This window comes from Budorcas taxicolor, chromosome 7, assembly GCF_023091745.1.
Source record: "Budorcas taxicolor isolate Tak-1 chromosome 7, Takin1.1, whole genome shotgun sequence".
NCBI lineage: Eukaryota > Metazoa > Chordata > Mammalia > Artiodactyla > Bovidae > Budorcas > Budorcas taxicolor.
This window is the reverse complement of record NC_068916.1, coordinates 9238205-9309899: the sequence shown is the minus strand read 5'-3', so window position 1 is coordinate 9309899 and position 71695 is coordinate 9238205. Positions and strand designations below refer to the sequence as shown.

The 71695-nt window shown below is 45.2% G+C and overlaps 2 protein-coding genes across 2 annotated transcripts; both read left to right on the top strand.

Moving 5' to 3' along the window:
- The first annotated feature begins 11969 nt into the window (after positions 1–11969).
- Positions 11970–29143, top strand: LOC128050497 (prostaglandin E2 omega-hydroxylase CYP4F21-like). The gene is made up of 13 exons (XM_052642752.1): positions 11970–12031; positions 12516–12714; positions 14659–14803; positions 17577–17630; positions 17723–17850; positions 21755–21876; positions 22662–22932; positions 23789–23855; positions 25611–25740; positions 27998–28131; positions 28227–28291; positions 28474–28556; positions 28969–29143. Exons 1-13 carry the CDS (start codon positions 11970–11972, stop codon positions 29141–29143), a joined length of 1635 nt encoding a protein of 544 aa, XP_052498712.1.
- Positions 29144–53568: 24425 nt separating this feature from the next.
- LOC128050376 (prostaglandin E2 omega-hydroxylase CYP4F21) lies at positions 53569–70258 on the top strand. Its single transcript, XM_052642616.1, has 13 exons — positions 53569–53624; positions 54157–54355; positions 57227–57371; positions 60146–60199; positions 60294–60421; positions 62204–62325; positions 62980–63250; positions 64166–64232; positions 64412–64541; positions 69145–69278; positions 69374–69438; positions 69626–69708; positions 70081–70258. The coding sequence occupies exons 2-13, from the start codon at positions 54158–54160 to the stop codon at positions 70256–70258; spliced, it is 1575 nt and encodes a 524-aa protein (XP_052498576.1). The 5' UTR covers positions 53569–53624; position 54157.
- Positions 70259–71695: the final 1437 nt, after the last annotated feature.

The window sequence follows — 71695 nt, the reverse complement described above, 5'->3', positions numbered from 1 at the left end:
CTCCCACTCCAGGTGTTGGGTGTAATATTTCAATTTTTCTGTGCTACACAATCAAGGACACGGTCATGACTGGATTGCTGAGGTGTCCCATCTCTTTGGGGAATGTAATAGTTGGGTTCTGATGGGGACCTCAGGTGGGCTACTCTGTCGGGTTTAGGTAGGGACCGTTTACAGAATATGAGCTGTGTAAGCAAGAAATACTTCTCTCTATCTGGCTCTATAAGGATCAAATCATTAGCCACTGCAGTCACTATTCAGCACAGAGGACAGGATGGGGTACTCTGTACATTGGGAAAAGAGGCAAAAAATGCCTTTAGATATTTATACATATATATATATATCAGGAAAAAATTTTTATGAGCCTGAATTTTGCATCTTGCCATACTTAGAAAAGTACTTCAATGTTTAACTGAGAAATCTGTTCCCTGTAAGGTGTATATGGGATTGTCTGTACCCCTTAGCCAAAATCACATGTATGCTGACCTCCCCTCTTACCTCTTTGGAATAGTTTCTCAGAGCTATGTGAGAGGCTGTATCCTGGGCTATAGTCCTCAGTAGGGTCTCTGAATTAAACTGAAACTCACTGCTCTTACACTGTGTGTTTTTCATTTCAGTTGACAACAGGACCAAGGGGAACCATCAAGTGTAGCACTCTGGGAGCTAGCATCAGTTGAGAGCTGACACCACCCCCAGGACAGGGAGTAGCTGGTCCTGGAACACAGAGAGATGAGCTGAACCTGCAAGCAGGTGGCCATTGGAAAGGATAGATGTCAATCCTCTAACCCCGTCTGATTGCCTGAAGATGCCTCCCACTGACCAAATGTCATCTCCTTTCTCTACCCAGAGAGGCTGTAGGTAGATGGCTAAAAACTCCTGTTGTGACAGGGAAGAACCAATGTGACTTTACATCAGATCTATTCCTTTATCTCTAACCTTTGTGCTGCGTTGCCAGTGCTTAGGCATGCTGACGCTGCACCTTTGTGAAAGAACATTGCCTATAGCCTGAAATAGACATGATAGCCCTTTCTCAAGACTTTGCCTCCCAGGATTGACCTTTACAGCCATAACACTTTTCATTCTCTATTGTTGTTCAATCCCTAAGTCACTTCCAACTCTTTGCAACCCCATGGACTGCAGCACACCAGGCTCCTCTGTCCTCCACTATCTCCCAGAGTTTGCTTAAATTCAGGTCCATTGAGTTGGCGATGCTATTTAACCATCTCACCCTCTGCCTCTCCCTTCTTTTCTCGCCTTCAGTCTTTCCCAGCATCAGGGTCTTTTTCAGTGAGTGGGTTCTTTGCATCAGTGGCCAAAGTATTGGAGCTTCAGCTTCAGCAACAGTCCTTCCAATGAATATTTAGGGTTGAATCTTTAACTGGTTTCTTTTAGGATTAACTCTTTGCATCCCAAGAGACTCTCAAGAGTCTTCTCCAGCACCACAATTCAAAAGCATCAATTCCTTGGAGCTCAGCCTTCTTTAAAGAAAAAGAAAGGTCCATCTCTCACATCTACACATGACTATTGGGAAAACCATAGCTTTGACTATGTGGACCTTTGCTGGCAAAGTGGTGTCTCTGCTTTTTAATACACTGTCTACATTTGTCATAGCTTTCCTTCCAAGGAGCAAATATCTTTTACTTTCATGGCTGCAAGCATCCTTCGCAGTGATTTCAGAACCTAAGAAAATATGTCACTGATTCCACTTTTCTCTCTTCTATTTGCTGCGAAATGATGGGATTGGATGCCATGATCACATTTTTCTTTTAAATGTTGTGTTTTAAGGCAGCCTTTTCACTCTTCTCTTTTACCCTTTTCATTCATACACAGATAAAATGCTGCAAAACAGAAAACGCTTGTCTTCTTGCAGGTTTACATAAATATCTTGACAACAGCTGCATAGAAAGCTTCAAGAACAAGGGATTATCTCCAGTGTCTGGCTGGACCCAAGAAGTCTACAACAACCAACCACATCACCTCCATTTCTAGTGTAAAAGAAGCCTGACTTCTAACTCCAGCACGATGCTTCTTTGGGTCAGTTGGCCATCTTCCCAGTCTGCTAGCTTTCCAGATAAAGTTACTCTTCCGTGCCCCAGCACCTTGTTCTTTGTCTGTCTTGTGGTGAGCAGTAGAAATCTGTACTCAGTAACGCTGCTGCTGCTGCTAAGTTGCTTCAGTCATGTTCGACTCTGTGCGACCCCATAGACGGCAGCCCATGAGGCTCCACCGTCCCTGGGATTCTCCAGGCAAGAACACTGAAGTGGGTTGCCATTTCCTTCTCCAGTGCATGAAGGTGAAAAGTGAAAGTGAAGTTGCTCAGTCGTGTCCGACTCTTAGCGACCCCATGGACTGCAGCCTACCAGGCTCCTCCGTCCATGGGATTTTCCAGGCAAGAGCACTGGAGTGGGGTGCCATTGCCTTCTCCTCAGTAATGCTACTGTAGTCCATTTTCTCAACCTGGGTCAGTTTCAACTCCACATGTTGCTACAGATTGGGGTTCACTCACCTCCTGTGTACCTGGCCAGTACCTCTGCCCCGTGACTAAGCAGACACCTCTCTCCCTATAGGCATTTTCCTCTCCTTTTAAGTGATGTTCTTAGGGGCTCTCTCCATTGGTTTTTGGGTGAGAAACCCCTCTTTCCCCCTCCACAGAGGTGTTCTCTATTGCTCCCTACCCCCACTGAGTGCCCCCACTTCTGAGTGGTTGGAGTGGTCAGAACTAGCTTCACCCAATAAATTCCAACCAAGGAAGGGAAGTGAATGCAATTTACAATGGGTCTTTTGGACCTTCCTGAAGTTTTCCTTGAGCCTTACCTTTTCCAAAACCAGCTCATTTGTTCTGATATGTATGCCAAGAAGTTGGCAGCCCCAGTTTACAGATCTTGTCAGCTCAGGCTCTGTGTGCCTTCAGGGGCTGGTTAGGTTTCCTGACCTTTATTCTGGTAAGTGAGATGCAACAGTTGCTTCCTGCTTGAGTGTCTGGCTAGATTTCATCATCAATGCGGGGGTCCAGTACAGCTGTGTGCATGTATTAGTTGTTCAGTCATGTCTGAATCTTTGTGATCCCATTTTCTGTGTCGCCTTTCAGGCTCTTCTGTCCATGGAATTCTCCAGGCAAGTGTTCAGGAGTGTAGCCATTCCCTTCAGCCATTCCCCTTCCAGGGGATCTTCCTGACCCATGAATTGAACCTGGGTCTCCTGCATTGCAGGCAGATTTCTTACCATCTGAAGCACCAGGGAAGGCTAATACCTGCTTTTCCCACATAATGACATGGGGGTGAAACTGCCTCCCTTTCTCTGTGTATTTCAGTGTGTTTGAGGAAGTCAGCAATAATGACACCTTTTTAAAAAGTCTATTTGATTGCCCCAACTTGTGCTGGGTCTTTACAGTCCTAGCAAGGCTTTAGGGGGGGCATGGGTGGTGATCTTTATTCAAGGCCCACTCCTCCATGTCTTCAAAGGCTATGTGCTCATGGAGGACTTCCCTGATTGTCCAGTCTGGAGCAGCCCCCTTGGTCACTTTCTAGCACATCTCAAGCTGTTGATTTCACTCGTTATTGCCACCGTCTGACTTGTTCTTATTTCCTGTTGGCCTCCTCCGTCAGACAAGAGTGCCATAATCCAGAGACCTTGTCTATCTTGCTTATTCCATATCCTGACGTCTAGCAGAGTGTGTAGTACCCAACAGGCGGTCAAGCACAGGCTTGGTGTTGTTGTTGAACAATCAACTACCTGGGAAAATAAATCTACTTTTTGATTTACAGAGGAGGATAGGAGACTCAGAGAAGGCAACTAAACTGCCCAAGGCCACACGGTCAGTGAGGCAGAGCTGAGACTTTGAACTCAGTGAGTTCTGTTGAAGGCAGAACTTGTACTTTCCCAAGAGATGAGTGTTGACTTAAAAAAAATACAAACAAAAGATGCACAATGTAAGAGTTGTGTGTTAGTTTTTTTGGGGGGGAGGGGGCAAAAGGGGAACTGCAGCCAGGGATAGAGTATCTCAGATAGGTCTGAGGAATTTCTCCAAAGAGGTAGTGGGGAACGAGAATATACGTGATTTTGGTGAAGGGGGAGTTCATGCAATCAAGCACTTATCTTACAAAAGGTTTTCTGCTAGTCACAAGGAGCTGATGTCACCATGGCGGGTTTAGTGCTTTTCTAGATATGAAGAGATACAGGGATTGAGATTATGAAGTCAGTTCCTGAAAATATCTAATTATCTAAAGACCTCTTCCATCAGTTTTCCTGGAGCACAAAGTGCCTCATTCTCCACCCTGAACTCCCTTCAGGGCGTGTTGAAGGTCAGCAGCTGCGGCAGCACAGGGTTCAATCTCCACAGAGGCAGCACATTTGCCCTTGGCAAGCCCGTTTGGCTTTGACACAAGGAAATGAAAAGCTGCGGGCCTGAGGAGAAGGGGGCAACAGAGAATGAGATAGTTAGATGGTGTCACCGACTCAATGGACTTGAATTTGAGTAAACTCTGGGAGATAGTGAAGGACAGGGAAACCTGTCGTGTCACAAAGAGTCAGACACAATGAGTGACTGAACAGCAACAACATGAGGAATGGTGAAATTTCAGGCAGCAGGCAGCCTGCATGCTTGTTCTGATCCTGGATAGATGGCAGCTGATGGTCCTGAAGCAGAGTTTTAGTTTCTTGCACAGGAATTGAACTTGGATAGCCTGGGCAACTTCCCTGGTGGCTCAGATGGTAAAGAATTTGCCCCCAATGCAGGGGACCTGGGTTCAGTCCCTGGGTAGAGAAGATCCCCTGGAGGAGGGCATGACAGCCCACTCCAGTATTCTTGCCTGGAGAATCCCATGGACAGAGGAGTCTGGCAGGCTACAGTCCATAGGGTCACAAACAGTTGAACACAACTGAGCAACTAACACGCATGCAGCCTGGGTGTGGGGGGAAAACTCTGGGGAATTCTAGCTTCTATACCATCAAGGCTTAGAGAAGAAGAAGGAGGTGCCCTATTGTCTCTTGCCCCATTTGAAAAATGAATTTCTCTAAGGCAAGCCTGTAAAACAGAGGTACAAAGTTTATTATCAGAGACACAGAATAGCATGTGGAAAACCACACAGAGAAAGGTTGTTTATTTAGAACAGAAGCAAGGCAGAAATACAGACACAGAGAGAAACAGTGCGGGTGTCCCCCCCCTAAGGAGGAGGAGCATGGAAAAGAGGCAGTTAAATCATTTATATGAGCTTCCCTGGTGGCTCAGATGGTAAAGAATCTGACTGTAATGCAGGAGACCTGGGTTTGCTCCCTGAGTCAGGAAGATCCCCTGGAGGAGGGAATGGCTTCCCACGCCAGTAGGGCAGTTCTTCCAGGTCTTTATTTACCTTTGGTCTTTTATCTCATTTCTTTGTTTACACCTGACCTTCCCTGTGGTTTTGTCACTCAGTGTCAGACTCTTTGCAACCACATGGGGTGTAGCCCACAAGGCTTCTCTGTCCATGGGATTCTCCAGTAGTGGATTGCCATTCCCTTCTCCAGAGGATCTTCCCGACCTAGGGATTGAACCCTGGTCTCCTGCATTGTAGGCAGATTCTTTACCATTTAAGCTACAGGGAAGTCCTTCCTACAGGGAAGACCTTCCCTAGGACCCTTCTCTATACACGTGCACATCTTTTTGCCCAAATGGATACCAGTGCAGAGGCCTGGGGGAGGTTCAACAATACCTATTATGGGGTGGCAACCCCTCCCTTATTGACTCTGTGCATGTGCAGTGGGGGAGACCTCCTTGACCTCAGGAGCGATAAATGTGCTCATCTTATCTCTTTGTTCTAGCAGAGCTAGTTTCTGCCATTAACTTTGTCCTTGGAGTGTTAGGGAAAACAGAGTTGCAATTTACTCTGCTTAACAAAGTCCAGCTGCTTTGCTCAGGGCCCATATATCTCCTGCCTCAGCTCTAGAGAGATGTCAGGCCTATTCCTGGGAGATGTGTCTTCATGGCAAGATGAAATAAGAACCACTCATCCATTTTATGTGCCAGCTGTGTCTTCTCAGGTGGCTTGGTGGTAAAGAACCTGCCTGCCGATGCAGGGGATGTGAGTTTGATCACTGGCTTGGGAAGATCCCCTGGAGAAGGAAATGTCACCCCACTGCAGTGCTCTTGCCTGGACCCTGGTAGGCTTCAGTCCATAGGGTCCCCAAAAGTTGGACATAACTTAGTGACTGGACAACAACAATGTGCTCCTCACCATTCCAAATTCCTATTTCTTTTAAAAATTGTGTCTTACTGTTGGTGGGAATGCAAACTAGTACAGCTACTATGGAGAACATTGTGGAGTTTCCTTAAAAAACTGGAAATAGAACTGCTATATGACCCAGCAATCCCTCTGCTGGCATACACACCTAGGAAACCAGAATTGAAAGAGACACATGTACCCCAATGTTCATCTCAGCACTGTTTACAATAGCCAGGACATGGAAGCAATCTAGATGTTCATCAGCAGACGAATGAATAAGAAAGCTGTGGTATATATACACAATGGAATATTACTCAGCCATTAAAAAGAATACATTTCAATCAGTTCTAATGAGGTGGACGAAACTGGAGCCTATTATACAGAGTGAAGTAAGTCAGAAAGAAAAACACCAGTACAGTATACTAACGCATGTGGAATTTAGGAAGACAGTTAACGATGACCTTATATGTGAAACAGCAAAAGCTACACAGATGTATAGAACAGTCTTTTGGACTCTGTGGGAAAAGGTGAGGGTGGGATGATTTGAGAGAATAGCATTGAAACATATATATTATCATATGTGAAACAGATCGCCAGTCCAGGTTTGATGCATGATACAGGATGCTCAGGGCTCATGAACTGGGATGACCCAGAGGGATGGGATGGGGAGGGAGGTGGGATGGGGGTTCAGGATGGGAAACACATGTACTTCCATGGTTGATTCATGTCAATGTATGGCAAACCACTACAATATTGTAAAGTAATCAGCCTCCAATTAAAAAAAATAAATTAAAAAAATAAAAATTGTGTCTTAGTTATAGAAATTATAGCAGTTCAGTGTGGGTGATCAATGCATTAGAACAGGGGTCCCCAACCCTTTTGGTACCAGGGACCAGTTTTATAAAAGGCAAATTTCCACTGATGGGGTGGTACAAGGGATGGTTTCAGTATGATCCATTCGCATGATGTTTTCTGTACACTTTATATGTCTATTATTATTACATTGTAAAATATAATGAAATAATTACACAACTTACCATAATACAGATTCAGTGAGAGCTCTGAGGTTGTTTTCCTGAAAGTAGATGGTACCATCTAGGGGTGATGGGATAACCATGAAAGTGAACGTAAAAGTCGCTCAGTTGTGTCCGACTCTTTGTGACCCCATGGACTATATGGTCCATGGAATTCTCCAGGCCAGAAAACTGGAGTGGGTAGCCTTTTCCTTGTCCAGGGGATCTTCCCAACCCAGGGGTTGAACCCATGTCTCCTGCATTGCAGGCAGGTTCTTCACCAGCTGAGCCACCAGGGAAGCCTGGGAATGCCACAAGGAGTGACTAAGTAAAGATGAAACATCGCTGGCTTGCTCTCCCACCACTCACATCTTGCTGTGTGGCCCAGTTCCTGACAGGCCAGGGACCAGTACTTGTTCATGGCCGGGGAACTGAGACTACAATTCTACTTCCTCCAATTCCATCACAGTGTGTGGATTCCTCTGGTGTTTTCCCAATGCGTGCACAAAGTGTGCACACATACACACACATTCCTGAATGGAACCTTTACTCACATACCATTTTTGAAACATACTTTCCCCTACTGTGTCTATGTTTAATACAATGTTTGCAACTCTCTGTGACATTCTATCAGCCTATTTAACACATATGAAGATAGTGGTTCAAAGGGGTGACATCAAGTGACCAGAATAGCTGATCTGATACAGGCTTGCCCACTGAACGGTTCTGGATGAGGGCGGAAGAACCCCTGGAGAAGGCACAGTGGGTGAAGTGTTTTCAACACAGGCCAGGGAACATTTCATAAGCCAGGCTTCTGTGATTTGGCAGCTGAGATGTTTTGTGTTTGATGAAAATCCACTGGGGATGCTACAGCCTCCTCAAGTTCTGCACAGAATTTCTTTTCCTGAGTCTGCTTGCCTCCTGTGCTTCCTCCCCTTTCCCTTCTACCACCTGATCCAAGAGTCAGGAGAGCCAGGCCAGTAGACCCTGTCCTTGTGATGGCTGCAGAGACCTGCTGTGGCTTGAGTATTTGGTCCTGGCTACAGAAAATTAGATACCTGCTTAGAGCTTCAATATGGGGCTAGAATTTGCTCTGCATGTTGCCCTTCATAAGGATCAATTTATTGTTGTTCCATAGCTAAATCCTGTCTGACTCCTTGCAGCCCCATGGATTGCAGCATTTCAGACCCCTCTGTCCTTCACTATCTCCCAGAGTTTGCTCAAATTCATGTCCATTGAGTCAGTAATGCTATCTAACCATCTCATCCTGTGCAGCCCCCTTCTCCTTTTGCCTTCAATCTTTCCCAGCATCAGGGTCTTTTCCAACAAGTCGGCTTATTGCATCAGGTGGCCAAAGTATTGGAGCTTCAGCAACAATTCTTCCAATGACTATTTAGGATTGATATCCTTTAGGATTGACTGCTTTGATCTCCTAGCTGTCCAATGGAATCTCAAGAGTCTTATCCAGCACCATAGCTCAAAAGCATCAGTTTTTCGGTGCTCAGCCTTCTTTATGGTCCAACGCTTACATCCGTAAATGGCTACTGGAAAAACCATAGCTTTGACTATACAAACCTTTGTCAGTAAAGTGGTATTTCTACTTTTTAATATGCAATCTACGTTTGAAGATAATTTAAAATTTAATTTCACGGCTGTAGTCACTGTCCACAGTGATTTTGGAGGCCAAGAAAATAAAATCTGCCATTGCTTCTACCTTTTCCCTATCTATTTGCCATGAAGTAATGGGACGAGATGCCAAAGGTCAATCACATGGTATCAAATTTTAGCACAAATGTCAAAGGACAGCACCCACCTGTCCTTTTGTGCAGCCTGGATGTTCCACCCAATGCCTGTTCTTGGAGGCTGTTGGTCCTCATTCAGGTCTCTGCCCACCCTCACCCTTGGACTAAGGTAGGATGTTCTCTGGGCACATCACTCACCACTCTCCGACTCATCCTTGGTGATTCATTCAATCATTGCCCATCTCGTCACAAGATGACAGCAGGGAAGATGTCTGCAGTGCTCACTGCTGCACCCCCATGCCTGAAATAGTGACCAGCACATAATAATCATGGTTGTATGAACAGCTCTGAAGGTATAGATTTTTCTCTTTATATTATAACTGAAAATTAGAATTAGCAGGATGAAGGAAGGCACTGTGCTCCCTGTATCCTTTCCAGAATCCAGACTCAGGAGTCTTATGGCAACATTTCCTAAAACTCGAAGCAGTGTACACAGTTCCCCTGGGTATCTATTTAGACACAGTTCTGAGTCTGTGTTTCCACACGGGGGTTTCTGCATTTACTTGCAAACTCTCAGGTGATACGGTGGGATGGCAGTTTGAGGACCACACTTTCGGCAGCCTAGCCTTAGAACTGCCTGATGCAAACCTTTCTCTCTTCCCCAGTTTTATAATGAGCATTATTATGTGTCAGGCTTTGCTGTCATCTGTACAGTCTTACTTACCTAATTAGCTGGGAAGCTGGAGCAAGTTGCTTCACCTCTCTGAATCTCCAGCTCTTCTTCTGTAAAACTTGGCTCATGAACTTGGTCTTCCAAGGCTGTTGGAAGATTACATCAATAACAACGACAACAACAAAGAGTGACTCCCATTTACTGACCCCTTCCTCTGTCTTATGTGTTCTACAAGCATTGTCTCTTTTAGTGATCCCTCCCATTTTCCATGAGAGGTGATGCCCATTTACACATAGGGAAGAAGGAGAGCTTCGTGGTTCAGGCTACCCAGCGTGAGGCCTGGGTCACAGCCTGTTTCCATCACATGTGTGACTTTGGGTGAGTCACTGACATAGTTTTCAGTGTCTAATGAAAGCAAACAAAAAAGTTCACACACGAGAAGGCTTCAGACAGCTTCAGTGGTCCCTGTTGGCAAATGCTGGGTGGTGGGTGCCATTTCTGCTCTAGGCTTCCTGCTTATTCCTGGCCCATAGTTGGTCTGCAGTGAATTGAACCCCTCTAGGCACTGGGGCTCCTTCTATGTGTATGATGTCATTGCATGTTGGCCTTGCCACTTTAACCCTGATGTGAATGGACCTGCCAGGAGGCAAAGTCTACCTCTGTGGAGCAGAAGGTCATTCTTGGGGGAAGATGCACCCCACACCCCTGAGAACATTAGGATCCTCCACCTGAATCCCCCAGCCAGTGTTGAGGGGAAGGATGTTTGGAGTCTCCCTAGCATTCCACCAGTTTCAGGACAGTCCTTCTTCCCACTCTCCTGTTCAGTTTCTTTGCCAAGTTAGGAGCCCCATCCTTCAAGTTCTCTGTCATCTGAGACCACACCACAGGACAATTCTGGACAGGATCAAGGAAGGACCAGGAGGGGGCACCAGATCCACTGGGTGGTTCATCCTGCATGTGGGAAGATGATCCACGTGATGATACAAGGACCTCAAGATATCTCCCCACTGGGGTGACCATATTGGCTGGGAATCCACCATTATAAATGCCCCCAGATTAGTAGGGTGTCATCCCTTATGAATGGGAGTGGAACAATATAGCAGAGGAGAAGGGCTTAGGCTTGGCGGTATGACAGACCTGGCTTCTTTCGAGCTCTGCAAGTTAGGTTAGAGCTTTACCTCTATGAACTTCAGTTTACTCGTTTGTTAAATAGGTATCTTCCCCTCTGCCATCACTTGGGCCCCTCTGCCTGACCTCAGGGTGCTGGCCCAGAGCCCTGAGGGGAAGGTGATGTATTATCTTGCTGTAAGAACATCCCGCACACAGTGGGATCACTATATGTAGAGCACTGGACATACAGTAGGCATTCTATACAGAGTACTCAGCACACAATAGCTGTGTTTTACATAGATTATCAAACACACAGTAGGTTTTCTTTACATACCACACCTAACACATAGTAGGTGTGCCTTGTGTAGGGACTCAGTACTTAGTAGGCATGCCTTGTGGAGAATCTTCAGTACACTGTAGGCATGTAGAACACCCGGCATACAGTAGACAGGATTTATGCAGAGTCCTTGGCACACAGTAGGTGCTCTTTCAGTAGCTCATCCAGAACATAACAGGCACGCTTTATGTAGAGCTCCTGACACACTGTAGGCATGCTTTTTGAAGGACCCAGCACACAGTACACACTCCTCATATACAGTTGTCGCCCAGAGTTGTTTCCTTTATGCAAGCTTTATCTCAGGGTCTCATCCAACATCCCATTTCCCAGATAGGAAGGTTGAGACCAGAGAGGGTCTTCAAAGCCCACAGTATGAATGAGGGTGGGTCAGAACTCCACTCCGAGCTCTGCCTCTTCTGTGTGCATACTGGTCTCTCTAGGTCCCTTGCAGCCTTACCCTTCATGTCTCAAGATGCTGTCTTCCGACTGAGTCCTTTATCCCCTTGTAATTCTCAGCTGGGTGTGTTTCTCTGCTCCTGCTCCCAGCTGTCATGTCTCAACCTGGGCCCTGGGGTGCTGAGAGGCAGGACTTAAATTCTTGCCAGGCTGTATCACCAGGAGGTCAGAGAGTTCAGGTCTCCGAGCTCCCTGTTTCTGTCCCAAGAAGTGTTATGTGACACCCTCCTGGCCCAGGCGTGGAAAGGAGCCCTGGAAATGACTTCAGACAAGGCTGAGCTAGGCCCTGCTTGTGTGATACCTGAATGTTCATGCTTTTAGCTGCTACACTGTGCTTAGAGCCGCAGGTGTGGCTGCACACCTGGGAGCCCAGAGTCATCTTTACCTGCCCCACAGTTTTCCCATTTGGGATGTGATGAGTCCTGAGCATCCAGTGTACAAACTATGACCCTGAACTTGCTCACAGGCCTCACCCTTTATTTGGACAGCCTCCAGGTAAGGAGGAGGTAAGCAGGCAGCAAGGATTGGCTGGCTCAGTGTGGACACTGGCAGGTTTTTTCCTGGGTCAAGGTCAGAACAAGCCTTCCCAGGAGGAGCAGGGAAGTTGTGCAGGACAAGCTGCTCTTGGCAGAAGGTGACAGGCTGGGGGTAATGGGGCTGGGTGGCCTGGCCTGGGGTGGGAAAGGCCCCTGCTCTAGGCAGGGTGGCTCCAGGGAACGAGCTGGTCTGGGAGATGAGTGGATGTCAGTAGGTAACTAACACGCAAACATTCTGTGTCATACAGAATGTCCTTCTGTCTCTCTCTGTCTATGATTCCCTCTTAGAGCCCATGTCTGCCCATTTCTGAGCCTGTCTTGCCCCGTCCCCAGCGCTCACCCTGCCCTTCACTCCATTGCTCCTCTCACTCTATTCATCTCTGCCTCACAGCTCACCATCACTGCCTCTTCTTTCACCCTCAGGAGCTCACCCTTCACCCTGTTTACCCCATAGGATGCTGGAGCTGAGCCTATCCAGGCTGGGACTCGGGCCTGTGGCAGCCTCCCCGTGGCTGCTGCTGCTGTTGGTTGGGGCCTCCTGGATCCTGGCCCGTGTCCTGGCCTGGACCTACACCTTCTACAACAACTCTCGCCGCCTCCGATGTTTCCTGCAGCCCCCCAAACCCAACTGGTTCTTGGGTCACATGGACCTGGTGAGCGTGGGCAGTAGGATGGGTCTGGGGGATCAGGGTGGATGGACTTCCTGAGGTCAGGAATGGGGCTCAGGTTGGGGGTCGGGTCTAGGACAGCAGAGAAGCAAGGGAAGCCAGGGAGCCCCGTCTTCCTCACTCACTCATTCCTCTGCTCTGCCATCGAGACCTTCCCCACATACAGTCCTTCCAGCCCTAGTCTGTTTTGAGGTCCATTTCCTGCCTGACTTCCACACATTAGTGCATCTCTGAGGTCAGCCTTCACAGAGCCTGGTCTCCTGACCTCTCTAGTCTCCATGGTGACCTTGAGGTCTCCTCAAGGGTGCTGTCCAGGGTCTGGTCTGGTTGTGATCCATTTCCTGTGTCTTTTCATTCTGGGTTACAGCTGTCCCACAAGAACTGGCTATCAACTCCCCACCCCGACCTACAGGACCACAGCTTCCCATACCCTCTCTCTCCCAGGATCCCTTCTTCTAATCTTACCTTCTCTCCTCCCAAGATATCCCAATAGGCTCATTGCCCAACCAGGATAAAGTTCACTTCTTCTTTAAGAAGCCCTCTTAGACCTCCCCATCCTCTGTGCTTGCCAACTTTGTGCCCCAGACTTTGATCTTTGAATTCGTTCTGCTTATGATTGATTAAACCGTCAACTGTCCAATTATATATTAATCACCTTCCAGTTTGATACTAGTTCTAGGGAGCAGACACTAGAGTGCATACTCCAGGGCTGGCATACTGTAACCATGCAAAATAAATGTTTGGTTATCTAGGTGACAAACTTGCCATTACCCTCTTCTGTCAAGGTCAAAGGAATGAGTACCCAGCTATCCCCATCTAACAGCCCGGCTGAGAGATGAGAACATTTTTTCCTTCCTGTCTGGGATGAGAACTACAACTTGCGGGAGGACTTGACTGCAGTTTTCCTGTTTATTATGGCAAAGTTCAGAAGCCCAGAACAGGGGGCACTCCAAAGCTTGCTGTGTAGATTTCCTGAGAGTCTGGGTCTAGAAATGGTCTCTGCAAGCCCTGGAGGTAACAGGAATGTTATAAAATTATTGCAGTTCTGCTCTTCCCTCCAAGGGCTTGGCTGTGTGGTCTGGTCTTAATCACTTTTCTTTCCTGCGGCCCCTCTTGCTGTGTGACCCTGGCTGAGTCACTCTCTATCTCTGGACCAGTTCTCACCAAGTGCACTGAACCCTCACCTGAGGGCCTTGGGGAGAGGGGAACAAAGCCCCAAAGTAAAAGTGACTTATGTTCACCTGCCTAGAGCACCCGGAGCACCTTTGTCAAGCTTGCATGGAGCATCCTGATGGAGGTGACGCTTCTCTAGGAGCATCATCTTCTTCCCGTTGGGTTGCATATGGTGTCAGTTTCTTCATCTATCAGTGGCACGATTGAAAGTCGTATCCCGAGGTTGCAGAGGGATAGACAGACAGGATGCAGTCTGCACAGAGCCTAGCCAATAGAGAAGGTTTGTAGGTCTGAGTTGCTTTCTTGATTAATGTCTGTCCCTTGGGATCTGCCAGGGCTGGAAGGTCCCAGGTCTGGAAGGTCCCAGGTCCCTTTACCATGTAAGGAACTGGAGGTCACTTGGACCATCCAGATTACGAAAGGATGTGGGACCCAAACCTAGGGAGAAGTCCTGAGGCCACCCTGCATCCACAAACCTCCCCCATAGGGATCTCCTCCTGTAGGCACTCCTGGAACTGGGACCATTCCCAGGACATGAAAAATCTGACTTCTCAAGTCAAGGTCAACCTCCCTATGGGTAGAGAGCCTGTCTTTTGCCTGTGTCCTGTGGTACATCCTTGGGACTTGGAAATGCTCCATGTCCCTTCTGCTCCCAGAGAAGGAGGAAACAGAGGTTCTCTCCATCTGTACAGAATCTGACACACTGTCCACTGCGTGGCTCCATCTGGGAAGTGATGACTCTTCCCTTGCTTGCAGGTGCCCCCCACGGAGCAGGGCCTGATCTACTTCACTCAGATGGCGGCCAACTACCCCCGTGGATATCTGATCTGGTTTGGCCCCATTGTCCCAATGGTCATCTTCTGCCACCCTGACATGCTCCGGAGCATCACCAACGCCTCAGGTATCCAGGCAGAGCTTGTGGTGTTGGATGCTATGACACATTTGAGGGATTCCAACCCCTTCTTGCCTACATTTGATGTGGCCCCTACAGGATCATGGCCCCTCCTCCCCTCTCTGGCTCAGCCATTTCCTCCTTTCTTTCATATGTTCATCAGCCCCCATTTCACTGTCTCCTTCCTCACTCTGTTAACTGTACGCCACTCTGGTGCCCTGCTGAAAGATGTCCCCAATCTCAGGACTCAGATCTGGAACAGGATATCCCTGACCTGGTGCGGTTGGTCAGGAATTGGCTGGAGGGAGATGGGCTGTGGCAACCCAAGAAGAAGCAAGGTCCTCTGTTAGGGCACGCTGGAAGGCTTTCTGGAAGAGGAGGTGCTGGAACCGGGTCTGGAACAATGAACAGATATATTTGAAAGCAGAGGGTAGAGTGATGCAGTGGGCTTCCATAGCATCCCAGGCCCCGTGGCATGTCTGCCCTTAGTCTCACTCATCCCCAGATCCCCAGCAATGAAAGTTTATGTCTGGTGGATGATCTGGGCTGTATTTTTGTGACATCCATCTCTCCAATGGGTCGGTTTCTTGACCATATCCTGTGGCTCAGCCACTTCTAATTCAGGGCCTTCCTTCTCCAGTGCCCAGGAATCTCCCTGAGGAGACTCTACCTCATCCCACCCTGGCTCCCTAACTTTGTCCCTGGCCCCTCCCATCCACAGACAGACCAGGCAAGCAGGGGAATGGGCAGCTTCTGACAGAGATCTGGTTTCCGACACCAGAACGCTGAGTGACTCTGGGCAGGGCCCTAGCTCTCTCTGGCTGCTGCAGTTTCTTTCAGCTGTAGTGGTGGAAACTCAACCGTGTATGATCTATACAAAGAAAGAGTATCAGTTGACTGTAAACTCCAAGGAAGATGTCTTCAGGACAGCTGGATCTGGGTCTTAAAATGTCATCAGAAATCTGTTTTCATCGTTTAGTTCTGTGTTCATCTGTGATGGCTTCCCTCTTATCCTGGTAAGATTGAATCCTCCAAGCTCAACCCCCATAGAAAAGTGAACTCATTAAAACAGTTTTAGAAAAAATTGAAGGTTCCCTTTAATTTGCGTGGCTTGGGTCATAGGACCAATTCTCATGTTCCTGAGAGTCTGATTGCATATCTTGGCAGGCACAGGGTTACCTGAGCTATTGTTTTAGGGCTTAGAGCAGTTCAGTGGTTAAGAACTCAGACCCTGGATTCAGGCACACCTGGCTTCATGTGTCAGGCATAATATCTGTGTGACTGTGGGCAAGTCATTTCAATATTCAGAGCCTCAGTTTCCTTATCTGGAATATGGGGGTGGAAGAGAAGTGAGTTGAACATGGTGTTTGGGATCCACACAGGGAAAGACCCTTCCCTGCACCTGAAGGGGCATCCAACTGTCCTTTACGGAGGGTGTGGGGAAGGAGCCTGAGAAAGCGTGAGGACAGAGGAGCAGCTGCTGAAATCGATGCATAGCTTCCGGTGTGGCTCTCTGCCCTGCAGATCCTTCCCTCTGGCAGCCTAGAAGAGCTTGAATTAGGTCCTATTTGTTCCTCTCCAGATTCAGAGCTGGGAGGAAGGCCTCCTGTGCACACAGGGCCTGGCTGGCACCTATGGGGATGCAGCCTGCTGGTGGGTGGGGCCCTGGCGTGCAATCATCTACATCTTCCACCCCACCTGCATCAAGCCTGTGCTCTTGGCTCCAGGTAGATCCTTGGCCACAGCTTTTCCCCTGTCATGGTCTGTGTTGCCTCTAATTGGGCGGCTGACCGTGATGCAGACAGTGGGGTGTGTGGCCAGGGTACCACTGTCTCTCACTGCAGACTCCCACCTGCCTGACCTCCAGTCATGTCTGTGCAGCGTCTGCTGCATGGCTACATCTAGTCACATTTATGTATCCACGTGGATTCTGGTCACAACTGGTGTGTTATACCTGGTGCCACCTAGTATATTTTATGCCTGAGCTCAAAGATGTTCTCAGTCATGTCTGGAGCTCACCTGTGGCCAAGGACATTTGAGGCATCTAGGAGTCTCTCCTGTTCTTATCTGAAATGTCATTAGAGATTGTCTGGTTCTCCTGTTGATCACTCCTGGGCCACATGTGGGGTTTGCCTCAGGTCTGGGGCTCAGGGTCACTTTGAGAAATGCCTGAGACCTTGTGTGAATCCTGCCTGTTTGGGGTCTTAAGGTATGCCTGGCTCACACTTGATTCATGTCTGTGAGATCACTGTATTCAAGTCCTGTCTGGAGCCTGCCTGGGGCACCCTGGGAATAGGTCAGGTGGTCTTCAGGCCCATGGCAGAGCTGTGCATCATTTCAGGTTGTGTCATGCATGTTGGGGCCATGTCAGGGCATGGTAACACATGGGGCCATGTCAGATGTCTCAGGAGAGGTCCTCGTGCTGGGGCAGGCATGGTGTCCTTGGTCCCTGTAAAGGTGTTATGTAGAGGGCTGGGTTTTGCTTCCATGTCAGAATGTGTTGGACTCTGTAGGCTATGTCAAGGAATGCTGGGCATGTTGTGTCATTCTGGGGTGTGTCTAAGCACACTGAGTTGTGTCTATGGGCTCTGCCTTTGCTCTTCTCTGTGCCGCGGCCTGGTCTGGTCCCTTCTCCCCTCCCAGCTTCCTGTGCTCTTAGTCTCATTCTGCTATGTTGGGCTTGGAGAGGGAATGCAGATTCCTGACTGGAAGCCTCCACCCCTCATCAGAAGTCCTTCTCCTCTCCATCTACCTGGCCCCTGATTGTGTTTATTCATTTCAGCTGCCATTGCACCCAAGGACATGCTGTTCTATGGCACTCTAAAACCCTGGCTGGGTGAGTAACTGTGAGTGAAGGGGATTGGGGATGACTTTGGGGACCCAGGGGAAGGTCTTCCTTTGCTCACTCCCTGTGGCTCTCTCTGCTAGGGGATGGGCTCCTGGTGAGTGCTGGTGACAAGTGGAGCAGCCACCGTCGCATGCTGACACCCGCCTTCCACTTCAACATCCTGAAGCCCTATATGAAGATTTTCACGAAGAGCGCAGAGATCATGCATGTGAGTCTCTTGAACCCAGCGTTCCAGCTGGAATCTTGAGGATAACGGGGACTCAGGAACATCTTGTCTGGAATTCTGGATCTTCCAGTTGACTTTGAGGCCATTGTTCTCCCTTCTGAACCTTAGTTTCCTTGGCTGATAAATAAGTAAAACATGACCCTTGTTTTGCAAAGTGGTCAACATAATGTAATGGAGCCATGTTCCTGGCACACAGTAAGTGCTCAGAATGTGTTAGTTTCTCTTTTTCTTCACAGAAGCCTTGGAATCTTGAGACATATTTTAGGGAAATAATGAATGTTGTTTAGTAGTCATTCTGGAGTAACAAATCACTTACAAACAATAACACGAAGGTGAAAGTCACTCAGTTGTGTCTGACTCTTTGTGACTCCAGTCCATGGAGTTCTCCAGGCTCGAATACTGGAGTAGGTAGCCTTTCCCTTCTCCAGGGGATCTTCCCAACCCAGGGATTGGACCCAGGTCTCCCACATTGCAGGCGTATTCTTTACCAGCTGAGCCACGAGGGAAGCCCAAGAATACTGCAGTGGGTAGCCTATCCCTTCTTAGCTGATCTCGGATCATTTCACCCAGGTCAAATGGATTTCCTTTTATGTGATTCTCTCCCTTGAAGACATTTCAGGTTTGTTCACTGGCAGAAGCAATGTTCCAACAGACTGAGAAGAAACTGCAATGCCCTTTTATTTTTATTTTAGTTTTTAATTGGAGTTTAATTGCCTTACACAGTTGTGTCAGTTTCTGCCATACAGCAATGCTAATCAGTCATATATAGCAGCTTCCCCCTAGCTATCTATTTTACACATAATAGTAATATATACATCAACCTACTTTCTCAATTTGTTCCACCCCGTCTTCTCCCTGCTGTGTTCCAGAGTCTGTTCTCTATATCTGAATCTTCATTCCTGCCCTGCAATTAGGTTCATCAGTGCCATTTTTCTAGATCCCATGAAAAGTGAAAGTGTTAGTCTCTCAGTTGTGTCCAATTCTTTATGACCCCATGGACTGTAGCCCACAGGCTCCTCTGTCCATGGAACTCTCCAGGCAAGAACACTGGAGTGGGTTGCCATTCCCTTCTCCAGGGGTCTCCCTGATCCAGGGATTGTAACAGGCTCTAGATTTATCCACCTCAGTACAACTGATTCACATTTGTTCCTTTTGATGACTAAGTGCATTGTACCTATGTACCACAACTTCTTTATCCATTCATCTGTCAGTGGGCATCTAGGTTGTTTCCATATCCTGGCTATTGTAAATAGTGCAGCAATGAACAGTATATGTGACTTTTTGAACTATGATTTTCTCAAGATATTTGCTTAGTATTCCTGGTTTTCCTTTTGATGACTAAGTGCACTGTACCTATGCACCACAACTTCTTTATCCATTCATCTGTCAGTGGGCATCTAGGTTGTTTCCATATCCTGGCTATTGTAAATAGTGCAGCAATGAACATTAGGGTATATGTGACTTTTTGAACTATGATTTTCTCAAGATATTTGCTTAGTATTCCTGGTTTTAAAGAAATCTCTATACTGCTCTCCACAGTGGCTTGTATCAATTTATAGTCACACCAATAGCGCAAGAGGGTTTCCTTTTCTCCATATCCTCTCCAGCATTTATTGCTTGAGAATTTTTGATGATGGAAGTTCTAACTAGGGTGAGGTGATACCTCATTTTAGTTTTGATTTGCATTTCCCTAACAATGAGCAAGACTGATCACCTTCTTCGTGTGTTGATTGGCCACCTGTATGTCTTTGGAGAAATTTCTCTTGAGGGCCTCTGCCCTTTTTATGATTGTGTTGTTTGTTTTTCTGATATTGAGCTGCATGGGCTGCTTGTATATTTTGGAGATTAATCCTCTGTCAGTTTCTTTATTTGCAATTATTTTCTGCCATTCTGAGGGTTGTGTTTTCACATTATACCAGATGGACCTAATTGATATCTACAGGAAAACCCTTCCAAAAGCAACAGAATACATTTTTTTTTTCCCTCAAGTGCACATGTGACCCAGGATAGATCACATCTTGGGTCACAAATCAAGCCTTGGTAAATTTAAGAAAATTAAAGTTGTATCAAGCATTTTTTTCTGACCTTTATGCTATGTGGTTAGATATCAATTATAGGAAAAAAACACAAAAAACACAAACACACACACACAAAAAAACACCTAGAAACCAATGACACTGAAAACACAACTCAAAATCTATGGGATGCAGGAAAAACAGTTCTAAGAACTGCTTTTCAATCCTACCTCAAGAAACAAGAAAAATATCAAATAAGCAACCTAACATCACATCTAAAGCAAATAGAAAGGAAGAACAACAAACCCCCCAAGTTAGTGGAAGGAAAGAAGTCAGAGAGATTGGAGCTGAAATAAAAAATAAATGAAGAAAAAAGTGCCAAAGAGCAACAAAACTAAAGGTGTTTCTTTGAGAAGATAAATAAAATTGATAAACCATTAGCAAGACTTCTCAGGAAAGAAGAGGGAAGACTCAAACTGATAAAATTAGACTCGAAAAAGAAGTTACAACAGACAATGCAGAAATGCAATGCCTTTTGGGGTCTTGGTTTGGGGTACCCTGAAAGTGAAAGTCACTCAGTTGTGCCCAACTCTTTGTGACCACATGGACTATACTGTCCGTGGAATTCTCTAGGCCAGAATACTGGAGTAGGTAGCCTTTTCCTTCTCCAGGGGATCTTCCTAACCCAGGTCTCCCACACTGCAGGCAGATTCTTTACCAGTTGAGCCAGAAGGGAAGCCCAAGAATACAGGAGTTGGTAGCCTATCCCTTCTCCAGTTGATTTTCCTGACCCAGGAATCGAACCGGGGTCTCCTGCATTGCAGGTGGATTCTTTACCAAGTGAACTATCAGGGAAGCCTATGAGGCACCCTAGTCATCATTTTTCTCAGGTTACTGGCCAAAGCAGGTCCAAGGCCAACTCAGAATCAAAGGATGGTGAAATAAGCCCCATGCCCTATTATAATCTACTTAAAAATCACATTGCAAAGGGTATATATATATATATATATATATATATATATATATATATGGAATTGAAGAACTAAAGGAAGGAATTTTGTGAAGTGCTTGGGACTTTTCTATACTTGCAAATGGACAAGTAAGCTTGTTACTGTTTCATGGATTCTGCCATTAGACACAAGAGTCCTGAGTCACAGACAAAGGATAATTTATTACTCTTGGCTCAGTAAATGCCATGTGCTTCCTGTTGGTTTGTATTCTTCCTCCAAGTAATCAAATTCCATGAGGATGACACAGGTGGGCTTCAGCTGGTGCCTGCTCATGAAGTATGTTGTATTACAGTGGGGAGAACTACTAGGTTTAGGGACTCTATGACTTTTAGAACTAGAAGCAAGCCTGATATTTTTCCAGGAGGACACATTACCTCACTTCTCAAGGTTTTTTTTACTACAAACACAACTCTGAGAAATGGCCCAGGTAAAGAACATCAGGGTCTTCCAATTTTTTTAGTATACCAAGCAAGAATATGCTTGGTATACTAAAGGGATACTTGGGATACTTGGGATACTCAAGGCCCATGGAAGAACTTGGCCTTTCTCAACATAGGGGACAGTTTCCTAATCAGCTTTTAACAATGAAGATGATGAAAGCAAGATTTATTGAGCATTGGATTCATGTCATAAATTGATCAAGAATATATAGAGAGCAGGAGGCTGAGTGAGGATTTAAATTCAGTTCTCTTGACTTCCAGCAATGAGAACTTCACGTTCTGTAAGTAACAGCTTGCACTTCCACTTCCACTCAAGCCTGATGCTCCCTGGGGATGGTCCTGGAACCAAGAGGCAGGGTCTTAGGGTAGTCCACCCAGGTGGTTGTGAAGGGGCCCCAGCTCTGTCTCCTTCTCTGACTAGGCCAAGTGGGAGCGCCTGGTCACAGAGGGCCACACCCATCTGGACATGTTTGAACACATCAGCCTTCTGACCTTGGACAGTCTGCAGAAATGTGTCTTCAGTTTTGACAGCAATTGCCAAGAGTGAGTTTCATTGCTGGGCCTGGGAATATGAGTCATAGACTCAAGGTAGTAGATGGGGAGGGAGGACTGACCAGGGCAATTGGAAGGGCCTTCCTGGAGGAGGTGGCTCAGAGCTGGACAACCCAGGACAGGAAATGGAAAGAGAAGGAGCTCTCCTTCCAGGTAGGTAGAACCCTTTGATAAAGGGCAGGAGGGTAGGATGAGAAAAGTATGCGCAACAGTGAGGAGACACCATGAAAAAAAAAAACAGGTTGGAGGAATGAGAAGGTAATATCTTAAGGGAATTCTGAAGTCAGTCTAAGAAGATATGAACTTTATCTGAGGTTTCCTGGGAGCTATGGAAGGTGTTTGAGCACATGAAGGTCTTGGTTAAAGTTGAGCTTAGACATCTGACTCAAGAGAATCCAATAGTCTTGTAGACACTGGATGGTATTGACACTGGATGTAAGGAGACTAAGGAAGGGGCTGGGCCATTGACCAGCTGGGAAAGGATAAGGGCTGAGACAAGTGGACAGTATGGGGAAGGAGAAGGGGCAGATACTGAGAAAGAGAGAAAGGAGAGAAGCATGGTATCTAAGCTGTGCTCTGGGTGCCTGGGGCATGGAGGCAGCTCACTGAGACAGGATGTGGGTTGAGAAGAGTCTGAAGAGTCACATCTTCTGGCTCATCCCACACTGTATCTGTGGGTTATTTGTTCTAGGAGCCTCAGTTCCTGAAAGGAGGTAGACCCTGGCTTCTGGGCTTCAGGTTTTAAGTTGTTGCCTCCCTTATGCTCTCTTCCTCAGGAAGCCCAGCGAATATATCGCCGCCATCTTGGAGCTTAGTGCGCTTGTGTCAAAAAGAAACCAACAGATCTCCCTGTACATGGACTTCCTGTACTACCTAACCTCAGACGGGCAGCGCTTCCGCAAGGCCTGCCGCCTAGTGCACGACTTCACAGATGCTGTCATTCAGGAGCGGCGCCGCACTCTCCCCAAGGAGAATGTTGATGACTTCCTCAAGGCCAAGGCAAAGACCAAGACTTTGGACTTCATTGATGTGCTTCTGCTGACCAAGGTGGGTTCCTCTGGGATCTGAGTTCAAGAGGTAGAAGGGACTTTGACCTGATCAAAGAATTTGAATGGGATGCAGAGGGTCCTGGGGAGCCGTGGAAGGTGGTTGTAGAAGGGAGGGATGGGTCAGGGATGTTTTAGAGATGATCATGTGCAGTATAGCCTGTAGGGGACTGCTAAGTCTGAAACTGTGAAGGGCCTGTGATTTGACTCTAATGCAGACTGATAAGTCAGTCTACCACTGAGGTAGGCTCTACATGTATGTACAGAATCTACATATATATACGGAAGCCTGGAGCAAAGCAGCACATATATTTCTCATGGCCATACTAGTAGCTTGAGTAGAATTGTAGCTCTGGCTCCCCATTCCCAAATGCTTATGAGGGCACCATGCTTGGATCACAGTACAAGTACCTCTAGATTTTGACATTTGGAACTTATACAGGGCAATTGATACATCAGCCCCTTTATCCCTATGGAGAGAGGGAGAGGGACTGGAGGGAAGGTTATTCTGGAGCTTAAACAAATACTCTGGTGAGAAGGCAAATTCTACAGGTTCTATAGTTTTATAACCCAGGTTGTAACCCAGGTTGCCAGAAACTTTTTGCAGAAATCCCCTGTCATGTATAAACATGAAAATATTTTCAGATTACTGATTCCTCTCACCAGGGACAACACAGTAGAGAAAGATGTTAAGGAGGAGGCCTATGGAATATGGCCTCTAGTTACAGGCTGAGCAAAGGATTTCTAGAGCTTCAGGTTGGGATTGGGTTCCTATATACAGTTTTAGAGACTGTTTCACATTAGACTCAGGGGTCCTCAGAAATAATGGGATTCTGGGAATCTTGCTTTCTCTCTAGGACGAAGATGGGAAGGGATTGTCAGATGAAGATATCCGGGCTGAAGCTGACACCTTCATGTTTGAGGGTGAGGGTCCCAGTTTGGGGCTAGAGAAAGGAAGGGAACTTGCTGAATTGACCCTGGACTACCCCATCCCTCCCCATCCTCCCCATGGGCCTTAGTGCAAGAGAGCTGTCTACCGGGGTCCAGCCCCGGTTGGATCCAGGGTATCTGAAGCGTGGACGGCTAGGAGAGGGAGATATATAGATTTAGAGAGAGATAAGGAAAGAATTTGCAGTTAAGAGAATAGAGGAGAGAAAGAGGCTTATATTCCTTGGTTTACACAGAAAGTCAATAACAGTCTTGAGACAAGAGACTTGTACCATTTACATAGGCCGCAGGTGCCCTCTCAGTCTCCCGAGGGGGTGAAGACGCAGGGCGCTTTCCCGTTCAGGTCTTAGAAGCCCAGGCAAATAAGTAAACACGGCTGACCTCTGTGGTCCAGATGGGAATCAGCCTGAAAAGGAGAGTAAAAAGAAAAGATGACACGGGGAAACCAGGCTTTTGTGGAACTGGTCCTGGTTTGTCTCTTTATTTTTCAGGGAAGCTTTTATACTTTAAGTTGTACATAGAGATAAATGTAAGAAGCAGAGTCATGCAGGGTCAGCTGCTCTGACCCTTATCTAAAGACAGAGTGTTCTTTGCATATCTTTGTTCTTTGTCTTACGTTTGTTTACTATATCTTCTGGTCTGGAGATCGATTAACATTTTATGGCCCCATCTTTCTTTCTATTGATAAAGGTTAATCAATCAGAAAACTTGTCTTCCCTTAAGATCTACTTAGTCTTAAGATAGTGATAAAGTTACATTCTTACATAGCAAGGATACAACGATTTATAATAAAGAAAGGGAAGTACAGTGATTTATAACAAAGAGAAAATTCATTAACTCAAAAGTCTAGTATTGTTAACATCAAAACTACTATATTTCTTTTTCTACATTCCAATTACATTGATTAACATACTCCCAGGTGCCTAAGGATATGGAGGCCTGGTGGCAATGATTAACTCAGCAATGAAACCCTTAACCAACATGATTTTTATCTTTAGAAAAACCCTATGCTAACTAAGACTTTCAAAATACTCCAAACTCTCTGTGCTGTTTATGGTTAAGAGGTTGTAAACAATCATGTGCATAGTAGCAGGAGTGTGGATAAACCTGTCACACAAGCTAGACTGCCAGCAGAGAGGTTTGAGCTGAGACACTTCTTTTATAACTGGAGCTCTAATTTAATTTTCCAGAGAAAGGTGGTCAGGGATAGCCCCTGTTAATGTCAGAAGAGTGTAGTATAACAGACAGATTTTGGTTTCAGGGGTAGATGCTCAAGCAGATCTAGGGGACCCCTTGAGTCTTGATCTGCCTTGCCCATCAGGCCTCTTCCACATAACCTTGTCGTGGGTGGGGTCGGGGAGTCCCTCGAGTCCTGACCTGCCTTTGCCCATCAGGCCTCTTCCTCATGACCTTTGCCATGGGTGGGATCTCCTGTGCTGGCTCCCAGCAGCTGTCCATGCTCTAGTACTGAAGTAACCCAGAGACCCAAGTGGTTCTGGATGCCCCTCAGGCCATGATGCCACAGCCAGTGGCCTCTCCTGAGTCCTACACAACCTTGCAAAACACTCAGAATACAAGGAAAGGGCAGAGTCTCTCTATCCCAGGGACTTGGTGTGTGGACCCTGGGCTACCTCATCCCTACCAATTTCCCCATGGTCCTTACTGTGAGGGTGCTGTTCACTTTTGGTGCTGAAGTATCCCAGAGGTGAAGTCTTTCTGGATGCTACTCAGGCCATGACACCACAGCCAGTGGTCTCTCCTGGATCCTGTACAACCTTGCAAAGCACCCAGAATACCAGGAGCGCTGCCGGCAAGAAGTGCAAGACCTTCTGAGGGACCGTGAGTCTAAAGAGATTGAATGGTGAGTTCAAGACCTCATGGCCTTTTTTTGAACCCCTCTCCTTGGCTCTGCTCCCTGGTTGGGGCAGAGAGAAAATCTTTTTGTTGATTCTTTCACTTAGTGGGAATAGGAACAGAGCCCAGAGGCAAGATCTAGTACTCAGCATGTATAGCAGGGCAAACTGGCTCTTGGGACAAAAATTTGGATTCTGAGATAATTTGCAACAATGTGTGAGGACAGATGATGACACTTGGCACAAATTCAGTAAGTGAACTTCCCCTCCACTCCCTTAATTTTCTCTCTGAAATCACATGTTTTCAAACATCTTTACTCTGTGTTTCCTCATCTCCTTCCCCCTCTAGTTCCTCATATTATTTAGTCCAGGATTCAGAAGGATCATCGAGGGAATAAAGTATTAAACTCTTGTCCAGGGACACCTGCATCTTTCTCCACCTCGTCCCCATTTAGTAAACACTGCCACCCTGTTTCCCTATCCCCAGTTCTATGCCATCTCCAGTTCTTTCCAGCTTCTTTGTTGTCCTGGAGATTCAGGAAGGTCCCAGATGCCCCCCAGTCTTTGCCTTCCAGGAGCTCCTAGCCTGGTGAAGAGGGAGGGAGAAGAGAGAGAGAAAGGAAGGATGGAGAGAGGTGGTTGTTGTGAATATATAATTGACCTGTGGGAAGCATAATATTAATACACAGTATCCCAGAGCATGAAGCGGATATCCATTTTTGGAAATCCAAGTAATCTCCAGGCTTTTAATGGAGCCTACAATTTTAGCATAAAGATAATACTCACATGTTGTTAAATTAACCCTTAGATACCCTTGTTGTTATGGTAAACCATATGCCTATCTGGATTGAAAAATATTTATAAGTTTATTTGGACAGAACACATTCACATTTCTTGATAAGTTGAATTCAGATGCTTTATATCATGGAGATGGGAATGGCAACCCACTTCAATATTCTTGCCCGAGAATTCCATGGACAGAGGAAGCTGGCAAACTGCAGTCCATGGAGTCTCACAGTCGGACACAACTGAGATACCAACACACACACACTTTGTATCATCATCATCTTTTCTTTTATTATCTCTTCTGACTGCTATTTCTAATAGAAAAACTAATAATTTATGGATAAAGCTTTCTTGTCCATAGCAAACAACAGCAAATGCTAAATATTTAGTCTCTTATCATTAGGAAAAATAAAGGTTGTTTAATAAAACCTCTGGGTCAACTAGGGATGTATATGGAGAAAAGTTAATTCATCCTGCTTCTTGTGCCTTATAAGAAAATAACATCCACAAGAATCAAAGATTTAAATGAAAAATAAAGAAGTCTTAAAGTCTGTAGGATAAACCATGAAAAATTATTTTCTAGCTCCAGAGTGTGGAAAGCCCTGTTTTTGACACAAATTCCAAGAGATGTATAAGACATTGGTTTACGTTACTTGAAATGAACAGTAGTGTGTATGGTATTCAGTATGCTACTATATAATTTATTTTTTAATGCAAAAAGTTACCTCTGAAAGGATACATAAAAAATAATCACTAGGAAAACTGTGGAGGGAAGTGAGTGCTGTTGGACCATATGGAGTTTGTCTTGAAGTTTTCCAGTTTTGAGCTAGTTAACTGTATCAGCTATGAAGAATTTAAATAACCACACAGAAAGGGGGAGATTAAAAAAAAAAAAGAATTCAGCCCCCACTTACTGGATCTTGTCTTCAATGTTTATAAAAGTTTTCCAGTGAATTCACTTGTTTTCTAAATATAAAATCACTATCTGCAAAAAATGACACATTTACCCCACATTTCAAATGGCATTACTCTCCTCTCCCACCTCATAAGTGTATTAGCTAGAATCTCTAGTCCTGTAGTTACAGAAGAGTAAACATTGAATCTTTTTCTTACTCATTTGTCTTCTGACTTTGTGGTCTTGCCATAAAAATGTTTTATGTTTACAAAAATGTAAAAGTTTTTATAATTGTCTTTTAGGTGAATTGTTCAGAAAATCTAAAAATATCTGGCTAAGTTTCTTCTAGTACTTTTTTGATGCTGCATTTCTTCCTTCCTTCCTTCTTTCTTTCTTAAAACTTATACTGAGTCATGATGGTCAAAGAAAGAGCTGTCTATATTTATGTATATGACTTAATCAATTTGGAGATAGTTTATCCACCTGTGATTTTTTTTTAGGAAGAAGGATCTTAAGGAACAGTCAAAGGGCTGAGGAGTGTCTCTGTTTTTGTTCCCTGGATAATTGTCATGAGGTTTCCATAGGGATGACCTGGCCCAGTTGCCCTTCCTGACCATGTGCATCAAGGAGAGTCTGCGGTTGCACCCCCCAGTTACCAGCATCTCCCGCCGCTGTACCCAGGACATTGTGCTCCCAGATGGCCGGGTCGTCCCCAAAGGTGCCCACAATGACTAGGGGAGGAGGTTCCCGGTCAGAAAGGGGGCCAGTAAGGCAGGGAGGAACTAGTCCTGACTGGTCCCTCCTGTTCCACAGGTGTTGTCTGCCTCATTGATATTTTCGGGACCCACCACAACCCATCTGTGTGGCCAGACCCTGAGGTGATGCCTCCCCCACACCCTACCTCCATCATCTTTGTCCATTTCCCTTTGGAGACCCAAGGAGGGCACAGAGTTCTGGCAAATCAGACATCACTCCCTCCCTATTATAAACACATTTGCCTTTCCAAGGATGGACGTCCTGGGAGATACCACCCAGCAACCCTGTCTTGTCTTGCCCCCAGATCTATGACCCCTTCCGCTTCGACCCAGAAAACATCAAAGGGAGGTCACCTCTGGCTTTTATTCCCTTCTCAGCAGGTCCCAGGTGAGGACATTGGGCATTTGAGGTGGGAATGCGGTGGTGGGGGTGGCAGCATCTGGGACTGAGATTCCACGCATGACTGTCAGGCAGTGGGGTGGGAAAAATGAAGATAGTCAGAGTTCTGGCTTTCCTTCCCTCCCCTGCCCTGGAGGTGACAGATAGACGTTTGGGGAATGGAGGTGGGCCCAAGGAGGGGCCTGCCATGTGCTGAGAGCCCTTTCCTTCCTGCATCTGTGTTCAGAACTGGGATCTGGACCAGGCCCAGGGGATATGCAAACCCATGTCAGGGGGCCCAGGCATTGTTCGACTTCTCTGTCTCTACAGATGGGGATGGGGGTTGTGGGCCAGATTTCCAGCTTGATGAGGCTGGGATGAAGGTCCAGGGAGTAGTCAGAGCCACCACTCCTGCCTGCAGGAACTGCATTGGGCAGACCTTCGCCATGACTGAGATGAAAGTGATCTTGGCGTTCACCTTGCTGCGCTTCCGCGTTCTGCCGGATAAGGAGCCATGCCGGAAGCCAGAGCTTATCCTGCGCACTGAGGGCGGACTCTGGCTGCGGGTGGAGCCGCTGAGCGCAGGCCAGCAATGACCCAGCACCTTCTCTCCTGGGATCCTCCCTGACGCTAGACACCTCAAGTGGCAGATTGGAAATCAAAATTCGTGGTCACCTCTGCCCTAGTCTCATCAAGAAGACAGCAAGTAGCACATAGGGTCTGCTAGGTTCCAGGCAGGTGGGGGTTGCTGTAAACCTGTTGGCCTTTAGCAGGGTGGCTCAGAGGGGAACCTGGATCCCAAGTATAAGACTACTCATTAAGGAAGTCCAACTGCTTGATGCAGAGAGGGTCAGATGACCTTGGACTTGCTCCCTGCCATAGTAATGTAAAGGTCACCGTCCCAGTCTGCCATTTACTAGTTGTTTGGCTTAAGAAAATTGTTTACCTCTCAGTTCCTTTATTACATAATTGTAGCCACTTTACTGGGCTGTTGGGGAGACTGAATAAACAAACATATGCAAAATGACTGGCTCAGTATGTAGTAAGCATTAGTAATCAATAAGGGCTCATTTCCTCACTTCTTTCTGCATCGCTTTCATAAATTTGAAACATGTATCAGTTCAGTTCAGTTCAGTCGCTCAGTCGTGTCCGACTCTTTGCGACCTCATGAATGGCAGCACGCCAGGCCTCCCTGTCCATCACCATCTCCCGGAGTTCACTGAGACTCATGTTCATCGAGTCCGTGATGCCATCCAGCCATCTCATCCTTGGTCATCCCCTTCTCCTCCTGCCCCCAATCCCTCCCAGCATCAGAGTCTTTTCCAATGAGTCAACTCTTCGCATGAAGTGGCCAAAGAACTGGAGTTTCAGCTTTAGCATCATTGCTTCCAAAGAAATCCCAGGGCTGATCTCCTTCAGAATGGACTGGTTGGATCTCCTTGCAGTCCAAGGGACTCTCAAGAGTCTTCTCCAACACCACAGTTCAAACGCATCAATTCTTCGGCGCTCAGCCTTCTTCACAGTCTAACTCTCACATCCATATACATGACCACAGGGAAAACCATAGTATACTATCATGTAAGAAACGAATTGCCAGACTAGATTCGATACAGGATACAGGATGCTTGGGGCTGGTGCACTGAGATGACCCAGAGAGATGATATGGGGAAGGAGGTGGGAGGGGGGTTCAGGATTGGGAACTCATGTACACCCGTGGTGGATTCATGTCAATGTATAGCAAAACCAATACAGTATTATAAAGTAAAATAAAAAAATTTTAATTAAAAAAAAGCCTTAAAAAATAAAATATTTTAAAGTCATCATAGGTATACTTAAATTTGGGGACATGTGGAAACCTGCTGCTTCAGAAGACTATCATTAGAAGGTTCAGCAACTTCAAAATTCCCATAGTTACATCTATTGCAATTTCAAAGGGCCTTGCTGTGACATTGACCTGAATTTGGGAACTGAAAAAAATTTTTTTTCCTATCATAGAGTCATGACCCAGGATTTCATTTTTATCTGGATGTTTTAGGGAGTGGAGGCCAAGTGGGTGAAGTGGATGGGGCAGGAGTGGGGCCACTTCCTTCAGCACTCAGGACAGTAGCTGCCCCAGGACTAACCCCACTCAGGTTGCAGGGATAGAGTCTTAGTCTCAGACTCTTTCAGGAGCCAGAGGACTTAATGGTTGCAAAATAAGAAAGATACCCTATATTGCAAAATGAGTAAATGTTTAACATATTCTAAGCTGGAATTAAGATTGCCAGGAGAAATATCAATAACCTCATATATGCAGATGACACCACCCTTATGGCAGAAAGCGAAGAACTAAAGAGCCTCTTGATGAAAGTGAAAGAGGAGAGTGAAAAAGTTGGCTTAAAACTCAACATTCAGAAAACTAAGATCGTGGCATCGGTCCCATCACTTCATGACAAATAGATGGGGAAACAGTGGAAACAGTGGCTGACTTTATTTTTTGGGGGGCTCCAAAATCCCTGCAGATGGTGACTGCAGCCATGAAATTAAAAGACACTTACTCCTTGGAAGGAAAGTTATGACCAACTTAGACAGCATATTAAAAGGCAGAGACATTGATTTACCAACAAAGGTCCATCTCGTCAAGGCTATGGTTTTTCCAGTAGTCATGTATGGATGTGAAAGTTGGACTATAAAGAAAGCTGAGTGCAGAAGAATTGATGCTTTTGAACTGTGGTGTTGGAGAAGACCCTTGAGAGTCCCTTGGACTGCAGGGAGATCCAATCAGTCCATCCTAAAGGAGATCAGTTCTGAATGTTCATTGGAAGGACTGATGTTGAAGCTGAAATTTCAGTATTTTCACCACCTGATGCAAAGAACTGACTCATTTGCAAAGACCCTGATGCTGGGAAAGATTGAAGGCAGGAGGAGAAGGGGACAACTGAGGATGAGATAGTTGGATGGCATCACTGACTCAATGGAGATGAGTTTGAGTAGACTCTGGGAGTTGATGATGGACAGAGAGTCCTGGTGTGCTGCAGTCCATGGGGTTGCAAAGAGTTGGACACGACTGAGCACCTGAACGAAAGCTGAAAATTACAGTTGCTTTTCTTTCCCTTCAGAGTTGTTATTGAAGATGTCTATCTTTTACCCTAAATGATACCTTGTCATAGAAGAAAATACAAATAAGAATAAAAGAAATAAAAGTAATATCATTAATCCAAACATGTTAAAGTAATCACCATTCATATTCTCTCACACATACTGCCAAGTTTTCATTATATTGATATTTGAAATTATACCAGTAAAAATTTGACTTTCCATGTGAATGTATTACATTTACATTATGTAATCTTTTTTTTAAAAAGTGTTGTTTCACTGACTACCAAGCATATTGAAGCTGAAACTCCAATACTTTGGCCACCTGATGCAAAGAATGACTCATTTGAAAAGACCCTGATGCTGGGAAAGATTGAAGGGGGGAGGAGAAGGGGACAACAGAGGATGAGATGATTGGATGGCATCACCAACTCAATGGACATGAGTTTGAGTAAACTCCAGGAGTTGGTGATGGACAGGGAGGCCTGGCGTGCTGCAGTTCATGGGGTTGCAAACAGTCCGACACGACTGAGCGACTGAACTGAACTGAACCAAACACGTGGAAAGATGCTCTACGCCATTAGTCACTAGGGAAATACAAGTCAATGCCACCATGTGATACGACTTCACACTCACCAGGATGGCAAGAATATAAAACAGCGGAAAATAGCAAGTGTTGGTGAAGATGCAGGATAGTTGGAATAATTGTTGTATAATCCTATTGTATAATAGTTGTATAATCCTCAAACATTGCTGTTGGGAATATAAAATAGTGCAACCATTGTAGAAAATAATCTGATATTTTTCAGTAAAAAACCCTACAATTATTATATGATCCAGCCATTCCATGCCTAGGTATCTACCCCAAAGAATTGGAAACAGGTACTTGTATGTAGCTCTTTGTAGAGGCACTATCCACAATTGCCAGAAGTTAGATATTTGGGAAACAATCCAGGTATCCTTTAATAGATGAATGGATAAATAAAATGAGATATATCCATAATAAAGAATATTATTGGGTCATAAAAAGGAATGAAGCACTGATACATGCTGCAACATGAATTGACTTTGAAAGCATCATGCTAAGTGAAAGGAGCAAGACAAAAAAAGGTCATATATTGTATGATTTCATTTATATGAAATGTCCAAAATAGGCAAATCCATAAAGATAGATCCAGTGGATGGGTGGAGGGTGGAGGAGGAAATAGACAGTGACTGCTAGTGGTACAGATCTTCTTTCAAGTGATGAAAATATCTTGAAACCAGAGGAGAGGTGGTGGTTTCACAAAACTGTGAATGTACTAGATGCATGAAGTTGAATGTGAACACTTCATAATGGTCAAATGGTGAATTTTATCTTATATGAATTTTGCCTCAAGAAAAAAATTCTTTTATCATACATGTTTTCCTTGTTCATCTGAGTTTTTCATATAATAATATATGTTGTGAACATCCTTCCACAGCATACAATCAACATCTTAGGGATCTTTAAAATCTGTTGTGTCAAGTATTCAAGTCACTTTATTTTTGTGAGTGGCATTATGCTAGGAAATAATTTAGTTTGGCTCACTTTGTAAGAATTCTCTTTATGCACTTTGATAGCTTGAGATATCACAACCAATTTCAAACTGAGTTACTCTTAATCACATTCTCTGGGTGTAGAAAATTCATTTCTGTAGCAATAGATACCTTCCCCTTGGTATATCTTAAACTCTTAGAGATGGGAGTACCAGACCATATTACCTGTCTCCCAAGAAACCTGTACGCCAATGAAGAAGCAACATAACTGTTGCTTCTAACGAATCTTTTATGGAACAACTGACTGGTTCAGGATTGAGAAAAGAGTATGACAAGGATGTTTATTGTCACCTTGTTTATTTAACTTATATGTAGAGCACATCATGAGAAATGCTGTGCTATATGAATTACAAGCTGGAATCAATATTGCCAGGAGAAATATCAACGGCCTCAGATATGAGGATGATACCACTGTAATGGCAGAAAGCAAAGAGGAACTAAAGAACCTCTTGATGAAGGTGAAAGAGGAGAGTGAAAAATCTGACTTAAAACTAAATATTAAAAAAGCTAAGATCATGGTACCCAGCCCCATCACTTCCTGGTAAATAGATGGGGAAAATGTGGGAGCAGTGACAGATTTCCTCTTCTTGGGTTCTTAAATCCCTGTGGATGGTAACTGCAGGCATGATATTGCAGCATGATTGCTTCTTGGCAGGAAAGATATGACAAACCTAGACAGCATGTTGAGTTGAAAAGCAAAGACATTACTCTGCTGACAAAGGTATGTATAGTCAAGGATATGGTCTTTGTAGTAGTCATATACAGTTGTGAGAATTGGACGATAACGAAGGCAAAGTGCTGAAAAATTGATGCTTTCCAACTGTGCTGCTGGAGAAGACTCTTGAGAGTCTCTCATATAACAAGGAGATCAAACTAGTCAATCCTAAAGGAAATAACCCTAAATACTCATTGAAAGGACTCATGCTGAAGCTGAAGCTCCAATACTTTGACTACCTGAGGCAAAGAACTGATTCATTGGAAAAGACACTGATGCTGGGGAAGATTGAATGAGAAAAGGGCAACAGAGAATGAGATGACTGGATGGCATCGCTGATGCAATGGATATGAACTTTGGCAAACTCAGGGAGATGATGAGGGACAGGGAATTCTGGCATGCTTGTAGTCCATGGGGTTGCAAAGAATTGGACACAGCTTGTGACTAAACAACAGCAAACAATAGATACACATGCATTCATGTAAGATGTGGGTGTAGTTATATGTTTTTTATACAGCACATAAGGCTTGGTGACTCAACAGACACTGATGCTTTTGGTCCTAATAACAGAGGTAGACCACTGGAAGCAAGAAGATGATGACACTTCAGCTCCCCAAGGTAAAGACCAATTTCATCCTCACACCAGTTCTTATGGATTGGGAAGATTAACTCCCTTGCTCAAGGTCACTCAGTTGATGAGTGGTTGGAGTGGGGGTAAATTTGGTCAGCTTGTCTTCAAAAGTCATGCTGTGTCTTCCAAGGGAGTGATTTTTCAAGGTCTGTCTCAGCCCCAGCTGAGATCACCTGGAGAATCCTTGCAGGCTTACTAGTTGAGAATCTTTGATGAGTGATGCCTAAATCTTTAAATGTAATATTTTGACATGAAATACATCCACTCATGTAAAAAAAATGTACAGGGAAAAAATTGGTTCTCCATATGTCCTTGGTTTTCCTAGTTTTTTCAACTTTTAAAATATTTTTTATTTATCACTTCATAGTATATTTATGCAAATAATATATATGCTGAGCTACCCTCTGCTTCATCTTAAAATGGTATGTACACTTATAAAATACAAATAGCAAAGTTTTCTGTACTTGGTGTATAGCCTTGAGTTTTGACAAATGCTTAGAGTAGTGTAACAATCACTGTTGTTGGTAAACAAAAGCCTTTCACCTCACCCCCTGAGAAACACTGATCTATTCTCTATCCCTAGAGTCTGGCTTCTTTCACTTAGCAATGTATTTATGATTTACCCATGTGCCTGGAAATTCCCATGGATGGAGGGCCCTGGTAGGCTGCAGTCCATGGGGTCGCTAGGAGTCGGATAGGACTTCACTTTCACTTTTCACTTTCATGCATTGGAGAAGGAAATGGCAACCCACTCCAGTGTTCTTGCCAGGAGACTCCCAGGGACAAGGGAGCCTGGTGGGCTGCCATCTATGGGGTCGCACAGAGTTGGAAATGACTGAAGTGACTTAGCAGCAGCAGCATGTGGCATGTATCAATGCTTTGTTTCTTTTTATTGCAAGGTAACGTTCCATAGTAAGGATGGGCCATGTTTTCTTCACCAGTTGGAGGACATGTACATTGTTTTCAGCTTTCTGCTGTTATGAATAAAGCTATTATGAGCATTTTCATACAAGTGTTCATTGGACTTGGAGTGGGATACTAGGTCTTAACATATGTGCATGTGTAACATTAGGAGAAACAATGAAACTATTTCCAAAGTGTGCCATTTACAATTTTAAGATAAATAAAAAATTCTCAGGACTTCCCTGGTTAAGTCCTGTGGTTAACTGGTTAAGACTTCATGTTCTAATGCAGGAGATGTGGGTTCGATCCCAGGTTGGGTAGATAAGACCCCACATGCCTTGCAGCCAAAAAACCAAAACATTAAAAGTAAAAAGAAAATTGTAAGAAATTCAATAAAGGCTTTAAAGATAAATAAGATCCACAGCTTTATTGAGATATGATTAACACATAATACCACATCAGTTTGAGGTGTACAACATAGTTGACTTGATACACTCATAACTTAGGAAACCATGACCACTATAGTATTAGGTTACCACCTCCACCTCATCTCATAGTTGCCATTTCTTTTTCTATGGTGAGAACATTTAAGATCTACTCTCTAGGCAGCATTCAAGTGTGTGATACAGTACTGTTAGCTCTAATCACCATACTGTATATTAGATCCTCAACTCGTTAATTTTATAACTACCATTTGACCAACATCTCCCATTTCTCCCACTGTTATATCTCAGGATAACCACCACTCTGTTACTTTTCTTTTGAGTTTGTCATTTTTTGGATGCCACATATAAGTGATATCATACAGTAGAGTTTTCATCAATGTCTCTGTAAGGCATTGGTTCTAGGACTCCCTACAGACACCAAAATCTTGAGGTGCTCAAATCCCTCATTGAAGATGGTGTCCTATTTGCATGTAATCTATTCATCTTCTCCTGTTTGCTTTAAATCATCTCTAGATTACTATAAAGCAGTATAATGTAAACGCTACATAAATAGTTGCTGGTGAGCAGCAAATTTAAGATTTGTTTCTTTGATTTTTCCATTGTGAATATTTTTTATTACGATTGATTGAATTTGAGGATACAGAACCTGGAAACAGGGCGACCTATATATTTCTTTCTCTAACTTATTTCACTTAGCATAATGCCTTCAAGGTCCATCCTCCTTGTCACAAATGGGCAGGTTTTTCTTCTGAATAATGCTCCATTGTATATATACACACATCTTCTTTATCTACTGGTGGACAGTTAGATTGGTTCCATATCTTAGCAATTGCAAATAATGCTACAGTGAACATGAGAGTGTAGATCAGATTTCAATTTTGCTGGAGTGTATGTCAGTTTTAGGGTTTCCTGAGTGGTTCAGGGGTAAAGATTCTGCCTGCAATGCAGGAGACCTGGGTTCAATGCCTGGGTCAGGAAGATACCCTAGAGGAAGGCAGTCCAGTACTAGACTGAATAATTCCATGGACAGAAGAGCCTGGAAGGTTGCAGCCAATAGGGTTACACAGAACTGGACACTACTGACACAACTAAGCAGCAGCAGCAGCATGTTAGTTTTAAAATTTTGAGAACTTTCCATGCTGTTTTCCATAGATGTCCATATCATATAAATTTCTGTCTTTGATGGGGGGAGCAGTCCTAAGATGGCAGAGGAATAGGACAGGGAGACCACTTTCTCCTGCACAAATTCGTTGAAAGAACATTTGAGCGCTGAGCAAATTCTACAAAACAACTTCTGAATGCTGGCAGAGGATATCAGGCACCCAGAAAGGCAGCCCATTGTCTTCGAAAGGAGATGGAGAAGTCTTGAGGCTACTGTAAGAATAAGACTGAAAACCAGAGGCAGGAGGCTTAAGTCCAGAAACCTGAGAACACCAGAGAACTCCTGACTCCAGGGAACATTAATCAATAAGAGATCATCAAAAGCCTCCATACCTACACTGAAACCAAGCACCACCCAAGAGCCAACAAGTTCCAAAGCAAGACATACCACACAAACTCTCTAGCAACACAGGAAAAAGGCCCTGAGCTTCAATATACAGGCTGCCCAAAGTCACACCAAACCCACTGGCATCTCAAAACTCACTACTGGACACTTCATTGCACTCCAGAGAGAAGCAATCCAGCTCCACCCACCAGAACATGAACACAAGCTTCCCTAACGAGGAAATCTTGACAAGCCATTTGTCCAACCCTACCCACCCACAGCGAGGAACCTCCACAATAAAGAGGAACCACATACTGCCAGAATACAGAAAGGCCACCCCAAACAGAGCAACCTAAACAAGATGAAAAGGCAGAGACATACTCAGCAGGTAAAGGAACAGGATAAATGCCCACCAAACCAAACAAAAGAGGAAGAGATAGGGAATCTACCTGGTAAAGAATTCAGAATAATGATAGTGAAAATGATTCAAAATCTTGAAAATAAAGTGGAGTTACAAATAAGCCTGGAGAAAAGGATTGAAGAGATGCAAGAAATGTTTAACAAGGATCTAGGAGAAAAAAAAGGTCAATATATAATGAATAATGCAATAAATGAGATAAAAAACACTCTGGAGGAAACCAACAGTAAAATAATGGAGCCGAAAGGTAGGATAAGTGAGGTAGAAGATAGAACGGTAGAAATAAATGAAGCAGAGAGGAAAAAACAATTTAAAGAAATGAGGACAACCTCAGAGACCTCTGGGACAATGTTAAAAGCCCCAGCATTCGAATCATAGGAGTCCCAGAAGAGGAAGAGAAAAAGAAAGACCATGAGAAAATACTTGAGGAGATAATAGTTGAAAACTTCCTTAAAGTGGGGAAGGAAATAGTTACCCAAGTCCAAGAAACCCAGAGAGTCCCAGACAGGATAAACCCAAGGCAAAACACCCCAAGACACATATTAATCAAATTAACAAAGATCAAACACAAAGAACAATTATTAAAAGCAGCAAGGGAAAAGCAACAAATAACACACAAGGGGATTCCCATAAGGATAACAGCTGGTCTTTCAATAGAAACTCTTCAAGCCAGAAGGGAATGGCAGGGCATACTTAAAGTGATGAAAGAGAAAAACGTACAACCCAGATTACTGTACCCAGCAAGGATCTCATTCAAATATGAAGGAGAAATCAAAAGCTTTACAGGCAAGCAAAAGCTGAGAGAATTCAGCACCACTAAACCAGCTCCCCAACAAATGCTAAAGAATCTTCTCTAGACAGGAAACACAAAAAAGGTGTATAAACTCAAACCCAAAACAATAAAGTAAATGGCAACAGGATCATACTTATCAATAATTACCTTAAATGTAAATGGGTTGAATGCCCCAACCAAAAGACAAAGCCTGGCAGAATGGATACAAAAACAAGACTCCTATATATGTTGTCTACAAGAGACCCACCTCAAAACAAGGGACACATGCAGACTGAACGTGAAGGGCTGGAAAAAGATATCCCACACAAAGAGAGACCAAAAGAAAGTAGGAGTAACAATATTCATATCAGATAAAAAAGACTTTAAAATAAAGGCTGTGAAAAGAGACAAAGAAGGACACTCCATAATGATCAAAGATCAATCCAAGAAGAAGATATCACAATTATAAATATATATGCACCCAACATAGGAAAGTGAAGTGAAAGTGAAAGTGAAGTCGCTCAGTCGTGTCTGACTCTTTGTGACCCCGTGGACTGTGGCCCACCAGGTTCCTCCATCCATGGGATTCTCCAGGCAAGAATACTGGAATGGGTTGCCAGGAGCACTGCAATATGTAAGGAAAATGCTAACAAGAATGAAAGGGTAAATTAACAGTAACACAATTATACTGGGAGACTCTAATACTCATTCACACCTATAGATAGATCAACTAAACAAAAAATTAACAAGGAAACACAAACTTTACATGATACAATGGGCCAGTTAGACCTAATTGATATCTATAGGACATTTCACCCCAAAACAATGAATTTCACCTTTTTCTCAAGTGTACATGGAACCTTCTCCAGGATAGATCACAGCTTGGGCCATAAATCTAACCTTGGTAAATTCAAAAAAATTGAAATCATTCCAAGCATCTTTTCTGACCAAAATGCAGTAAGATTAGATGTCAATTACACGAGAAAAACTATTAAAAACTCCAGCATATGGAGGCTGAACAACATACTGCTGAATAACCAACAAATCACAGAATAAATCAAAAAAGAAATCAAAATATGCATAGAAATGAATGAAAATGAAACCACAACAACCCCAAACCTATGGGACACTGTAAAGCAGTGCTAAGGGGAAGGTTCATAGGAATACAGGATTACCTCAAGAAACAAGGAAAAAGTCAAATAAATAAACTAACTCTACACCTAAAGCAACTAGAAAAAGAAGAAATGAAGAACCCCTGGGTTAGTAGAAGGAAAGAAATCTTAAAAATTAGGGCAGAAATAAATGAAAAAGAAACAAAAGAGACCATAGCAAAAATCAATAAAGCTAAAAGCTGGGTCTTTGAAAAGATAAATAAAATTGACAAACCATTAGCCAGACTCATCAAGAAAGAAAGGGAGAAGAATCAAATCAACAATATTAGAAATGAAAATGGAGAGATCACAACAGATGACACAGAAATACAAAGAAGTATCAAAGACTACTATAAGCAACTATATGCCAATAAAATGGACAAAATTGGAAGAAATGAATGAATTCTTAGAAAAGTACAACTTTCCGAAACTGAACCAGGAAGAAATAGAAAATCTTAACAGACCCATCACAAGCACAGAAATTGAAACTGTAATCAGAAATCTTCCAGCAAACAAAAGCCCAGGACCAGACGGCTTCACAGCTGAATTCTACCAAAAATTTAGAGGAGAGCTAAGACCTATCCTTCTCAAACTCTTCCAGAAAATTGCAGAGGAAGGTGGGCTGCCAAACTCATTCTATGAGGCCACCATCACCCTAATACCAAAACCAGACAAAGATGCCACAAAAAAAGAGAAAACTACAGGCCAGTATTACTGATGAACATAGATGTAAAAATCTTTAACCAACTTCTAGCAAACAGAATCCAACAACAGATTAAAAAGATCATACATCTTGACCAAATGAGCTTTATCCAAGAGGTTCAAGGATTCTTCAGTATCTGCAAATCAATCAATGTGATATGCCACATTAACAAATTGAAAGATAAAAAGGCAAAACCAATGCAATATTGTAAAGTAATTAACCTCCAATTAAAATAAATACATTTATATTTAAAAATATGATTATCTCAATAGATGCAGAGAAAGCCTTTGACAAACTTCAATGTCCATTTATGATAAAAACCCTCCAGAAAGCAGGAATAGAATGAACATACCTCAACATAATAAAAGCTATATATGACAAACCCACAGCAAACATTATCCTCAATGGTGAAAAATTGAAAGCATTTCCACTAAAGTCAGGAACAAAACAAGGGTGCCCACTCTCACCACTGCTATTCAACATAGTTTTGGAAGTTTTGGCCACAGCAATCAGAGCAGAAAAAGAAATGAAAGGAATCCAGATTGGAAAAAAACTAAAACTCTCACTGTTTTCAGATAACATGATCCTCTTCATAGAAAACCCTATAGACTCCACCAGAAAATTACTAGAGCTAATTAATGAATAGTAAAGTTGCAGGATATAAAATTAACACAGAGAAATCCCTTGCATTCCTATACACTAACAATGAGAAAACAGAAAGAGAAATTAAGGAAACAATTCCATTCACCATTGCAATGAAAAGAATAAAATACTTGAAATAAATCTACCTAAAACTATGGCTTTCCTGTGGTCATGTATGGATGTGAGAGTTGGACTGTGAAGAAGGCTGAGTGCTGAAGAATTGATGCTTTTGAACTGTGGTGTTGGAGAAGACTCTTGAGAGTCCCTTGGAATGCAAGGAGATCCAATGAGTCCATTCTGAAGGAGATCAGCCCTGGGATTTCTTTGGAAGGAATGAGGCTAAAGCTGAAACTCCAGTACTTTGGCCACCTCATGCGAAGAGTTGGCTCATTGGAAAAGACTCTGATGCTGGAAGGGATTGGGAACAGAAGGAGAAGGGGACGACAGAGGATGAGATGGCTGGATGGCATCACTGACTCGATGGATGTGAGTCTGAGTGAACTCCAGGAGTGATGGATAGGGAGGCCTGGCGTGCTGCGATTCATGGGGTCGCAGAGTCGGACACGACTGAGCAACTGAACTGAACTGAACTGAAAGAAACAAAAGACCTATATATAGAAAACTATATAACACTGATGAAAGAAATCAAAGATAACACAAGTAGATGGAGAAATATACCATGTTCATGGATTGGAAGAATCAATATAGTGAAAATGAGTATACTACTCAAAGCAATCTATAGATTCAATGCAATCCCTATCAAGCTACCAATGATATTTTTCACAGAACTAGAACAAATAATTTCACCATTTGTATGGAAATACAAAAAACCTTGAATAGCCAAAGCAATCTTGAGAAAGAAGAATGGAACTGGAGGAATCAACCTGCCTGACATCAGGTTCTACTACAAAGCCACAGTTATCAAGACAGTATGGTACTGGCACAAAGACAGAAATATAGATCAATGGAACAAAATAGAAAGCCCAGAGATAAATCCACGCACCTATGGACACCTTGTCTTTGACAAAGGAGGCAAGAATTACAATGGAGAAAAGACAAACTCTAACAAGTGGTGCTGGAAAAACTGGTCAACCCCTTGTAAAAGAATGAAACTAGAACACTTTCTAACACCACATACAAAAATAAACTCAAAATCCATTAAATATCTAAATGTAAGACCAGAAACTATAAAACTTCTAGAGGAAAACATAGGCAAAATACTCTCCGACATAAATCACAGCAGGATCCTCTATGACCCACCTCCCAGAGTAATGGAAATAAAAGCAAACAAAACAAAGCAAAACAAATGAGACCTAATTAAACTTAAAAGCTTTTGCCCAATGAAAAAGGTTAAAAAAAGGTGAAAAGATAGCCTTCAGAATGGGAGAAAATATTAGCAAATGAAGCAACTGACAAAGAATTAATCTCAAAAATATACAAGCAACTCCTACAGCTCAATTCCAGAAACATAAACGAAAAATGGGCCAAAGAACTAAACAGACATTTCTCCAAAGAAGACATACAGATGGCTAACAGACACATGAAAAGATGCTCAACGTCACTCATTATCAGAGAAATGAAAATTAAAACTGCAATGACATACCATCTCATGCCAGTCAGAATGGCTGCCATCAAAGAGTCTACAAACATTAAATGCTGGAGAGGGTGTGGAGAAAAGGGAACCCTCTTACACTGTTGGTGGGAATGCAAACTAGTACAGCCACTATGGAGACCAGCGTGGAGATTCCTTAAAAAAACTGGAAATAGAATGGCCATAACCCAGCAATCCCACTGCTGGGCATACACACCGAGGAAACCAGAAATGAAAGAGACACGTGTACCCCAATGTTCATCGCAGCTGTTTACAATAGGTAGGACACAGAAGCAACCTAGATGTCCATTGGCAGATGAATGGATAAGAAAGCTGTGGTACATATACACAATGGAATATTACTCAGCTATTAAAAAGAATACATTTGAATCAGTTCTAATGAGGTGGATGAAACTGGAGCCTATTATACAGAGTGAAGTAAGTCAGAAAGAAAAACATAAATACAGTATATTAATGCATATATATGGAATTTAGAAAGATGGTAATGATAACCCTATATGTGAGACAACAAAAGAGACACAGATGTAAAGAACAGACTTTGGACTCTGTGGGAGCAGATGAGGATGGGATGGTTTGAGAGAATTGCATTAAAACATGTATATTACCATATGTGAAATAGATTGCCAGTCCAGATTCGATGCATGAGACAGGGTGCTCAAGGCTGGTGCACTGGGATGACCCTGAGGGATGGGATGGGGACGGAGGGGTGGAGGGGTTCAGGATGGGGGACACATGTACACCCATGACTGATTCATGTCAATGTATGGTAAAAACTACTACAATATTGTAAAGTAATTCATTTCAGTTCAGCTGCTCAGTTATGTCTGACTCTTTGCAACCCCATGAACTGCAGCACACCAGGCCTCCCTGTCTGTCACCAACTGCCAGAGTTTACCCAAACCCATATCCATTGAGTCAGTGATGCCATCCAACCATCTCATCCTCTGTTGTCTCCTTTCCCTACTACCCTCAATCTTTCCCAGCATCAGGGTCTTTTCAAATGAGTCAGCTCTTCACAGCAGGTGGCCAAAGTATTGGAGTTTCAGCTTCAACATCAGTCCTTCCAATGAACATTCAGGACTGATTTCCTTTAGGATGGACTGATTGGATCTCCCTACAGTCCAAGGGACTCTCAAGAGTCTTCTCCAACACCACAGTTCAAAAGCATCAATTCTTCTGCACTCAGCTTTCTTTATAGTCCATCTCTTACATCCATACATGACTACTGGAAAAACCATAGCCTTGACGAGATGGACCTTTATTGGTAAATTAATGTCTTTGCCTTTTAATATGCTGTCTAAGTTGGTCATAACTTTCCTTTCAAGGAGTAAGTATCTTTTAATTTCATGGCTGCAGTCACCATCTGCAGTGATTTTGGAGCCCCCCAAAATAAAAAGTCAGCCATTGTTTCCCCATCTATTTGTCATGAAGTGATGGGACCAGATGCCATGATCTTCGTTTTCTGAATGTTGAGCTTTAAGCCAACTTTTTTCACTCTCCTCTTTCACTTTCGTTAGGAGGCTCTTTAGTTCTTCTTCACTTTCTGTCATAAGGGTGGTGTCATCTGCTATCTGAGGCTACTGATATTTCTCCCGGCAATCTTGATTCCACCTTGTGCTTCATCCAGCCCAGCATTTCTCATGATGTCTTCTGCATATCAGTTAAATAAGCAGGGTGACAATATACAGCCTTGACATACTCCTTTCCCTATTTGGAACTAGTCTGTTGTTCCATGTCCAGTTCTATCTGTTACTTCCTTATCTGCATACAGGTTTCTCAAGAGGCAGGTCAGGTGGTCTAGTATTCCCATATCTTAAAGAATTTTCCACAGTTTATTGTGATCCACACAGTCAAAGGCTTTGGCATAGTCAATATAGTAGAAATAGATATTTTTCTGGAGCTCTCTTGCTTTTTTGACGATCCAACAGATGTCGGCAATTTGATCTCTGGTTCCTCTGCCTTAGGATCCAATTAAAATAAATAAATTAATTTAAAAAAAGAAGACCTAGAAGACCTCCTAGTAGTAAGACCTAAAAAAGATGTTCTATTCACATTGGGGATTGGAATGCAAAAGCAGAAAGTCAAGATATACCTGTAGTAACAGGCAAGTTTGGCTTTGGAGGGCAAAGATTAACTGAATTCTACTAGGAAAATCCATGTGTCATAGCAAATAACCCTTTTCAACAACACAAAAGATGACTTTACACATGGATATCACCAAAATTGTCAATATTGAAATTAAATTGATTGCTTTCTTTGTAGCTGAAGATGGAGAAGCTTTTTACAGTCAGTGAAAGCAAACCTGGAGCTGACCGTGGCTAAGATCATCAGCTTCTCATGGCAAAATTGAAGTTTAAACTAAAGAAAATCAGGAAAAACACTAGACCAGCCAAGTATGACTCAAATTAAATTCCATATGAATTTGTGGTAGAAGTAATGAATAGATTCAAGGGACTAGATCTAGCTAACAGTGTGCCTGAAGAATGATGGACAGAGGTTCATAATGTTGTATAAGAGGTGGCAAACAAAACCATCCCAAAGGAACAGCAAAGCAAGAAGGTAAAGTGGTCATTGAAGAAAACTTTACAAATAGCAGAACGAAGAGAATTGAAAAGCAAGGGATGAAAGGGTATGTCCAATAAAACGCAGAGTTTCAAAGAATAGCTAGGAGAGACAAGAAGGCCTTCTTCAATGAACCATGCTTAATAATAGAAGAAAAGAACAAAAGGAGAAAGACTAGAGATCTGGTCAGGAAAATTGGAAACATCAAGAGAGCGTTCTGCCTAAAGATAAGCACAATAAAGGATAAAAATGGTAGCGACCTAGTAGACACTGAATAGATCAAGAAGAGATAGAAAGAATACATGGAAAAGCTGTATAAAAAAAGATCTTAGTGATCTGGATTACCACAACGGTGTGGTTAGTTACCCAGTGCCAGACATTTTGGAGTGTGAAGTCAAGTGGGTCTTGAGAAGCACTGCTGTTAATAAAGCTAATGGATGTGATGAAATTCCAGCAGAACTATTCAAATCCCTAAAGAATGATGACATCAATGTTTCGCATTCAGTATGTCAGCAAATCTGGAAGACCCCACCGTGGCCACAGAACTGGAAAAGGTCAATTCTCATCACAGTTTCCAAGAAGGGTGGTTTCAAAGAATGTGCTAACCATTGGACAGCTTCACTCATCTCTCATGCTAGTAAGGTCATGCTTAAAATCTTGCATGCTAGGCTTCAGTATTATGTGAACCAAGAACTACCAGATGTCCAAGCTGGGTTTAGGAAAGGAAGAGGAACTACAGAAAAAGTTGCCAACATCTGCTAGATTATAGAGAAAGCAAGGGAATTCAGAAAAACACCTATCTGTTTCATTGACTATGCTAAGCCTTTGACTGTGTGGATCATGACAAACTGTGGAAAGCTCTTAGAGAGATGGGAATACAAGAGCACCTTACCTGTCTCCTGAGAAACCTGCATGCAGGTCAAGAAGCAACAGTTCGAACCCTGAATGGACCAACTGATTGGTTCAAGATTGAGAAAGGAGTGCAACGGGGCTGTCTGCTGTCACCCTGTTTGTTTAACTTATACACTGAGCACGTCATGAGAAATGCTGGGTTGGATGAGTTACAAGCTGGAATCAAGATAGGCAGGAGAAAAATCAACAACCTCAGATATGCAGATGATACCACTCTAACGACAGAAATTGAAGAGGAACTAAAGAGCCTCTTGATGAGGGTGAATGAGGAGAGTGAAAAAGCAGGCTTAGAATTGATGCCTTCAAACTGTGCTGCTGGAAAAGACTTCTGAAAGTCCCTTGGCCAGCAAGGAGATCAAACCAGTCGATCCTAAAGGAAATCAACACTGAATAATCACTGGAAGGACTGATGCTGAAACTGAAGCTCCAGTATTTTGGTTATCTGATGTGAACAGATGATTCATTAGAAAACTTCCTGAGGCTGGGAAAGATTGAGGGCAGAAGGAGAAGAGAACATCAGAGGCTGCGATGACCGGAAGGCATCATTGATGCAATGAACATGAACTTGGGCAAACTTTGGGAGATGGTAAGGGACAGGGAGGCCTGGCGTGCTGCAGTCCATGGGGTCTCAAAGAGTTGGACACTACTGGGTGACTGAACAACAAATTTCACTTTTTATGATGCATGATAGTTGAAAATAGCATTTGAAGACATTTTCCAATTGTTTATTACTAGTGTACAGCAGGGTTGGCATACCTTTTCTATAAAAACTCATGTAGTAAATATTTCAGGCTTTAATACAGTCCATATTTAAAATTTTCTCCTCTTCCCCTCCACTCCTATACAATCCTTTTAAAATATAAAACAATTTTTTTGCATATTTATCTTAGAAAGATAGGCCATAGCACAGATTTGGTCCATAGACTATGGTTTGCTGACATGTAGAATATAGAAATAGTGAAAGTGAAAAAGTCACTCAGTCATGTCCGATTCTTTGTGATTCCATGGGCTGTACAGTCCATGGAATTCTCCAGGCCAGCATACTGGAGTGGGTAGCCTTTCCCTTCTCCAGGGGATCTTTCCAACCCAGGGATTGAACCCAGGTCTCCCACATTACAGGCGGATTGTTTACTAGCTGAGCCATAAGGGAAGCCCAAGAATATTGGAGTGGGTAGCCTATCTCTTCTTCAGCGAATCTTCCCGACCCAGTAATCTAACCAGGGTCTCCTGCATTGCAGGCAGATTCTTTACCAACTGAGTTATCAGGGAAGCCTAAGAAATAGACTTAATTTTTTTTGGTGCACTGACTATGAATCATTCCAAGGATTTTCCAGGTATATTGACAATGGCTCATTCCTGTTGGAATACAGATAATGTTGCTATTACCTCAACTTTAAAGAAAAAGTCCCTTTCTTTGATGCAGTTTTCCCACCAGTTAATGCATTATTTCTTTCCACCACCATGGAGCTAACCCCTTCAAAGTGTAATCTGTATTTGAGGTGTCAAATGTTTCCTTCCCACTTAAAAGCTCTTTTCACTAAGGGCTGTGATATGAATGAATGAGAGGAGGAGGAGAGAGGCCTGGAGGCCACCGAGTTGCAGATGGTGCTGCACCTGTGAGTTTAATTGTTCGTACACATCCAGCCCTGGTCCAGCCACTGGCTGCTGTGGGAGTGGGGGAAGGATCCTTTCTTCTTCTGAGTGTGTTGGAGGCTCCCTCTGCTGGTGGATATGGAAATAACACATTCTAAGACATCTGGTCTCCATTGAACGTTGTGTGAGTGGCTGTGTGACTCTGTATGTGACTGTGAGTAAGTGTATGTGTGGCTCTGCGCACACACGTGTTATGGTATGTGTATATGAGTGTATGCATTTAATTGTCTGCATGGGTAGATGCATGTGTATGTGTACATATGAACATGTGTGTTGTTGTACGTAGCTTTTTGGTGTGCCTAAGACTGTGTATGCAACTGTAAGGGCACGTGGGTGTATGTAGCCCTGGTTTTGTGTGTCTTTGTGCACACAGTGTGTATGCATATGTGACCTGTGTATGCAATTGTGTTGCAAGTGTGGGTGTACATGTGTGTAAAGGTGTGAATGTATGTATCTTGAAGTAACTGAACTATGTGTAACTATGTGTGCACCAACTAGGCTGTATTCCTGACAACAACTGCTGTGGGCGGCCTCTTCCTCTGTCCCTCAGCTATGCGGTCTATGTCCCGCATAGACCTCAGCTATGCGGGGTATGCAGGATATCTGGAAAAATAATGCTTTTGAAGGAAGGAGCCCTGTCTAAGAACTGGTGGGTGCATGTTCTCTGCTGTCCTCCAGAGGAACTGAGCCCCATGTGCCCAGAGTGTGAGCTTCTTGATGAAGCAGCCTTTTCCTTCTGCCTTCCCTTCCCAGGCTCACTTCTACAGTGCCTTACTGGCCTTTCCTGGCATCACTTTTCAAAGAAACAACTCACATTAACCCTTCCCTAGGGTCATTAGCAAATAAAGTAGTTGCATTTGAATTCTTGAATCAAGGTCTGCTTTCAAAGGTTGCAAACTAAGAAACACACAGACTTACTTCTCCAATTGCCAAGGCTCTGTTGAAAAATGAAAGTATTAGTCACTCAGTCATGTCTGACTCTTTGAAACTCCATGGACTGTAGCCCAACAGGCTCCTCTGTCCATGGAATTCTCCAGGCAAGAATACTGGAATGGATAACTATTCCCTTCTCCAGGGAATCTTCCAGACCCAAGGATTTAATCTGCGTATCCTGCATTGCAGGCAGATTCTTCACCTTCTGAGTCAACAGGGAAGCCCCAAGGGCTTGTTATTACTCCTTTTTTAATGAGGAGGAGTGTGAAGTTCAGAGGGTACAGCAGTTGCCCAAGGTCATATAGCTGAAAAATGGCAAACCTAGCTTTGATCTAGAGCCCTCTGACTCCAATTCCAGTGCTTGCTCTTCTCCTAGGAGCTTCTACCCTGCTAAGGTCAGAGGGAATGAATAGGGGATGTTCATAGTCTGCAAGATAACTGATGTCTGTACAAGCGGGACTTATGGCTCACGGCTGGTGCCAAAATCCTCATTCTGTTGTGAAATCAGGAAACAATGGCAGTTTTTCAAGTTTGGTGCTGACTGGGAGTCTGGGAGTGTTGTTATAAGCACTTAACTCTTTTAAATTGATTTGATTTTCACAACTAACTTGAAAATAACCTGTTTTCAGACAAGAAAATTGAGACACAGAAAGGTAAAGAGAGCTACCCAGATTAACTTAGCTGGTCCTGATTTGAACCTTGGCACTTGGAGTCCTTCTTCTGAACTGGTACTTTCTGGCTTTTCACAGTTTCTATATATTAAGTCCTGCTGCATGCCAGGCTTGGCACTAAGCATTTACTCAGTATGGTACTATGCATGATGTTAAGCTTTTTCCTTTTAAAAATACAATTTTTGTAATTACATGGATTAATAATTGTGGTGAAAAGGGCTTTGCAGGTTTCATCTAAGGAAAGAAAACAGTTGGTTAAGTGTAGACATTTAACAGAACCAAGGAGATCAAACCAGTCAATCCTAAAGGAAATTAGTCCTGAATATTCACTGGAAGGACTGATGCTGAAGCTGAAGCTCCAATACTTTGGCCACCTGATGCAAAGAGCTGACTCATTAGAAAAGACCCTGATGCTGGGAAGGATTGAGGGCAGGAGAAGGGAATGACAGAGGGTGAGAGGGTTAGATGGCATCACGGACTCAATGGACATGAGTTTGAGCAAGCTCTGGGAGATAGTGAAGGTAAGGGAAGTCTGGTGTGCCACAGTTCATGGGGTCACAGAGAGTCAGACACCACTTGGTGACTGAACGACAACAACAGAAATATTGTTCCTTCTACTTCACCCTCCCGTTCCAGGATGTGGGTATAATACTTCATTTTTTGTGTGTGTGCCTACACAAACAGGGACACTCATATTGTTATGCCCAAGGTCCCAATCCCCAGAACTGAGAGAACAAGACATCCACAGCAATGCAAACGCAAAAAGGGAATTTTATTGCTAGCTCGAGCCAGGACCCAAGTTTCATCCAATGCAATGGAGTGGAACAAGGGCCCCGAGCCCTGAATTACAGCAGTGTTTATAAGGTTAAGACAAAGACAGGGAGTTGGCAGGGGCGGACTGGTTGCAAGGGCTCCTTAGCATCTGCTAATTGGCTAGATTTTCGCGCGCGCGGGCTTTCTCGGGGGTGCGGGGTGGGGTTTCGCCCTTGTCCTGATAAGCTTGAACCAGGCTGCAGAGAGTATACTGATTGGTCGAGTCCTGGCGCCTGCAGAGGATGATCTCAGCTCCTCCTTGGCAATAACTCAGCCCCTCTGTAAAGGAGACTTAGGCCTACCTTAGCCCCCTGAAGCCTGTCATGGTGCCTGTTTGGTCCTAACAATATAACTGGTTTGCTGAGATGTCTGAGGTACCCCATCCCTTTGGGAAATGTAACAGTTGGGTCCTTCCAGGGGCCTCAGATGAACTACATGAGAGTGGGTTTACGTAGGGGCCATTTGCAATGTACAGACTGTGTAAACAAGAAATGTTGCTCACCATCTGGTTCTGCAAGGTAAAATCATTAGCTGCTGCAGTTGCCAACTCAGGACAGAGAAGCGGGTGAGGCACTGTGTACATGGAAAAAGAGGTAAAATTGCCTTCAGATAGTTTAGGTAAAATTTGCATGAACCTGAATTTTTGTATCTTGCCATACTTAGAACAGTACTAAAATTATTAACTAAGAAATCTATTCCTCATGACCTCCTCCCATGATGCGTACTGGATTGCATATTCCCTACGCCAAAGTCATATATATGCTGACCTCCCTCCTTAGCTCCTTGGAGCAGGTCCTCAGAGCTACGCGAGAAACTGAATCCTGGGCTAGAGTCCTCAGTAGGGTCTCTGAGTCAAACTGAAACTCACTGCTCTTATGTCGTGTAGTTTTTATTTCAGTTGACAATAGGACAAGAAGAAGCATCAGGTGTGGCACTCTGGGAGCTAGCAGCTGAGTGCTGACACCACCCCCAGGCCAGGGCGCAGCTGATCCGGAAACCCAGAGAGAAGCGCTGAAGCTGGAAGCAGCAGTGGCCATTGGAGAGGATGGATGGCAATCCTCTAACCTCTCTGATTGCCTGCAGGGCCTCCCACTGACCAAATGTCATCTCCTTTCTCTACCCAGAGAGGCTGGAAGTAGGTGGCTAAAAACTCCTGTTGTAACAAGGAAGAACAAATGTGACGTCACGCTGGACCTATTCCTGTAACATTCGTGCTAGGTTGGTGTGCTTAGTCATGCTGGCGCTGCATCTTTGTCAAATATGTTGCCTAGAGTCTGAAATATATGGACTTCCCAGGTGGTAAAGAACCCACCTGCCAGTGCAGGAGATGTGGGCTTAATCCCTGGGTTGGGAAAATTCCCTGGTGAAGGAAATGGCAACCCACTCCACTATTCCTTGCCTGGGAAATCCCACGGACAGAGAAGCCTTGTAGTCTATGGTCCATGGGGTGGCAAAAGAATCGGACACAACTTAGCGACTAAACAACAAATAGCCTGAAATATGCATGATAGCACTTTCTCAAGACTCTACCTCTAAGCTTGACTTCTAAAGTCATAACACTTCTCATTCATATAGCAATGAAAAGTTGCAGAACAGAAAATAACACCACATTGGGGGCTTTAGGATCCTCCACCTGAATCTCCCAGCCAGTGTTGAGGAGAAGGAGGTTGGGGTCTCCCCAGCATCCTACCAGTGTCAGGACACTACCCCCACTCTCCTGCTCAGAAATTCTGCCAGGAGCCCCATCCCTCAAGTTCTCTTACACCTTAGAACACCCCCACAAGGCAATTCTGGACAGGATCAAGTAAGGGCCAGGAGGGAAGCACCAGATCCACTGGGTGGTTTATCCTGGATGTGGTAAGATGATCCACCTGATATTGAAAGGACCTCCAGGTGTCTCTCCACTGGTGTCATCATATTGCCTGAAATTCCACCTGTATGAATGGATTAATAGGACATTGTCCGTTATGAGTGGGGGTGGAACAGCATGGCAGAGGGAGAAGACTTAGGCTTGGTGGTTTGCTACACCTGAGTGCCTTTCAGATGGGCAACTTAGGCTAGAGGCTTGTTCTCTTCAAACCTCAGTTTGCTCTTCTCCTAAATAGGTAACTTCCTTCCTGCCATCACGTGGGTGCCTCTGCCTGATCCCAGGGTGCTGGCCCAGAGCCCTGAGGGGAAGGTGATGCAATTATATTGCTGGCAGAACATCCTGCACACAGGGGTTACTTTATGTTGAGCACCTGACTCACAGTAGATGTGTTTTATGTAGGACACCTGACGCACACTGGGCATATATACGTAGAGCACTCAGCATACGGAAGCAGTGCTTTACATAGAGTGTCCAACACACAGCATGTATCCTTTGCGCAGAGTACCACATGCATAGTAGCTGTGCCTTATGTAGAGACCCTGGCATGTCATAGGCATGACTTGTGGAGAGTCCCCAGCACATAGTAGGTGTGCTTTATGTACAACCCCTGGCATACAGTAGGCAGGATTTATGCAGAGTCCTTGGCACACAGTAAATGCACTTTCTGTAGCCCACCTGGAACGTAGCAGGCACGTTTTATGCAGAGTTTCTGACACACTGTAGGCTGCTTCTTTAGGTACCAGCACATAGAAGGCACTCTTCAAATATGGCTTTGCACCGAGTAGGCTTGCTCTAGGTGGACTACTGGCACACACTAACACAAGCACTAGTAGCCATCACTTTGGTTTCATTCCATCTTTTTTGAGGACTCCAGATTCTTCCCATTTTCCTGTGAGATCCCCTTTGGCCCCTCATCTCAAGGTCTCATTCAACATCCCACTGAGGACAGTCTGCACAGCCCACAGTCAGAGCAAGGGCGGGGCAGACCTCCACTCCCAGTTCTGTCCCCCCACCCCCTTGTGTGGACCCCGTTCTCTCTCAGCCCACCCCAGCCTGGCCCCTCACGCCTCCATGTGCCCTCTTCCAATTGGCTCCTTTATCCCTGGACTCAGTCCACTTCAGCCGCTCAGTCGTGTCCAACTCTTTGTGACCCCATGGACTGCAGGACGCCAGGCCTCCCTGTCCTCACCACCTCCCAGACTAAGATAAAGGTAATTTCCACGCAGACTGGTTTCTCTGCTCCTGTTCCTGGAAGCCATGCTTCAACACAGGCCTTGGGCTATGTGGAGGTGGGAGTTGAACTGCTGCCAGGCTTGCGCCCAGGAGGCCAGGGGCCTCAGGGCTCTGAGTTTCCAGGGTCTCTGCCGAGAAATGGTCCATGATGTCTCCCTGGTCCACCTCGGGAAGGGAGCCCGGGAGATGACTTGGGACAAGGCTGACCTTCGGTCTGTCCTGAGGATCCAGTGTCTGTTACACTGAACTGGTTCCCAGGCCTCACTTCATGTTTGGGCAGCGTCCAGGTGGGGAGGAAGTAAGCATGCTGGGCGAATCAGCTGGCTTAGTCTGGAGCCTGGCAGTATTTTCTAGGGGAGGGGCTGGGTAAAGGCTTTGCACAAAAAGGGGAGAGGAAGCTGTGTGAGAGACAACCCGCTCTAGAAAGAAGGTACCAGGCTGAGGGTCAAGGGGCTTGGGGTTTTGACCTGGTGTGGGGAAGGCCACTGCCCATGGCATGGTGGCTCTAGGGAATGAGCTGGCTTGGGAAAGGAGTGGATACCAGTGGGTAACACACACACACACACACACACACACACACACACACAAACTGTCTGTGTGTGTCTGTCTCTTTGTCTCCATCATTCCCTCTTCCTTTGAATTTCTCTGGTCTCCATTCCCTCACCCAGCTCGTGTCTGTCTGTCTCTGAGCCCTTCTCACCCCGTCCCCAGCACTCACCCTGCCCCTCACTCCCTTGCTCCTCTCCCTCTATCCATCTCTGCCTCACAGCTCACCATCACTGCCTCTTCCTTCATCCTCAGGATTCACCCTGCACCCCATCTGACCACAGGATGCTGGAGCTGAGCGTGTCCCGGCTGGGATTCAGGCTGGTGGCAGCCTCCCCGTGGCTGCTGCTGCTGGTGACTGGGGCCTCCTGGCTCCTGGCCCGCATCCTGGCCTGGACCTACACCTTCTACAACAACTGTCGCCTCCTCCAGTGTTTTCCGCAGCCCCCAAAACTGAACTGGTTCTTCGCTCACCTGTACCTGGTGAGTTTCCTGGGAGATCCTGGGAGATCAGGAATGGGGCTCAGGGTTTGGGCTGGGGTCTAGAAGAGCAGACAAGCCAGGGAGGCCTGGGAGGCCCCTCTTCCCTCCCTCCCTCATTCCTCTGCTTTGCCATCGAGACCTTCCCCACATCCTGCCTTTCCAGCCCTAGCCTGCTTTGGGGTCCATTTCCTGCCTGCCTTGCACACATTAGGGCACCTCTGAGGCCGGGCTGCACAGAATCTGGTACCCTGGCCTCTCCAGTCTCCACGGTGGCCTTGAGATCCTCTCAAGGGTGCTGTCCTGGGTCTGCTCTGCATGTGGTCCTTCTCCTTGTGACTTTTCACTCTGGGCTACAGCTTCCCCATCCCCATGCCTCCTCCTTCCAGGATCCCTCCTCTTTTCTAACTCCCCTCCCTCTACCAAGATGTCCCAAGGTGCTCATAGCCCAACCTGGATAAAGTTGGCCAATCACCACCCATTCTAAGAAGCCTTCTTAGACCTCTCTCCTCCACGCCTCCCCACTTTGTGCCTCAGACCTTGACTCTGGCTTGGCCCTGCTCCTGATTAATTAAACAGCTCAACTGTCAAATTGCTTAATAAGCAACTCCCAGTTTGATGATGGTTCTGGGAAGCAGGCTACAGTCCATGGCTGGCTAATATTAGGATGCAAAATAAAGGTGTGATGACCTAAGTGACGAGCATGCCATCACTTCCCTCTGTCAGGGTCAAAGGGATGGGTATCCAGCTCCTCTTATCTAACAGCCTAGCTGAGAGAGGTATCCATCTTTTCTTTCTTGTCTTGGACAAGAGCTACCACTTGGTGGAGGATTTACTGAAATTTTACTGTTTATTGTGGCAAAGTTCAGAAGGCAGGGGCATTACAAATCTTCATGTGAAGATTTCCTGAGATTCTGGGTCTTGAAAGCATCTCAGCGAGTCTTCCCAGGTGGTGCTAGTGGTCAAGAACCCTGCGTGCCAATGCAGGTTAGATGGAAGAAAGGGGGGTTTGATCCCTGGGTTGGGCAGATGCCCTAGAGGAGGGCACAGAAACCCACTTCAGTATTCTTGCCTGGAGAACCCCATGGACAGAGGAGCCGGGCTGCAGTCCATGGGGTCGCCAAGTCGGACACGACTGAAGTGACTTAGCGCACAAGGCACAGTGAGTCTTGGAGGCAGCAGGAACGTTACAAAGTTACTGCATTTCTTCCCTCCCCTCTAAGGGCTTGGGAGTATGGTCTTGGTCATTTTTCCTTCCTGTGGTCCCTCATGCTGTGTGACCTCAGCTGAGTCACTCTCCCTCTCTGGACCAGTGTCACCAAGTGCTTTGCATCCTCAATTTGGTACTTGAGGGAAGGGAGTGAAAGGTTGTTGCTGAACTACGAAAAGACGCTGGGATTCTTGGCCTCCAGAGGAGAAGAATTCAGTCCAGGGCCAGAGAAGAGGGTTGATTGCTCAGAGCTTTTGTGTAATAAAGTTTTATTAACGTATAAAGGAGATAGAGAAACCTTCTGACATAGGCATCAGAAGGGGGCAGAAAGAGTACCCCCTGCTTGTCTTCAGCTGGATGTTATATAGTCACTAGCAGTCTGTTAATGAAAGAAAGGAATGTCTTAAAACTCAGAATGGCACCAGGCCCCTCACCCATAAGATGCAGTTTGGGATAATCTCTGGCACCAGACAATTCATCCTGGGCCATAAAACGACTGACCTGAATCTTGCAGAAGGGCAGATTACCATACAAATAGTTTTGTTTACATAGATTAGGGGAACAATATCTGCATATAACATACTGGTTTGTCAAGTCAGTTCTGAGCCATTAGGTAGAACTGACTTGAAGACACAGTTTGGGGTAAATGCATAGTACATTAACATAGCTTAAGACAAACATTTCCATAAAAAAATGCATTGGTTAACTCAAGGTTTGAGAATAGTTAACTTCAGGTGGAACCAGGTGTCATTACGGCAACACAGTATTTTAAGAGAAACCTTTTAAAATTTGTATAGAGAAGGAAAAAAAAAAAAAATATATATCACTGGTTTGTTTCCTCCTGCCGCTTAAGAGAGATAAAAAATGTCTGACACGAGCCTATTTCCTCCATTTGGAGACCCCTGGCCTTCCTGTCTGTTTCCCTCTGAGGAGCAGGTCACAAAGGTGAATGTGACTTATGTTCACCTGCCAAGAGCCCCTGGGGGTATTTGTCGGGTTTGAATGAGGCGTCCTGAGGGAGAGGATACTTTACCAGCAGGCAACCCAGCCTTCTTTTCTTTTGGATGAAAAAGGTGTCAGCTTCTTCATTTATAGATGGCATAATTGAAAGTTGTGTCCGTAGGTTGCAGAGAAATAGGCAGGATGTACTCTGCATGGAGCCAGTTGGGGGAGGGGGATTCATGGGTCAGAGCTGCTGTCATGAGTGAGGGACAAAATTCACACCTGTCTTTTGGGATCGGCCAGGGATGGAAGGCCCCAGGTGTGCAGATGATTTACTGCAAGGAACTGCAGGCTGTATGGACCAGCCAGAATGGGAGAGGATGTGGGACCAAAACCCAGGGACAAGCACTGAGGCCACCTTGCTACCTACAAACCTCTCCAGTGGGGATCTCTTTCTGTGGCCACCCCTGGGGCTGAGACCATTCCCAGGACAAGAAAAAGGTTGGCTTCTCAAGATAAAGTCACCCTACCTGTGGGCAAAGAGCCTGTCTTCTCCCTGCACTCTGGGGTATCTCCTTGGGACTTGGAGGTGCTTCAGGACCACTCCTTCACACGAGGGAAGGAGCAGGAGGAAGCAGAGATTCCCTCCATCTGGGCGGGATCTGACACCCTGTCCACTGCAGCGGTTTCTTCTCGGCAATGATGTCCTTACATGCTTTCAGGTCCCCCCGACAGAGCAGGGCTTGAGAAAATCAACCCAGCTGGCAGCTAACTACTCCCATGGATATCTGATTTGGTTTGGCCCCATCACTCCCATGATCGTTTTCTGCCACCCTGACATGCTCCGGAGCATCGCCAATGCCTCAGGTACCCATGCAGAGCTTGTGGTGGTGGGTGTCATGACACATTTAATGGATTTTAGCCCCTCCCTGCCAACTTTTTATGTGGCCCCTACAGGACCCTGCTCCCCCTTCCTCTCTTCTCTCTCAGCCACTTCTTCTTTGCTTCATGCATTTATCAAGCTCCATCTCACTGACTCCTGTTTCTTCCCATGGCCGTTTGGCCTCCAACCTTGTACCCTTCTGAAGTTTATCCCCAATCTCAAGGTCTCATATCTGGACAGAGAGATCCTTGACCCGGTATGGTTGGTCAGGAACTGGCCAGCAGAAGATGTGGCAATCCAGAGAAGAAACAAAATTCTCTGCTGGGGTGTTCTGGAAGCCTTCCTGGAAGAAGAGGTGCTGGAACTAGGTCTGGAGCAATGAGAAGAAAATATTCCAAAGCAGAGGGGAGAGTGACTCAGTGGGCATCCATAGTATCCCATGCCCCCTGCCAGGCCAGCCCTCAGTCTCACTCATCTGCAGATCCAGAGCAATGAAGGCTTCTGGCTGGTGCAGGATTGGGGGCTGCTCTTCCTGTGACATCTACCTCTCTGGTGGGCCCATTGCATTTATCCTATTCTGTGGCTCAGCCACTCTAGTTCAGTGTTCTCCTTCTCCAGTCCCCAGGAATCTCCCTAAGGAGACTCCACCCCACCCTGTCTCCCTTCCCTTGCCCTCTGCCCCTCCCATCTGAGACAGATCAGGGGGAATGGGCAACTTCTGATGGAGACCTGGGTTCAGACACCAGAATGCTGAGTGACTCTGGGAAGGGTCCTGGCTCCCTCTGGTTGCTGAAGTCTCTTTCAGCTGTTAGTGGTGGAAATGCCACCCTGTATGGTCTAAGCAAAGAAAGGAAATCAACTGACCAGCTGGATCCAGGTCTTAAACAATGTTGTCAGAAATCTGTTTTCATCATTTAGTGCTCATCTGTGATGGCTTTACTCTCATCCTGGTAAAACTGAATCTCAGACGCTCAAACTCCATGGGAAAGGGAGTTCATTTACGACAGTTCTAGGAAAAGTTGAGGATTCCTTTTAATTTATCTGATTTGGGTCATAGGACCAATTCCTACAAACCTAAGATTCTGAGCATCCAGTCTTGGCACCATAGGGTCCACTGAGCTATTGTTTTGGGGCTCAGAGCAGTTGGATAATTAAGAATTCAGGCCATGGATTAAAGAGTCTTGGGCTGGTGTCTCAGGTTTACTGTCAGGGAGAATGTGTGCAAGGGACTCCATCATTGAGAGCCTCAGTTTCCTTATCTGCAATATGGGGACGAAAGAGAAGTCAGGTGAACACGGTGTTTGGGATCCAAGTAGGAAAAGAACCTCTCTATCCCTGTACCAGAGGGACCACAAAGATTGTATATGACCAATGTGGGGAGGGAGCCCAGGAGAAAACTCAGGACAGACAAGCAGCTGCCGGAGTTGACTCATGGGCTCAGGTGTGGATCTCTGCCCTGCAAATCCTTGCCTCTTGCTGCCGAGAAGAGTGTGAATTGGGTCCTTTCTGTTCCTCTCCGGATTCAGAGCTGGGAGGAAGGTCTCCTGTACACACAGGGCCTGGCCAGCACCTATGGGGATGTGTGCTGCTTGTGGGGCGCGGGAGGCTGGCATGTGGTCACCTGCGTCTTCCACCCCACCGCTGCAGGTAGACGTACTCTTGGCCATGGCTTGCCTGCTGCCACATCCTCCGTGCTGGGTGCAGACACAGCGGGCTGTGGTAGAGATGCCTCTGCCTCTTTCTTACCTGCCCTCTCACCTGCCTACTTCTAGTCACGTCTACTCACACCTAGGGCATATCTGTGTGCTGTCTGCTGTAGGCTATGTGTGGTCAGCTTTATGTTTCTACCTGGTTTCTGATTACAGCTGGTACATGTTTTACCTGGTGACACGTGGTATATGATTAAACCTGGGCTCAGATAGACATGGTCTCAGTCACATCTGGAGTTGCTTTAGCTGTGGCCAAGGACATCTGAGGCATTTTGGGGTTTGTCTTTTTCTTGCCTGAGATGCTGTTAGTGATTATCTGGTTCTCCTGCTTGTCACGTCTGGGTCACGTTTCAGGTTTGTTTGAGGTCTGAGACTCAGGGTCGTTTTCAGACATGCTAGTGACCTTATGTGATCTTGTTTGATGCCTGTCTTAGGGTATGTCTGAGTCATGTCTGGGGCCCAACCGGGGACACACCTGGTTCAGGTCTGTGACATCAGTGTATGTAAGCCCTGTGTGAGACTCATGCTGGGAAAATTCAGGCCAAGTTAGACTGTCTTCAGGTCCATGTGTCCTATCAGGCTGTGTCATCCATGTTGGGGCCATGTCAGGACATGTTAACACATGGGGCCATGTCACATATCTCAGGAGAGGTCAGAGTGCAGGGGCAGATGTGGTGTTCTAGGTCCCCATAAAGATGTTTTGTAGAGTGCTGGGCTATGCCTGCGTCTTCATAACATGTTGGACCATGTAGGAGCCATGTCAGGGAATGTTGGGGCATGTTGCATCTTGTTGGAGTGTTTCTGAACACCTGAGAGTTGTGTCTATGGGCTCTGCCTTTGCTCTCCTCTGTCCTGCAGCCTGGTCTGGTCTCCCCACTCCCCGCCTGTCACCTCTCCACCTGGCTTCTGGCTTCCAGTTCTCTTGGCCCCATTCCTGCTATGCAGGGCTCAGAGCAGGAATGCAGACTCCTGGCTGGGATCCTCTATTCCACACAAAATTTCCTCCTTTCCCCATCTCCCTGGCCCCTGATGGTCCTCCTTCATGTCAGCTGCTGTCGCACCCAAGAACATGGATTTCTACAAATTTCTGAAGCCCTGGCTGGGTGAGTAACTGTGAGCGAAGGGGATTGGGGACAACCCTGGGGACCCAGAGGAAAGTTCTGCCTTTTGCCCACTCCCCGTGGCTATCTCTGCTAGGGGATGGGCTCCTGCTGAGTGCTGGTGACAAGTGGAGCAGGCACCGTCGCTTGCTGACACCCGCCTTCCACTTCAACATCCTGAAGCCCTATATGAAGATTTTCACCAAGGGCACAGACATCATGCATGTGAGTCTCTTGAACCCAGGGTCCCATCTGGACTATTGGGGATAACGGGGACTCAGAGACACCTTGTCTGGAACCTGGCTCTTGTGGGTGGCTTTAAGGCCATGGGCTCTTCCTTTCTGAACCATGGTTTCCACAGTTGAATAATAAGGATTATGTGATCCCTGCTTTGTAGGGTGGCCAAGATGACCTAATGGAATCATGTCTCTGGCACATAACAGAGGCTCAGAAGGTGTTAGTTTCTACATTTTCCTCAAAGAGGCCTTGGAATCTTGAGACATGTTTGGTAAAAATGATGAATATTTTGTAGTAGTTATTCTAGAGTAACAAGTCACTTAAAAACAGTAAGTGCTTGGTATTGAGAAGTCTGTGAGTCAGCTGGCTGGTTCTTCTGGATGTAGATTGGGTCACTAGTGTATCTGTGATCAGATAGGGAGTTTTGCTGATCTAGGGTCATTCTTGTCACATATTTTGGGCTTGGCTGATTGCAGGCTGATCTCAAATGGCCTTACTCCCGGCAAAGGACTTCCTTTCATGTGATTTTCTCTCTTTAGAATGCATCTCAGGTTTGTTCACATGGCAGAAGCAGGGTTCCAACAGCCTGACAGGAAGCTGCAATGCTGCTTGGGAGCTTGGTTTAGGACCATCTACTCATCATTTCCACCAGAGTCTATTGGGCAAAGCAGAGCTTCCCCTGGTGGTTCAGTGGTAAAGAATTTGCCAGCAATGTAGGAGACACGGGTTTGATCCCTGGGTTGGGAACATCCCCTGGAGGAGGGAATGGAAACCCATTCCAGTATTCTTGCTGGGAGAATCCCATGGACAGAGGAGTCTAGCAGGCTGTGATCCATGAGTTCTCTAAGAGCCGGACAGGACTGACCAACTAAGCATAGCACACATTGGCGAAAGTAGATTCAAGGCCAGCTCAGAATCAAAGCAGGCTCCACCTACTAATAGAAGTTACTGAAAAAGCACATTGCAAAGGGTTTGGATATATATACACGGGGAAGGTCAGGAGTTTGTGACTTGGCTGTGTGTTTTCCATACTTGCAAGCTGACAAGGGAGCTTGTTTTGTTGATTCTGTCAGAAGACATGAGAGTCCTGGGTCACTGAGAAAGGATAGTTTTTTACTCTTGGCATAGCAGATGGCACCTTCTTCTCACTGGTTTGCATTCTTCCTCCAAGTCAACAAATCCCATGTGGATGGCAAATGTGGACTTTGACTGATACCGACTCAAGTAGTATGTTTTATTATTGGGTGGAAGAACACTAGATTTAGGGTGTCTGTGACTTTTAGAACTAGAAGCACGCCTGATGTTTTCCCAGGAGGAGACTTTACCTCACTCTTAAAGGTTGTTTGCTGCAAACACAGCTCTGAGAAATAGTCCAGATAAAGAACATCATGGACTACCAATTTTTTGGCATACCCAGCAAGATTACGCAAAAGTATTCAGGGCCCATGGAGAACTACCTCTCTAAACATAGGGACAGTTTATTCATCAGTTTCCATCAGTGAAGGTGATGAAAGCTAAAATTTGCTTAGCACTTAGCTTTATGCAGTAAGTTGACCAAGGATACAGAGAGCGGGTGGGTGAGCCAAGATTTAAAACCAGGTCTCCTGACTCCCAGTCATGAGAACTTCATGTCCTAGCAGTAACAGCTTCCACTCCTACTCAAGCCTGATACTCTCTGGAGATGGTTTCCTGGGGCCAAGAGGCAGGGTCTGGGGGAGTCCACTCAGGTGGTTGGGAATGGGCCTTAACACTGTCTCCTTCTCTGTCCAGACCAAGTGGGAGCGCCTGGTCACCCAAGGCCATACCCGTCTGGACATGTTTGAACACCTCAGCCTCCTGACCCTGGACAGTCTGCAGAAATGTGTCTTCAGTTTTGATAGCAATTGCCAGGAGTGAGTCTCAGCTAAGAGCCTGGGAACATGAGTCATAGACCCAAGGTAGTAGACCGAGGAGGGCCTTCCTGAAGGAGGTGGCCCAGAGCAGGACAACCCAGGACAGGAAATGGAAAGAGAAGGGGCTATCCGTTCAGGTCGGTAGACCTGTTTGATAAAGAACAGAAGGCTAGAATGAGAAAAGTATGTGCAATAGTGAGGAGAGACGTTGGAAATAAGGTTGAAGAAGTGGGCAGGTAATATCTTAAGGACATTCTGAAGCCAGGCAAAGCGAATCTGACTCAAAAGAATCCAACTGTCATATAGACATTGGATGTAAGAAGACTAGGTAAGGGGCTGGGCCACTGACTAGCTGGGAGAGGATAAGGTATGAGCTGGGTGGACGGTTCTGGAAAGGAGACAGGAGCAGTGAGAGAGACAGGAGAGAAACATGATATCTAAGCTGTGCTCCAGGTGCCTGGGGAATGGAGTCCCCTCATGGAGATGGGATGTGGGTTGAGACGAGTCTGAAGAGTCACATCTTCTGGCTCATCCCCACACTGTATCTGGGAGCCATTTGTTCTTGGAGCCTCAATTCCTGAAGGGAGGTAGCCCCTGGCTTCTGGGCTTCAGGTGTTTCAAGTTGTTTCCTCCCTTCAGGCTCTCATCCAGTAGGAAGCCCAGTAAATATATCACCGCCATCTTGGAGCTCAGTGAGCTTGTGGCAAAGCGGAACAGGCAGATCTTCCTGCACACGGACTTCCTATACTTCCTCACCCTGGATGGGCGGCGCTTCTGCAGGGCTTGCCGCCTGGTGCACGACTTCACCGATGCCGTCATCCAGGAGCGGCGCCGCACCCTCCCCAAGGAGAATGTTGATGACTTCCTTAAGGCCAAGGCGAAGACCAAGACTTTGGACTTCATTGATGTGCTTCTGCTGACCAAGGTGGGTTCCTCTGGGACCTGAGTTCAAGAGGTAGAAGGGACTTTGACCTGATCAAAGAATTTGAATGGGATGCAGAGGATCCTGGGGAGCCGTGGAAGGGGCTTGTGGAACGGAGGGATGGGTCAGGGATAAGTTTTAGAGATGACCATGTGGAATATTGCCTGTGGGGGACTGCTAAGTCTGCAACTGTGAGGGGCCTGAGATTTCACTCAAATGGGAAACTAAGAAGTCAGTGTACCACAGAGATAGACTGTGCACATATATATGTGTATGTACAGTATACATACAGAATCCTGGATCAGAGCAGCCCATTTATTACTCATGGCAAAAACAGTAACCAGAGTAGAACTGTAGCTCTGCTACCCCATTCCTAAATTCCTTTGATGGCTCAAGTATGCTATTACCTGTACATGGCAATCATACTTGCATCACAGTAAAAGTACATACCTCCAGATTTTTAAATTTGGAACTTATACAAGACAGCTGATACATTTTCCCCTTTCTCCCTATGGGGAGAGGGAGAGAGAGACACACAGAGGGAGAGAGATTATTCTGGAGCTTAAACAAATTATTTTTGGTAAGAAGGCAAAGTCTAAAGGTTTTATATTTTTATAACCCAGGTTGTAACCCAGGTTGCCAGGAACTTTTTTTTTTTCAGGAATCCCTCATTATTTTGAAATATAAAAATAATTATGGGTGACTGATTATTTTTTCACCAGGGACAACATAGGAGACAAAGAGGTCAAGAAGGAGGTCTCTGGGGTGGGGCCTCTGGTGACAGAGTGCACAGGTGGTTTAAAATCTCAGGGTGGGCTTGGGTCTCTGGATGGATAATGGGGCTTCAGAGATTGTCTCAGTTTAGCCTCAGAAACCCTCTGAGCTAGAGCAATTCTAGGGATCTTGCTTTCTCTCCAGGACGAAGATGGGAAGAGATTGTCAGACGAAGACATCCGGGCTGAAGCTGACACCTTTATGTTTGAGGGTGAGGCACCAGTGTGAGAAAATGTAGGGATAGGGTGTCTCTAAACCCAGGAACCAGCCCAGTGGACCCTGGACCACCCCATCCCTCTCCATCCTCCTCATGGGCTTTACCATGGGGGTGTTGTCCACCCTGTGGTGCTGAAGCAGTCCAGAGACACAAGTCTTTCTGGATGCCCCCAGGCCATGATACTACAGCCAGTGGCCTCTCCTGGATTCTGTACAACCTTGCAAAGCACCCAGAATATCAGGAGCGCTGCCGGCAGGAGGTGCAAGAGCTCCTGAGGGACCGTGAGTCTAAAGAGATTGAATGGTGAGTGCAAGTCTTCATGGCCTTTTTCTGAGCCCTTTTCATTGCCTCTGCTCCCTGGCTGGGGAAGAGAGAAATTTTTTGTGTGCATTCTGTCACTTAGTGGAAATAGGAACAGAACACAGAGGCAGGATCTCATACCCAGCGTGTGTGTGTGTGTGTGTGTGTGTGTGTGCGCGTGCATGCGCACACGCTGAGTTGCTTCAGTTGTGTCCGACTCTGTGTGACCGTATGGACTACAGCCCCGCCAGGCCCCTCTGTCCACAGGATTCTCCAGGCAAGAATACTGGCGTGGATTGCCATGCTCTCCTTCAGGGGATCCTCCTAACCCAGGGAATGAATCTGCATCTCTTACGTCTCCTGCACTGGCAGGCAGGTTCTTTACTGCTAGTGCCACCTGGGAAGCCCACTCAGCATGGATAGGAGGACAAAATTTGCTGGCTTTTGGCAGAGAAAGCTGGATTTCTGAGATAATTAACAACAATATGTGAGGACAGATGATGCCACTTAGCACAAATTCAGTAAGTGAACTTCGCCTCCACTCCCTGACTGTTTTCTCTGAAATTACATGTTTTCAAACATCTTCACGTCCTGAGTATTTGCTAATCTCCTGCCCCTTAATTCCTCATATTGTTGAGTCTAGGGTTCACTAGGATCACCTACATATTAAAGACATCCAACTCCTTTCTTGGAACATCTGCAGCTTCATCCATCTAATCCCTACTTAGGAAACACTGCCATACTGCCTCTCTGTCCCCAATTCTATGCCATCTCCAATTCTTCCCAGCCCCATTCCGTATGCTGGAGACTCAGGAAGGACCAGACCCAGTCTTTGCTTTTAAGGAGCTCCTAACCTGCTGTAGAAATAGTCCCAGGTCAGGACACTCCCAGTGTACATGGGGAGGGCTGGGATTTGGAACAAGAGGGGCCAAGTTGAGGGTGGAAAGAAGTGCCTCGGCAGAGACTCTGAGATATAATCAGTAGATTTTTGGGTGCATTTGAGGTACGTTTAGGTCAAGAAGACAGCTGGGAGAAAATGAAGAACTTGGGGGAAGGGATGAGAAAGGGAGAGTGAGAGAGAGAAAGGAAGGAGGGAGGGAGGAATTTGACTTGAATATATAATTGACCTGTGGAAAGAGATTACCTCATAATATTAATACATAGTATCCCAGAGTGTGAAGTGGATATCCATTTTTGGATATTCAGGGAATCTTTAGGCTTTTAATTGAGTCTAAAATTTTAGCAAAAAGATTGTATTCACATGTTGTTAACGTAACCTTAGATACTCTTGTTGCTATGGTAAACCATATATTCTATCTGGATTGAGAAATAATAGAAGTTTAATTGAAAAATATGCATTCACATTTCTTGGTAAGTTTAATTCAGGTATTTTATATCATCACCATCATTTTTTCTCTTATTATTTTTCTAACTGCTATTTCTAATAGAAAAACTGATAATTTATGAATATAAATTTCTTGCCCAGTGAACATAGGAAATGCTAAATATTGAGTCTCATATCCATAAGAAAAACAAAGATTGTTTCCTAAAATCTCAGGAACAACTGGGAAGCTACGTGTAAAAAAGTTAATTCATCCTGCTTCTCATGTCTTATAAGAAAGTAACATCCACATGAATCAAAAGATTTAAAAAATGATGACCTCTTAAAGGCTCTAGAAGAAACCATGGGAGGTTATAGCTCCAGAGTAGGGAAGACTCTATTTTTGAGACTAATCCTAAGAGACATACAAGAAAAGATTGATATACTATTTCATGAAATAGATAAAGAGCGGTGTGTATGGTATTCAGTATGATAGTACTTAATTTTTTAATGTGAAAAATACCTTTGGAAGGATACATAATCACTAGACAAACTATAAGAAAGGGAGAGGAGTGCTATTGGTCCATAGATTTGGTGTTTTGTAGTTTTCCAATTTTGAGCTAGTTAACTGTATTTCAGTTCAGTTCAGTTCAGTCACTCAGTCATATCCGACTCTTTGTGACCCCATGGACTGCAGCACACCAGGCTTCCATGTCCATCACCAACTCCTGGAGTTTACTGAAACTCATGTCCATTGAGTCAGTGATGCCATCCAAACATCTCATCCTCTGTCGTCCCCTTTACCTCCTGCCTTCAATCTTTCCCAGCATCAGGGTCTTTTCAAATAAGTCAGTTCTTCGCATCAGGTGGCCAAAGTATTGGAGTTTCAGCTTTAGCATCAGTCCTTCCAATGAATATTCAGGACTGATTTCCTTTAGGATGGACTGGTTGGATCTCCCTGCAGTCCAAGGGACTCTCAAGAGTCTTCTCCAACACCACAGTTCAAAAGCATCAATTTTTCGGTGCTCAGCTTTCTTTGTGGTCCAACTCTCACATCCATACATAACTACTGGAAAAAACAGCTTTGACTAGATGGACCTTTTTGGCAAAGTAATGTCTCTGCTTTTTAATATAGTGTCTAGATTGGTCATAGTTTTTCTTCCAAGGAGTAAGAGTCTTTTAATTTCATGGCTGCAGTCACCATCTGCAGTGATTTTGGAGCCCAAGAAAATAAAGTCTCACTGGTTGCCCTATCTATTTGCCATGAAGTGGTGGGACCGAATACCTTAGTTTTCTGAATATTGAGTTTTAAGCCAACTTTTTCACTTTCCTCTTTCACTTTCATCAAGAGGCTCTTTAGTTCTTTGCCTTGGCTTCCCTGGTGGCTCAGAGGATAACTGTATTTAATTATTTTTAATTGGAGGATAATTGCTTTACAATGTTGTTTTGGTTTCTGCCATACAGCAACACGAACTGGTCATAACTACAGACACACACACACACACACACACACGCACACACACACACACGCACACACACCCTCCCTCTTGAGCCTGCTTCCTATCAGCTCCTTATCCCACCACTCTAGGTCATCACAGAGTGCTAGGCTGGGCTCCTCATGTTATATAGTAGATTCCCTCTAGCTACTGTGTGGATCACAATAAACTGTGGAAAATTCTGAAAGAGATGGGAATACCAGACCACCTAACCTGCCTCTTGAGAAATCTGTATGCAGGTCAGGAAGCAACAGTTAGAACTGGGCATGGATCAACAGACTGGTTCCAAATAGGAAAAGGAGTACGTCAAGGCTGTATATTGTCACCCTGCTTATTTAACTTATATGCAGAGTACATCATGAGAAACGCTGGAATGGAAGAAACACAAGCTGGAATCAAGACTGCTGGGAGAAATATCAATCACCTCAGATATGCAGATGACACTACCCTTATGGCAGAAAGTGAAGAGGAGCTAAAAAGCCTCTTGATGAAAGTGAAAGAGGAGAGTGAAAATGTTGGCTTAAAGCTCAATATTCAGAAAACGAAGATCATGGCATCTGGTCCCATCACTTCATGGGAAATAGATGGGGAAACAGTAGAAACAGTGTCAGACTTTATTTTGGGGGGGCTCCAAAATCACTACAGGTGGTGACTGCAGCCATGAAATTAAAAGACGCTTACTCCTTGGAAGGAAAGTTATGACCAACCTAGATAGTAAATTCAAAAGCAGAGACATTACTTTGCTGACTAAGGTCCATCTAGTCAAGGCTATGTTTTTTCCTGTGGTCATGTATGGATGTGAGAGTTGGACTGTGAAGAAGGCTGAGCGCCGAAGAATTGATGCTTTTGAACTGTGGTGTTGGAGAAGACTCTTGAGAGTCCCTTGGACTGCAAGGAGATCCAACCACTCCATTCTGAAGGAGATCAACCCTGGGATTTCTTTGGAAAGAATGATGCTAAAGCTGAAGCTCCAGTACTTTGGACACCTCATGCGAAGAGTTGACTCATTGGAAAAGACTCTGATACTGGGAGGTGTTGGGGGCAGGAGGAGAAGGGGACGACCCAGGATGAGATGGCTAGATGGCATCATGGACTCGATGAACATGAGTCTGAGTGAACTCCGGGAGATGGTGATGGACAGGCAGGCCTGGCGTGCTGTGATTCATGGGGTCGCAAGAGTCGGACACGACTGAATGACTGAACTGAACTGAAGTGTATACTTGTCAGTGCTACTTTCTAAATTCTACTGGATCTTATCTGCAATGCTTATAAAAACTTTTCCAGTGAATTCTCTTTCACTGTCTGCCAAAATGATGCATTTACTCCACATTTCAAATGACATTACCCTCCTTTTTTTCTCCTGTTTAATTGCATTAGCTAGTATCTCTAGTCCTGTAATAAATAAGATAAACATTCAATCTGTTTCCTGCTCATTTACCTTTTGATTTTGCAATCTTGCCATAAAGAATGTTCCACATTCATACAAATTTGTAAATATTTCTATGGTTCACTTTTTGTTGATTTCAGAAAAGCTAAAAATATCTGACTAAATTTTGTCTAGTACTTCTGTGATATTGCTTTTCTTTCTCTCTTTTTAAAAACCATTTTATTGAGGTATGATGATCACAGGAAAACTGTATGTATTTATGTATATGACTTCATGAGTTTGGAGATATTTGATCTGTCTGTGATTTTGTTCTAGGCAGAGAGGATCTTATGGGGCACCAGGAGGGCTGGGGGTGGTGCCTCTCCTTTTTCACCCCAGATAATTGTCATGGGGTTTCCTTAGGGACGACCTGGCCCAGTTGCCCTTCCTGACCATGTGCATCAAGGAGAGTCTGCGGTTGCATCCCCCAGTCACGATCATCTCTCGCTGCTGTACCCAGGACATTGTTCTCCCAAATGGCCGGGTCATCCCCAAAGGTGACCATAATGATTAGGGGAGGAGGTTCCTGGTAGGAAGAGGGGCCCATCAGGCAGGTTGGAGCTAGTTCTGATTGGTCCCTCCTCTTCCACAGGTGTTATCTGCATCATTGATATTTTCGGGACCCACCACAACCCATCTGTGTGGCCAGACCCTGAGGTGATGCCTCTGCCACGCCATACTTCCATCATTCCTGTCCATTCCCTTTGGGGGACCCAAAGGCGACTACAGAATTCTGATTGGCAAATCAAACATCACCTCCTTCCCATTATACACATATTTGCCTCTCCAAGGATGGACGTCCTGGGAGATACCACCCAGTAACCCTGTCTTGTCTTGCCCCCAGGTCTATGACCCCTTCCGCTTTGACCAAGAAAACATCAAAGGGAGGTCACCTCTGGCTTTTATTCCCTTCTCAGCAGGTCCCAGGTGGGGGCATTGGGCATTTGAGGTGAGGATGGAGTAGTGGGGGCTGGGTTCTGGGGCTGAGATTCCAAGCGTGACTGTGGGGGCAGGAAAGGGGCAAAACTGAAGATGGTCAGAGTTCTGGCACTCCTTCTCTCCCATCCTGGGAGTGGTAGTGGGCGCAAAGCGGGGTCTGCAGTATGCTGAGAGCAGGGTTCCTTTGTCTGCTGGTCTACATTCTAGACTGAGGTCTGCGCTAGGCTCAGGGGATATATGCAAGTCCACGAAGGGGATCCCAGGCATGGTTAGGTTTCTCTAACTCTGCCAGTCAGATTTCAGGCACTGTGGGTCCGAGATGAGGGTTCCGTGTAGTCAGAGCCCCGACTCCTTCCACAGGAACTGCATTGGACAGACGTTTGCCATGACTGAGATGAAGGTGGTCCTCGCTCTCACCCTGCTGCGCTTCCGTTTTCTGCCAGACAAGGAGGAGCCACGCAGGAAGCGGGAGCTGATTCTGCGCGCGGAGGGTGGACTTTGGCTGCAGGTGGAGCCGCTGAGCGCAAGCCCTCAGTGACCGAATGAGCCACTACCACCCTGCCTGGGACTCTCTATCGTCAAAAGGGCCCAGAGCTCCCCCTGCTGGCTCTCGATGAGACTCATGCAAACGTGACGACAGCATTTTATTCCTGGGAGTCTGCAACGGCCTCACCCCAGTTCCGTTCACGTGTTCACGTTTGCCTGAGTCTCACCGAGAACCAACAGGGGGCGCTCTGGGCGCTTTTGAAGGTACAGCGAGTGGGCGTGGTTGATTGGAGGCGGGACCAGTTGCCATGCGCCCAATATTACCGCTTTAGCTGAATCCCAGGGACGCGGGAGCCTGGTGGGCTGCCGTCTATGGGATCGCACAGAGTTGGACACGACTGAAGCGACTTAGCAGCAGCAGCAGCTGACTACCAGACTGGCACTGTGGTAGAGAATCTGCCTGCCAATGCTGGAGATGCAAGAGATGCGGGTTGGATCCCTGGGTGGGGAGTATCCCCTGGAGAAGGAAATGGCAACCCACTCCAGTATTCTGGACTGTAAAATTTCATGGACAGAGGAACCTGGCAGGTTACAGTTCATGGGGTCACCCTGAGCACACATGGATATATGCACGGCTGACTACAGGACCCTATGCTGATAACTTGATTTTCCCAGAACCCAAACATGGGCAGTAGGAAGCCACATGATGTGTCTGAGCAGAAGAGGGACCAGGGTTAAGGGTGGACTTAAGAGGTGGCGAGTGTTCTTCAATATATGTTGGAGTCTGGGAGGAATCCAATATATATGAATACATCAAATCTGTGGTTGCTCCAGATCTCCAATGAACAAGGAAGAAATAAAACAAAGACATGCGTGCTAAAATTCTAGGCTCCCCAGGTAGTCTTTCTAAATTAAATAGCTGGGAAGTGGTTTTCAGACTTCCTGTCAGCACCCCCACTCATGTACCACCACTCCCACCCCACCCCACCCCCGCCCCCGCCCCACGTCTTCCATGTTCAGAGCCTTCAGCATTATGCATCAGAGTGGTGCATTTGTAACAAATGATTAACTTACATTGACACAACATTAATCACCCAAAGTCCATAGTTTGCATTAGAGTTCACTTTTGGTGTCCATTCTATGGATTTTGGCAAACAGATAATGGCATGTATCCGTTATTATAGTACCACACAGAATATTTCATTGCCTTCAAACCCTCCCAGTGGTCGGCCGATTTCATCTATACCTCCCCCCAACTCCTGGCAACCAGAAATCTTTTTACTGTCTCCATAGTTTTGCCTTTTCCAGAATGTCAAATAGTTGAAATCACATGATATGTAACCTTTTCAGGTTAGCTTCTAGCATTTAGTAATATGCATTTAAATTTCCTCTATGTGTTTTCACGGCTTGATAGCTCATTTCTTTTTAGTGTTGAATAATACTCCATTGTCTGGATGTACCATGGGTTATCTATCTATTCATCTACTCC

Coding starts and splice junctions, on each gene's coding strand:
- LOC128050497 (XM_052642752.1), top strand. CDS start 11,970: ATGACCCTGAACTTGCTCACAGGCCTCACCCTTTATTTGGACAGCCTC. Junction 23,856..25,610: donor TGACACCTTCATGTTTGAGG/GTGAGGGTCCCA, acceptor GATGCTACTCAG/GCCATGACACCACAGCCAGT. Junction 28,292..28,473: donor CTGTGTGGCCAGACCCTGAG/GTGATGCCTCCC, acceptor TCTTGCCCCCAG/ATCTATGACCCCTTCCGCTT.
- LOC128050376 (XM_052642616.1), top strand. CDS start 54,158: ATGCTGGAGCTGAGCGTGTCCCGGCTGGGATTCAGGCTGGTGGCAGCC. Junction 64,233..64,411: donor TGACACCTTTATGTTTGAGG/GTGAGGCACCAG, acceptor GGATGCCCCCAG/GCCATGATACTACAGCCAGT. Junction 69,439..69,625: donor CTGTGTGGCCAGACCCTGAG/GTGATGCCTCTG, acceptor TCTTGCCCCCAG/GTCTATGACCCCTTCCGCTT.